Source organism: Malania oleifera, chromosome 1 (assembly GCF_029873635.1).
Source record: "Malania oleifera isolate guangnan ecotype guangnan chromosome 1, ASM2987363v1, whole genome shotgun sequence".
Taxonomy (NCBI): domain Eukaryota; kingdom Viridiplantae; phylum Streptophyta; class Magnoliopsida; order Santalales; family Ximeniaceae; genus Malania; species Malania oleifera.
The window spans coordinates 58277423-58349511 of NC_080417.1; the positions used below are offsets into that span (position 1 = coordinate 58277423).

General features: G+C 36.6%; 1 protein-coding gene across 4 annotated transcripts; it reads right to left on the reverse strand.

Annotated features, from left to right (window-relative positions):
- Positions 1-1599: 1599 nt before the first annotated feature.
- LOC131162243 (rab escort protein 1) lies at positions 1600-42394 on the reverse strand. Of its 4 annotated transcripts, XM_058118533.1 has the most exons (9): positions 41588-42394; positions 40794-40916; positions 7596-7695; positions 4614-4652; positions 4232-4466; positions 4088-4163; positions 3285-3477; positions 2519-2599; positions 1600-2109 (listed from the first exon to the last, which is right to left on the reverse strand). In XM_058118533.1, exons 1-9 carry the CDS (start codon positions 42304-42306, stop codon positions 2014-2016), a joined length of 1662 nt encoding a protein of 553 aa, XP_057974516.1. In that variant the 5' UTR covers positions 42307-42394; the 3' UTR covers positions 1600-2013. The 4 variants fall into 4 exon arrangements, with proteins under 4 accessions (XP_057974516.1, XP_057974536.1, XP_057974527.1 ...); XM_058118553.1 differs by lacking the exon at positions 4614-4652 and having other exon boundaries at positions 41588-42392; XM_058118524.1 differs by lacking the exons at positions 1600-2109; positions 2519-2599 and having other exon boundaries at positions 3038-3477; positions 41588-42383.
- Positions 42395-72089: the final 29695 nt, after the last annotated feature.

Here is a 72089-nt window from a genome sequence, read left to right on the forward strand (position 1 = left end):
TATAAAGTAAAAATTAAAATCTTTTTAAAAAAATATTAAAAATATTTTTCAAGCTTCTGGAAAAAGAAATCTAACAAATTAAAAATAATAGCTATCAGTATTGTTAGCCTTAATGGCTAAAGTATCCTAATCTAGTAGGTTTTAATGATAACAACCCATTCGTGTCCCTTAGGTTAACTAATCTGTCCACTCTAGTTTAAGCACAGGACAACAAGTCAACACTGTAGCAAGCACGAGAATAAGATAAAGTTCAATGAAGCAATGGTCAAAGCTTGCACAAGGAATACCCAAGCGCAACCAACTGAAGTCTTATGAAGTCTTACATATGTAATGTGTTGTGTGTGAGGTAGAACTTCTTGCAACTCTTGTGTTTACGATATTTTTAAGAATAACTAGCAAGAGTTGAGCAAATACATAAGCATACTAGTATAGAACATCAAAATGAGTTTTCATATGCATACCAATGCATACTAATGCATAAGATATCAAAATGAGCTTTCAAATGTGTTTTCTTAAATAAGATATCTTATATTTGATTGAAACCTCATTAGGACAAGTATTAAACATCATTGGCTTTAAGATCCTTCACATACTTTTGTCCAACAATGGGCTAATTCATTAGAAGGCTTACTAGTATGAAATACAGGGCAATTTTCGACGAATAGGGGTGAATCGTCGACGAATTGGTTTGAATCGTTGAAGAATTTTTCCAGTAGCTATTTATGTTTTTCAGCCTAGGTGACTCATCAACGAATAGGGGTAATTTGTCGAAGGAAACTCGTCGACGATTAACATCGGGCAACCTGAAACAAACTAGCTTTAAAGGGCTAGTTTTTTTGTTTGTCTTATCACATTAAATGCTCAACGACTAGACAACAGCTAGCTCGTCTCTTTGCCCATAAATACAACCTACTTGCATTTATTAGATACATTGATCTTTGATCTTTTGGTAGTTGCAAGCTTTCAAGGATTTCATAAACTCTCTTGGTCTTTGTTCTTGTTACATATCATTTTCTCAAGAGAGTAGTGTGAGGATTTACATTGTATTATCAACTCTAAGGAGTATTTTCTATACTCTCTACTTTCATTGTGATTGTAAATTAATTCTTGATGAATTGGAGGCTCTTGGTGAACCATATTGAAGGAGGTTCCATTGAACTCCGTGAACTAGCTCTTGGTGAGCATTAGGGATTTGTTCCCTATTTGTAAAAGTTTCTCCGTCTTGAAAGGAGATTGGATAGTGGATTTGGCCATCCTTGAGTTGGTCTCAAGGCGTGGACGTAGGCTGAGGTCGAGCCATGTTAAAATCTCGGTGTCAAGATCTTGTCTCTCATCTAGTTTATTTACTCATTTAAAATTAATTGTGATTTAAATTACTTGCATCTTACCAAACTTTATTGCTTTGTAGGAAAATACATTATCCACGATACACAACACACCCCACCTCCTCCCCACCCCCCCCCGGGGCTCTTGGGCCTACAATTATCCTTACCGAAGAAAAGTTGGGGGTGATTAAACACCCCTGATTTTTAACCTATGGAAGGTTCCACCCAACTGTTGCCACATCCACATTGTATCCCGTAGGGGAACAGATTCATGTGTTCTTTAATTTAATTCTTTTTTCAAAATAAAAAATAAAAATTAAGGTTTATGAACAGCGTTGGGAAATATAACACAACTCAAGACCAAAAATACAAATGAAACTACCAAAACAATATCTCAACTAGGTACATCCGGCTCTTAAGTACATTAAGCAGCGCAACCAGGTGGGCATGAAGAACTTGGCGATAATATAGCTGCAGTGTACCCCAGCCCAACAGCACACAAACAGAATATGCATTTCCAGTGTACATTTAGATCAACCACCATGTCACAACTCAGACGATCCAGTTTCCAGCGCTGAAATATTGTGGGCAACAGTAATTGGAGATGATGCGTTGCTGTATAAGTGAAGCTGATAAGGCAACGGTAATTGGAGAAGATTCAATGCCGATAGACTCCTGCCAATCAGCACTAGGGCTCTAAGCTAAACCGACCATCATCCTCTGAATTCCCAGGCGAGGTCGCCTCAGGGAAGAACTCCTCATGAGGATACATTTTGTGAAACAGCTGCCAAATTTAGCACAAGCAGCATATGCTAGTCAGCGCTTCATGCGACAATAATTCTTAAAACATCATTCACCAAGGAAACTCCCCAACATAACCGAGAAACTTCATGAATGATCATATTATAAAACAATACTCTAATCCTGCGAGGCACCAATCAATCCACCGTTTTTACCTAGCTTCTCAACACTGAAACATAAGAAACTGATCCAACACAAATATTTAAATGAACAGGCCATAGGATCAAACCATCCAAGAGATTTTGAAACATATGGCCACCTAGGAAAAGAAGCAAGTTAAGTTTTTCCATACGAGCAACTTTGCCAAGAAAAGTAATATTGAATGATGAGATGCATCAATTACAAAAGAAAACATTAAAGTGTTTTTTAAAATTAATGAGAAAATTAAATACCTTTTTAGTTGCATCTATAACATCATCATAGTTCAGGTTTCCATCTGGCATGGGGGTACAGTAGACAGATTCAAATGAACCCTGGCATCAACATTTCTAAATAATTTCAATATCAACATTTTTACTAAAGAGCACAAAACAATATCATTGGAATCTCAGATACTAAGAAGATCTATGGAAAGATAATATTTACAGGACACTCAGGGCTGACATTATTTGCTGCACATCTGCAAGTCTTATAACGACTAAACAGATCATTGACTGGACATTTTGATCAATCACCAAATGGATTACAAATTTTTTAAGAGTGGTGCAATTGGCACTCCAAAAAAATTCACCCAACATTCCAATTTTATTTTTTAATGCACTAAATGATAATTTTACCCTTTGATTTTTCACTTTGCAAGTGAAAGGAGGGGGGGGGGGGGGGAAGGAAATGGGAAAATCATGATTTAATGAGTGAAAAAATGGAAAGACGGTGATGGTGGTATTTTTTGGAGAGCCAATAGCGCCTCCCTTTTTTAAAGTTTCTCAAATTTAACTTCTCTCAAAAATGAATCAGCAAATCATTTATTCATTCACAACAAAGAGTGGGCTTCAAACAGACACACCATAGAAAATAAATTATATAATTAAAAAAAATAAACAAAAACTTAATCAGAGGAGAGAAATTATCATTAAAAGGAACCTCATGCAATAAGTAAAATGATAGGTTCAAAAAAAAAATTCTTATAAAAATACAGTCAAGGTCAGATGAAATGCATACCATAGTCAACTCCTGAATATACAAGGCACTCCAAAGCAGAGTGGGTTTCAATTCTACATTTTTAATTTGAATTGAGGAACTATTTTCAGCATTTCCAGAAACAGTGTGTGTGAAAAGGTTACGAATGGTTGTATGAAGTAACTTCTTCCCTTCATCAGCATCATCACATAAAGCTGAAAGATACAGCACAAACCTGAAGAACAAGAAAGTGAATGGTATCAACAGAAGTGCACACCACCACCACCCCCCCAAAAAAAAAAAAAAAAAAACACTTGCTTTTGAGGGAGGGTTTTTGTGTGTAGGGTGGGTGGTAATTTTTTGGAGGTATGGTTTACTAAATTAGCAGTGATTCCATTTGTTCCCTGCTTGTTTAGGGTTGGAGGGTTATGTATGTATGTTCAGACACCATTTTAATAATAAATAAATATAGGGGCTTGAAAAAAAAAAAGTCATCCTCCACCACAACCAAAGAAATGCACTCTTTTCCCTTCCACTTTTGCTTCCTACGAACTGAAGGTCAGAGGGCCACAAAGAAAGTTGCAGTCGTAAACAGAATTGCTTACAACTAAAGAAATGCACTCTTTTCCCTTCCACTTTTGCTTCATACCAAACTGAAGGTCAAAGGGGTACAGAGAAAGTTGCAGATGTAAACAGAATTGCTTAAAAAATTTTATACAAAAACTCTTGATTTTTAATATTTATCCATCACAATTTAAACTCAATAGTTAAATAATGTAAAAAAAGGACTACAGTTATGAAAAGGAGAATATTTATCTTCTTCAAGAGCTGAAAAAAATACTTACATGCCTGAGGGACAAACAACCAAATTGCTACCTATCTGCAGAGCTCGGATTGATGTCACCTGCTCAGGATACAAGGCTAGAGAGAAAAAATTAGATAATTTTTTTTCTTGTGAAATAGAATAATTGAAAAGTCGCAGATCTTACATTTGGGAGGATATATCAGCAGGAAATTCGATAGATCTGGCATTAGGGAACTCCTGGTAACACATATGGCCCTAGCCACCTTTGCTATAGAATCCTTCAAACTAGGACTTTCTTGCACACAGCCTGGATTTGAAGTTAACGGCCAATGCACTGTAAAAGATGGATCCAGAACAAGATTTTGGCTGAATAAGTCCTGACCAGAAGCCAATTTAACGCCTTTATAATGCCCATCTCCCTACAAAATTTTCAGAAAATATATATATAAAATCAACATGAGATGGAAAATATGAAATTCGCTCATGTAACCAAAAGGATCCTAGACAGTGAGGCAATACTCATGGAAGTATATCATTGCTGTTTTTAAAAATTGTCACAACCATACCTCATCCATAAGCAATGCAATTACTGGCATTCGCAGAACCTGTATGAGAGCAATTCTAAATGTAGTAAGCATCATAGCTTGACAAAGGAACAACAGAATGTTTTCACCATAAATTTGTACTGCATGACAATATAAGCAGTCCTTGTCGCACATGAAGGAAAACCAAAACATTCAACTCTAATATGAGTAGCCATAATGCAACAAATTAATCCACAAAATCACCTACAAGATATTGCTTAAGATTAAGAGTTGGCATTCTTAGCAATACAGCATCAAGCACCACTAGAAATAAAAACAGCAGTGGCCTAAAACCTTTCCAAGACCTTGTTAAAAAATTTCTTTCCAGTGTAATTCTCAGTTGAATCAAGAATAGAACAACTCAATCTAAGCAAGTGTAGCATCTCGTCTCATAGTCAATACTTTCCTTATCGTGTTACAGCTTCACTAGTGAGCTTGCTTCTAGTCATTGTTATTTCACCTCATTTAATTCTCATGTCTCAGCAGGGACCTGCTTCTAGTTCCTAGACACTTTTTCTCTAGAGGTAGTTTGGCAGATCATGCTGGTTAAATCTTGAGCAATAGACCATCAGCACGATGCATCATGCAATTTTTACCGAAGCAAACACAAGCAGCATGACTGTTAAGCAATAAAAATCTAAAGGAAAACAAAAAATGAATAAAGTAACCAGTTCACTTGTCAGTAGATTGTCAATCTTCAAATTCAAGAGTTTGATGGCAATATCATTTTCAAGTTACATTAAGAAAACTATAAAAATTAAAGCTCGTGTAAACATAGAAAGAAACAACTCAGAAAAACTATGTCTTGTAGATTCACTGACTAGCTATACAGAACTAAAAAATAAAAATAAAAATAAAATGGAAATTGAACAATGCATAGGGTACAAATATAAACATAGTTGTCCAACAAAACAGGCATGTTTAAGTGATGAGAGTACAAGAAGAGAAGGAGAAGAGAGGAAAAAGGGAAAAAGTTCTTCACACACAATGGGGAAACTCTGATTGATTCCAAATTGAAAACCTCCCAACATACAACTATCAAAAAAGAAGAAAAAATAAAAATGGCGGTGATCATCCTCTCATTCTCCCCCCGTTGCAAGGAACTTGACTCCAGAGAGTGTGTCTACAAATGTCACTCTAACAACTAAAACACTCACGAACATCATCCTCAATAAGCCATGTAGCATCCAAAATGGGGCTGCCTCTCCACCAAACCAAATATTACCAAAAACCACCTTAAGGAGAATAAACAAAATCGCCATCCGGAATAGCCTCAACTTGTATCCTGTAGCAGAGAAATGGGAGGAGCCTGAGGGCTTGCAAAACATTCATGTGTGCTAGATGACAAGGCAAGAGGTTCAAATGTGCCTTGATGTCAAGTCTTCCACACTGAAAATGGGATTCATGTTCATATGATCAGCCAAATCAAGCAAATACTCATTAGGTCCACGTATCCTAATGATTGAGAATGACACCACGGCACAGCCATGGAGTTTTTAAGAGTTTCTAGGTAGTATTTGAAGGTTTAATGTAAACCATCTCACAATCTCACAACATTAAATTCTCCAACCCTAGAGCACACATCAACAAGAAGTTTATAATCAGCATTGCTCATGGCAAGTATCACTTAACCTCCGCATGCAACTGATGGATGTGATCCTCCAGGCTCAAAAATAAAGGAACTTGGTGGTAAGGAACAAGGTTAATGAGTGCACAGAGTTCATAACCAAATACACGCTACTCAAATATACTCTTACCCGTAAACATCTTCAGAGTTATATGCAAACTCAATTGTAGGTAGCACTAAAGTCCCAATTGCCCAATTTTTCTCTCACTAACATCTCAGTAGATTGCCCAAACTATGATTAGCAACCTAAATCTGACCATCAGAAGCCTGTTGAAGGGAATCGAAGTGGTTCTGATAAAAAACTGGTGTAAAATGCAGAAGAAAAAAAAGAAGAGAGGAAGAAGAAATATGAGAGAAAAAGTTCACCATGTGCTGAAAGGGGGAAATTCTTATTGATTCAAAATTGATGACTACCTCCAACATACAAATACTCAGATGTATAGATTTTTCTAACAAAAAAATAAAAGATATATTATTAGAGAGAACAAGAATTATAAAAAGGAACAAACAACGTGATGCAGCGTGCATGGAGGAAAGACAATGTAGAATCTTTCAGATTAGAAATCTGACAGATTAGCATAACTAGGGGAAGATACAACGACAAAAGAGAGATCATCTTACGTGGAAACAAGGCATTGGAGGCTACGGAAGAAGCCGCTGGGTGAATCATCAAACCACACTTCTAAATCTCAAGGAAATTATGAGCAGATCAGAATTTATATGCCAAATGGAAAGGGAAATTATGTACTCTCTCTCCATCATCTGGGCTGATATGAATATAAGTACAAGTCAACTTTGGGCATTAAATATGCCTAGAAAAATGACTGTTTTGCTGACTACAGCTGTTTCTAACTTCCCTGGACTCAAAAAACCTCATTAATGAACTCTGAAAATAAATCTAGACTTAGGAAATGACACATTTTGACTAGACCCTAGTAATGATACTTTCATTAGAACAACTAATAAATATTATAGCAAATAATAATATCAACTATGCTTCATTAGTTCAGCAGCAATGCATCACAAATAAATACTAAAACTCATAATTACACAATAACCCCTAAACCATAAAGATCTACTAAGCAAACAAAGTTGAACACATGCACCCTAGTTTCCTAAATTTACACCTAAAGTAGGAAGGTATGTCTGTTGAGCAGGCAGCCTAAATGACAGAGATGGTCCTCCATCACTAAGTCAGATGTATATTACATATTGATCATCAAATAATAAAGAAACGATCAGTGTTAAGTAACAGCAGTTTCACCCGCCGCCAGGGGTGCCGGGTGGGTTTGGAGAAGGGTGGAGAAAAGGGTCAATGTCCACCCATTAAAACTTACATAAAGACAACCTTTAACAGCAGCACAGCGACAAAAGGCTTGTGGTAGTTCTCCTTGACCATAAATAGGGTATAACAAAGAACCAAGTGCATTTTGGAACCTGAAATGGAGGAGAACAGCAATGAATAACTACATTTTAAGCAAATTAATAAATTCACTGTGTTGGGGAAAAGAAAAACAAAACAAACAAAAAAAACAATCCCCCAACTATTTGAGCAGTGGGTCTAAAAGGGTCTGTGTAACTGCCTTTAACATAAACACAAGGCATCAAGATATGAAAGTAAGCTACGAACCATTCATACAAGATATCAAGACATGCAAATAAGGGGTTCACAAACAGCTTCAACTCCGCACAGCAAAAGCTCATTCATATTCATTAAATGAGTTTAAAGATAATTTTCAATCTGATTTAATGAATGAGCGAAGCTTAAACAGATATGAGCTTGGTTCATTTATACTCACAAATGAAGCTAGTCAACTCAATTATACTATGAACAAAGCCTGTGAGCAAGTTCACAGACAAGCTTGGTGAAATCTCACTAAAACTTGTGGACTTACTAATTTAACATTTGTTAGTTCTATAATATATATAATATAATATATGTTATCTAAAATATATATTATAGTAATTGTAGAGCATTTATTGACAACTTAACAGGGCATCAAGGGGGCGAACAGATGATCAATATGGTGTGAAAGATGCCATTAATTGGCATCAAAACTCCTACATTCTATAATTTAACATAGGTTAAATGGTAAAGAAGAGGACATGCACAGTATAAGGCAATAAGGCATTGTCTTGCCCAAGAAATAAACATTTAATCATGACTTCAAAACCTGGACAGTGATCAACCTGGTGATGCCACCAGGTCAGTCAGACTGGTTCTGACTGGTGGGTTCAGCCGGTCCAGCTGGTGATATATATATATATATTATATATATATATATATATATATATATTATATGCCAGTTATAATTTCCTACAAGCTAATTTAAATAAATTAATAGCAAAACCTAAGATAACTTGGTACTACTAATTGTTTTAAAAATTTTCTTGAAATTTATTATTATAATTATTATTAGGAGAAGTGGGTTAGTTATTGTTTCTGGCATGAAAAGGGGTGCAAGTAGGCCAAAAATAACTTGGAATAAGAAAGTGAGGAAGAATTTAATAGCCCTTTATTCTAATAGAGAAAAACACCCTCAATCGGGTGAATTGGCAAAAAAGGATTCAGGTAGCTGACCCCACCTAGTGGGACTTAATGCTTATTATTATTGTTGTTGTATAATTATTATTATTAGAAATTAATAAAATATTAAATGGGAGTGACTAGTGAGAAAATATTGACTCAATTAAGTTAATAGTTTGATTAATTTGCATGTGTGCATATTTTACATATACATTTGTAAATATATGTCATGCACACTTTGAATATACTCATTATTGGTTCAACAATCTACTCAAACAAATAGATGATAGTATTGGTAAGCACTTTGTGCTTTCTGTTTCAAGTGCAGATTTTGAGGCTTGTTAGCCTCATTTTCACAATTTTTTGTTGAAAGGCACTGTGAAAATCCAGCCGATCCAGTGGGTCTGGCCAAGTCAAGCTGGTTTGCCCGTTTTTAGCCAGATTGACCCTGCTTCCCTTCAAATCCAGGTTTCCCCTGTATTGGACAGGACCCGGTCAAAACAGTCCAGTCCTGGTTTTAAGTTATGCCTTTAACTAAAGAATTCACTTTTTTTAAGAGTAATTTGTATATGGCAGTCAACAAAGGCTTGAGCCCAGGTTATGAGGCCAACAAGCTTAATGAACAAATTCAATCTACATTTTTTTTAATAATAAAAGAAGGTATATTATATAGAGAGAGAAATTACAACAAAAGAGGACAAGAAATCCATCTCAATAAAATAAAATGAAAAAGTAAAAATAAAATAAGAATGAAAATTTAACAATTAAACAAGGAACACCCTCTTCTATCCTTTTCCTTCATAGTTCACCAAACTCTTCAAATTAGCTAACTCCCTTCAACCCTTTTTAGCTGTGTTTACACCCATAAAGATGCACTTCAGTTCCCCCAGGACAAGAAAACTTTAAATCCAATTTATCCATGAGATCTTGAACCTCAAAATCCTTCCCTGAAATCTCCTCCATTGGAATTGGTAAAATATCACCCTTGCATTGCAGCTCATTAAACAAACCATCATTTTCAAATATAGAAACATATCCATATTGTTCCTTACTTTCATCCAATAGCAAACCCCCACCACAATCAAACTCACTTAGACCATTGCTTTCATTATCTAATAAATCCCCCCATTTCAATACCTTCTTTTCCTTTGCTAAACCCATCACAATAATTGTCCATCTTCTTAGCATTTATGTCTTCCACAACAACTAACTCTCCAATATTCCTCTTTAAAAAATCTTTGGCACTACATCACTTAGTGCTCTCTTTCTTCTTTGAACAATTTTTTCATATCCACACTGATCTGCGCAATCTTCTGATAAGTATAAACCTTGGGACCCTAAGATCCCTTGCCTTAAGATCTAAGGCATCGGATATCATACCCAAATCACCATCACCATTGTAAACCTTTGCTGCAGCATCCTCTTGCTCCAGAACACAATCATTGATCAAAACTCCATAATTGTTTGAAACAAGACTTTGCTTCATCACCTCTTTCTCTTTAACCCTTTCAGTACTGTTGCTTTTTCTGATGAATGTGGCAAACCCTCTTGGCCATCAAGAATCTGCTTTGAAACTTAACATTGCAAGGCATGATTGTATCCGGAATCTTCTTGGAAGACAGCATACCTGTTATGCCCCTTGTCTGCCTACACCGATTAATGGGAAATTTTTGGTTTTCAAATGCAGGAAACTTCTAATCTTCCTCAACCTGACCTCCAACTTCTGGTAACTGCTGCTCCAGCTGAGACCATCCTTCCGTAAAAGATTCATCCATCACTCCCAGACAAACATCCTCGGTCTTTAGAAACTCCATTGGAAGAAACCTCTTGGGTGCAAATTGAGAACTGAACAGTCCACTGAACATTTAGACCAGCCTCTTGGACCTGGTCCACATTATTAAGACAATGGGCCTGTTTAAATGAATGGTCTAACTGAGAATGACCCAACTCATAAGAAACCTCCTTTGTTTCCAAAGGATTGCCCAATTCGTTTTTACCAAGACAATGGGCCTGTTCAATAAGTTGGCACAACTTAGTTAAAAAAGAAACTGCTCCTTTCTCAATTACCTGGCCTAGGTCCAAGAAGAAAACAAAATTTCCCAGCCCAATATTCTTCATCTCATCTTCCCCAAACACAACCCTAGCTGCCTCTGCTAGCTTCCACACTCCTGAAACCCTAGATACCTGGACTCTCTGGACATTCTTCTCTGATCAAACAGCAGTGGTTTCAGACTGATTAAATGCAACTGCTGCTGACTTCAGAAGCTCAGCCTTGTTAATCTGAACCACACTGTCACACCTACAGCATCTATCCTCCTCATCAGCCGCCATAACTCGAGCTCCAGAGAGGGCTTCACGATCGCGACCCTCACCTCCATCTATATTATCTTCCAGCATGACCTGCCTCCACGATCTGAAACATGGCTGACCTTCTGCAACTATTTCACCCAAATCTTTTCTTAGCCCCTTCGCTAGGTTACAGAAAACACTTGAGAAGCTTTGCCATCCCTCACTTTTGAGCCACCAGGAACGAACACAGAAAACTCCTACAATTCCAGCCTAACCCAAACTCTAAGAACTTTCCCACCTTCCTCCACCTAATCGACAACCAGTAGTTTCTAAAACCCTTGCAACAATTCCGAAAACCGCTCTCCATCCAACTATAAACTGACAACCCTTCGACGAACCACGAAACAGCCTCTTCCAATAACCTCACCGAACTGTTGAGAATAACATTCTTCTCGATCGCGAGCAGAGATGACCCCTCGTCCTTGTCCAAACACAGATTGAAGGAAAATCCTTCGATCTGAATCATTCGGCTCGTCATACCCAAAACCAAACTTCATCATAATGAATGCACGAGAGGGGAAGAGGAAGAGTATGGCGAGAGAAAGAGAGAAAGAGAGACGAATAGGGCCATTAGTTCAAGCTACTATATTTGAACTTAACATGAACACGATTAAAGCTTGAGTATTCTAAAAATAAGCCAGACCAAGCTTGAACCACGCAAAAACACAGCTAGGATTATATGCTACTCTTCATGACGTAACAATGCTCCAAGTTAACAGTTGCCATTAGTTGTTTCAGCTTGTCAAGCGACCAATTAAATTCAGGGGAAAAGAAAGCATACAATATTTGATAGACTAAATATGGAGTATAAAAATGACCATTATGAAGCAGAAGAAAGCATCTTGCTGCAGGTGATACTTGATTTACAAGGACTTCTTTGACCTCTTTAAAACAAAAAATGTTTTTTTTCTTTTTTTGTGAGGGGTGGACAGGGTGGGATTTGTTTGATCTTAATAGCCTCCAACTAGAGGTGGACTCCTAATGGTTCAAGAATTTAGAGAACCAGAGCTATTTGGTTAAGCCTCTTAACACCTCTGAATAAACCAGACATATTCATGTTTGATATGGTTAGTGCAAATATCAAGAGGAACTTTGGACACTTTTTTATCCCATAAAAAATAAAAATAACAGAAACAAAAAAACAAAAAATGGCTCAGCAAAAGAATCCTTTGATCATTCTCCTACATGTCTTCCCACCGAGTCTCCTTCACCAAACCAGGTTCTCCAGTGAACCAATGCTCCATTTCTCCCCTTCAGTTGGTAAGTTCTCTTCTTCTTACTCCTCTTTAACCATGTTTTTTTAGCTTTATTTTCTCCTTGTCTATTTCCCCTTTCCCCTTTCTTCTTCAACCATACAATTTTGTGGTTATAAATGTAAACCCTTTTTTATCTCATTAATTTTCCTGCTGTGTTTTTCAATTTGAGAACCACATAAAAAATTGGATGTCAAGTTCAGCTTGGGCTTGTATTGTTTGAATCTTTATAATTTTCTTCTATATTCTTTTAAAAATTGTTGACAACCATTTATTATGTGGTTGTTCATCTTGGGCTCTATGTTATACCATCTCGAAAGATGGCCTTTATGCTAGGTTTGATTTAAGAAATAAACTTCTAGGGGGGCGGTGTTGTCAACAAGTACCACATAATTTAGGGGGCAGGGGGGCTACATGATGCATGACTATCCACAAACTTCAACCCTTTTTTTCAATTCCATATTGATTTTAGCAGCAGAGTGTTCTTCCTTCCTTGGCATGTCAAAAAATTATTTGATTCTGATGGTTCATTTAATATTTATACGGACTCCCCACATAACAGAAATGCAAGAGCACCAACATGTATCTAATATTTTTTTTTTCTAGTACATGCCTATATAGCACTTGAGCTTTATCTGCAATGTTACAGGTCTACAATTTTATCTGAACCACTATGCCTGATAACAGTTCTGTTGGCCTAACAAGGCTGAATCTCGTTTTGATAATGACAAACCAAGGCATCTTCTTGTGCTTTCAAGTGTATTTACAGGTATTATAGTTTAAAAGCACAATGAAATATGATCAATTGAAAGCCATGAAGAACACAAGTAAATCAGAAATGGCTATTGAAGAAAAGCTTGGATGAAGATCAACCTTAAAGACATGTACCTAAATAATGATCCATGTGTATTGTACAATAGGTCTCATGTAAGTACTTCTCATATTAGTATTTTTTATGAAGCTCTTAGGGAACTTATTTGGACCCGAGGCATTTTAAAATATCTTGGAAAATATTTTTACAAGGTCAAAAGTTATTTCAAAAGGCTTAAATCATTTTTGGAATGGAAAACCCCAAAACAGGATTCTCCAAATCCCCTTTTTTTCCGCAGTCGTCTTGATGTGCGATTTTCTCTATTTATATCTTCTCTATCTTCAAAAATCTTCAACACGAAAGTTGCGAGATTTTTTCTTAGCTTTCTATTGTTACCTAGACTGCCCTTGTTGGAGTTCTCTAGAAAAAGTTATGCTCAAAATACTGAAGGGTGTTCAGAAAAATCGTAGCTGAAATTTCCCAAGGAGTTCAGGCAACTTAGAGTTCAGGCAACCGAATGCCTACTGCCACTTTGGAAATTCAATTTTAATTGGTTCGGGCAACCGAAGCGCGCGATAAGTCTTGAGAACAGCCTGAAATCTTTCTTTTTTTCAAATAAAATATTACCAAAACATGCACAAACGGTCATATTTCAAACCTAGCTATAAAAGGCTAACCCTAATCATGTTAGGGCAACCCTAGAGCAAGCAAACACACTGATTTTACATTACAAATACTGTTGGGCACCGTTCCCTTGCTGAATTTATTTTCTGGTTCAATCTTTCAAGTTCTAAGCTTTCAAAAATCCAGAAAACCTAGCAAATCTCTTTGAGCTTCATAGCAATACCTTTCTGAGAGTACATTAGATTTTACTGTGTACAAACCCGCTCATTTTAGAGAGTATTTTATTGTACAAACTCTGCTATTGTTCTACTTGTGAACGGACAGTGCAGGTGTGAATTGTTGACAAGCAAGAGGGTGTTCTTGCTTGAGAGGTGCTCCACCTACTAAAAGGAGAGAGGTGCTCCACCTACTGAAAGGAGAGAGGTACTCCACCTATTGAACAGAGAGAGTTAATAAAATCCTCACAGTGAGTTGCTTGAGGCAAGGATGTAGGCACATTGCCAAACCTTGTAAAAATACTAGTGTCATTCTTTCCCTTATCTCTTTACTTTTCACGCATATTTATTTTGAGATATATCTGCTGTGAATGCTATGTATGTTTTTACTTTGAGATTGCGAATGCCATAAAAGATTTTAATACCCACACCAATCAAACTCCGTTGTAGCTACAGATTTTAAATAAATTTAATCTACTAGAATTGTTTGTATTGATTCATTAATTACTCAAATTCTAGCATCAACCTTTGTGTGGCCAAACATAGTGTTATAAATATTAATCTGCTGAAAATATTGTAAATCTTGTCACTTGGTTTCATATTTAGGAATATCAAAATTGGTTTAGTCATTTGCTGAAAATATTTCCGTTGTAGTTAAAATATTTAGAGCATGCGTTAAATAAGTTTTAAAATTGATCAAGCTTCCGCACTTAAAATTTAAAATACCCAATTCACCCCCCTCTTAGGATTACACCTTAACTTTCAAGTTTATTTTGAACTATTTACTTATTATCAATACTTTTCATACCTAAGTAAAAACAAACATACAAAAAAATGCATTAAACTAACAACTACACCAAAAAAAAAAAAGGAAAAACACAGACTACGAATTTCATTTTTTTATAAAATTTCAATGAGAGAAATATAACTACATCACTATTATTCTAAATTAAATTACATAAATTATAAATGAACAACAATAATTAATTAGTCAATTAATTTATTTCTATTTATATAAATTAATGTGTTACTTTTAATAATAATATTATGCTACAAAGCAAAAAAATTTGTTGTACTCTTTAAATAAACAAGAAATATAAAAAAATAAAAAATAAAAATCAGAAACCAGCTGCACAATTCTCACAGATAATTACGGGGTGAATGTAAATTCCTCATTCACTCAATGGATTCCATTTGATCAGGTTGAGAGAGAGAGAGAGATGCACTTATAGCCACAACAAATGAAGCCTACAGCAGTGAGAGAAGAGCACTTCCTGCCGCTGTGAAGCCTGCGACGAGGCCCTCCCTCCCTCAATTGATTTCTTGAACAGGTTGTGAGAGAGAGAGAGAGAGAGACAAGAGGAAGATAGATACAATCGCTGCCATAAAAACTGATGTGAAGCTTACAACAGTGAGAGAAGAGGGCTTCATGCCACTGTGAGCCCTGCCCTCCCACCCTTCCTCACACAAAACTGCTGCATAGCCTACAACAGGGCCCTTCCTCCCACCCTCCCCCCCGCCCCCCGGGTGTCACAAAACTGCTGCAAAGCCTACAACAGGGAGAGAAGAGGGCTTCCTGCTGCTGTAAAGCCTGCGAGAGGGTCCTCCTTCCCTCCCTCCCTGCCACAAAACTGCTACGAGCTTACAACAGTGAAAGAAAAGGGCTTCCAGCCGCTGTGAAAAAAGCGACAGGGCCCTCCTTCCCTCCCTGCCACAAAACTGCTGCAAAGCCTACAACACAAAGAAAGAGTGTTTCCTGCTGCTGTGAGGACTACGACAATGAGAGAAGAGGGCTTCCTGAATCCTGCCACTGTGAAGACTGTGACAGAGCACCCCGCCCCCCCCGCGGCCCCCACCCACCCTCTTCAAATGGAATCCATCCAACATAGCAGCACGAAGCTGGAGCCCTCTTCTCTCACCACCATAGGCTTCAAGGTAGTTTTGTGGAAGCTATTTCATTTATGTTCTACAGTTCTACCATTCAAGGTTTGAGTACAGCAGGGTTGGCAAATTTTCTTATAATTTTTTCTGAAATTTCTGAATATTTTTGTATGATTTTTATATGAAAACGGTTAAGTAATTTGGGGCCACTGCTTTTGGTGACTTGCATCCTGATTCCCATCAGTCCAGGATTCCATCAACCATTGAACCAGAATGTTTGATCTAGATTGTAGTTCCCCTGGGGGAAGCGGGCAGTGACCCAGGTAACCATGGTCTCTCTCTTAATGCAAGCACTTTACATGATTAAAAATCAATAGATAAAGTAGTGGTTGGGATTCACTCAAAAACTGCCAACACAATAACAATTCATGATGCCTGCTCGGGTCTGCCAAGGAAAACCAAGTTAGGAACTTTTTCTATCAGCTCATAAATCTTTGGGTTTGATCTTCATTTATTTCTACTATCTCCAAAATTTATTTTTCTTTATTTTTTCATTAATCTTAGACTCCCTTTTAATAATTTAGAGGCCACATGATTCCACACCATAACCAGGTCTTTTTTTTTCTTTTTCTTTTTTTTGAGGAGGTGGAGGGGTGGGGGAGCGGGTCAAACTAATCAGTTGTATGCCCCCCATCATTCTTATAAAAATGCATCCATTGTTTGCTCGGTTCTTCCTCATGGAAGCTGAAAGTTATCCCTTTGGTTGAGCTAATCACTGATTTAGAAGGCATTCCTAAGGCGTGCCTCATGTTTGGAGGCTAAAATGCCTCAAAAGCGTAATGTAAAAGGTGAAACTCCTCAGCGTACACCTCAGCTAAAAAAACATGCATTTCATGCCAACAAGGCAAATGCATTTTGGACCACATAGTTTGTGCAAGTTTTCAATAGTACATTTTGCCTGAGTTAACTTCAAACATTTTTGTAAAAATCTCAAAATTTTTTACTTTCTCCCTTTCTCTCTCTTCCCTTATCTCCTTTTTCTCCTTGACTTTCTAGTCTTTTTCTCCTTATTTTCCCCCCTCTAGTGCTCTAGAATGGTCCAGGGTGATCCAAGACAAGCCTGGAGTTGTGGCACAAAAATTTAGAATTTTCATTGAGCAAGGTACGCTGGCATGGGCGCGTGCCTCTACACACCCTGTCACCCCCAACATTTCCATCTCATTTTTTATTGCCAAAAATTTGCCATTCTTTCCAGCAATGGCTGTTTCATAGTTATCTAGGTCGCACCCCACCCCTATGACCCATGATCTGGGTCAATAGTGTCCTAGAACAAATGGGGGTTGGGATTCAAATCACCAGAAGTGGCCCCAAATTAGTCAACCATTATCCTATAAAAATCATACGAACATATTCAGAAATTTCAAAACAGATTATAAGAAAAATTGCAAATAGAGCTAATGCTTGAACCATGAGTGGTAAAACCCTAGAATAGAGAGATGAAATCTCTGCCACAAAACTGCTACAAGGCCTACAATGGTGAAGAGGGCTTCCTGCCACTGTGAAGCATACGACAATGAGAGGACTCCAACTTCCTACTACTGGCCTGCAGCAATGGTGGATGGATTCCATTTGAACAGAGAGAGAGAGAGAGAGAGAGAGAGAGAGAGAGATTGTTTCCGTCCCAAGAATAAGTTGTTTTGACTTTTGAGTGAATGATTTTCAAAAATTGTTTGAAGTAGCTTGTGATGCTTCCGGTGTTGGCACAGGAGGAATGCTGAGTCAAGAGGGTCATCTGGTCGCCTTCTTCAAGAGGATGACCCTCTTGACTCAGCACTCCTATGATGCCAACATCGCAAGCATCACAAGCTACTTCAAGCAGTTTTTGAAAATCAGGGAGGTGTAGCACAGGGGCTTTTGTCATTCGGTCCTTAATGTCTAAGAAGGCTTTGGTTGCAGCTTTGGGCCACACAAACTCTCCTTTCTTAAGACAATTTGTAATGGGTGCCATGATAGTACTGAAATTCTCAATGAATCTTCTATAGAATGTGGCTAACCTATGGAAACTTCGTGCTTCATGAATATTTCAAGGAGTAGGCCAATTTTGGATAATCTTGACCTTCTTAGGGTCAACAGAAACTCCGCTCTCAGATACAACATATCCTAGAAAGATTATCTGAGAAGTCATGAAGGTGCACTTTTTCAAATTTGCATACAACTTATATTCTCTTAGAACTTGAAACACGCTTCTTAAGTGATTGAGGTGCTCTTTCCTTGTTCGACTGTAAAACAAGATGTCGTCAAAGTAGACAACAAGGAAATGCCCAATGAAGGGTCTCAAAATCTGAGTCATCACTCTCATGAAGGTGTTTGGTGCATTGGTAAGACTAAATGACATCACTAACCATTCGTACAAGTCATCTTTAGTCTTAAATGCAGTCATCCATTCATCTCTAGGTCTGATTCTAATATGGTGGTATCCATTCTTAAGATCAATTTTAGAAAAGATCTTGGAACCAACCATTTGATCAAACATGTCATCCAACTTGGGTATGGGAAATCTATATTTGACTGTGATTTTATTGGTGGCTCGACTATCAATGCACATTCTCCAAGTTCCATCTTTTTTTGGAGTAAGAAAGACGGGACATGCACATGGACTCATGCTTTCTTGAATAAATCCCTTACTTCTCAACTCTTCAACTTGCCTCTTAAATTCCTCATGTTCTTTAGGATTCATCCTAAGTGAGGCAAAATGGGTAAAGATGATCTTGGAACAAGATATATAGCATGCTGAATATCTCTCATCGGGGGTAATTCGTTTGGAGGTTTAGAGATTACATCATCAAATTCAACAAGTATAGGTGTTGCTTCATGTGGTGCCTCATTTTCAAGAGTAGAGGAGTCATTTTCCTTAGTTACCACATGGACTCATGCTTTCATGAATAAATCCCTTACTTCTCAACTCTTCAACTTGCCTCTTAAATTCCTCATGTTCTTTAGGATTCATCCTAAGTGAGGCAAATTGGGTAAAGATGATCCTGGAACAAGATATAGCATGCTGAATATCTCTCATCGGGGGTAATTCGTTTGGAGGTTTAGAGATTACATCATCAAATTCAACAAGTATAGGTGTCGCTTCATGTGGTGCCTCATTTTCAAGAGTAGAGGAGCCATTTTCCTTAGTTACCACGATATGGACAACCTGTGTCTCCTTACTCTCTTGCTCAAATTGCTTCTTGCTTAGAACATGCAAAAAAGTTCCAACTTTCTCTCTTCTTCTTCTAGCTTTTCTTTTCTCTGTCTTGTTTGTCCTTCTCGGGCTCTAGAGGACTCAAGACAACCTTCTTTCCATTGCACCTAAAAGTATAGGTGTTGGCTCTACCATTGTGTGATACATCAAGATCATACATGTGGGCAACATCCATGGGAAGGACGTCGCACCAGATTTCGTCTTCATAGTCCGCAATCTTAAAAGGGACTAGACCCCTATGACTTACGAGCATAGTTGTTGCATTTACCCAAGCAACTTTATATGGATTGGGATGGGCTTCAACTTTCAATCCCAACTTTTCTGAAGCTAATTTGAGATCACATTCATGCAGCTTTCACCATCCATGATCATCTTGCAACTCTTATTTTAACACTAGACATAAGTATGAAAAGTAGAAGTTCGGCGCCAATCCTCTTGTTCTCGAGGGTTCACCATGATACATCGCATAACATTTACAGTAGCATTTTCTTCCTCTTCCATGGATAACTCATCCTCACTAACTACTTCTTCAAGGATATAAGGATGTTCCTCTCCCGAATCTTCTTCTTCATCCTCTCTTTCAATTGCTAAGTTCCTAGTGGAGCATTGCTTAGCAAAGTGGCCTTTTTTATGACACTTGTAGCACACATCATTTCCAGAAATTTGTTTAGAGGACCCATTCATGGGAGCCTTTCCTTTGTCCAAAGGCTGCTGGATGGTGGGATTGCTACCTCTTGAAGTGACTTGACCCGTGTTGGTAGGTCTAGTCCTCTCATAAGATGTGGCTTTTCTCTAGTAAGTGTCATTGGAGGTGTTTAAAAACTTTCTTCCCATTTGAGCTTTACTCATCTGCTCATAATCAGTTGTTAAGTTAAAGGCATTCTCAAGGGAGTCAATGTGATGAGGAAACAACTATTTCCTAAGTTCAAGTTTCAAGCCAATCCTAAACCTAGAAATATGACAGCTAATGCTCTCTTCTACTGGTCTCCTTGGTTGGGATCCTCTTCATCATAATTCTCGTTATTCCAGTGTGGAACATAAGGGTCATGACGTTGGAATCTTCTGGAAGCATTTGGTCTTGGTGGGGGATGAACGGGGGGTCTTTCTAGAGGTGGTGTCCTTTCTCTTGGAAGGTTAATTGGTTCCCTAGAATGGTGGGAAGCAAGCTCCTTGTCAACCTCAAGGGGTTGTCCTAGATTTTCTAGAGGTGGGTCAAGAACTACATTGGCTTCCAGCATCCCAATTATGGCAAGGACATTGGTTAAGTCTTGAGTTAAGACTTGAACTTGGGCTTGAAGGTCATCTAAAAGGGTATCCCGGCCCATATCAGTCCTATGACCTTGATAGCGGTTCCCAGCTCTGGTTGCCATCAAAACATAAAACACAAGGGCAAAAGACTCACAGCTAAGTAAGGGAATTTTAGGAGGACCAATTCGGCCAGGGGCAGTGGATTTTGAGGGTTCGCCTAACTAACCTAATCTATGATACCAAGATGATGTAGAACGGGAAAGGGTGACCTCGTCCTACGGTTCAACCCTCACAAGCACATACACTCAATACACTTTAAATTAAGAATTTAATTATCCGAACAAAAACACAATAAACTAGAGGACATTTCACATGTTTTGGGATTTTTAAAGGGTGTATGATGCTGTTATGAAATAAGTCCTAATTGGTTTTTTCGCAAAGGAAACAAGTTGAAATTGCAGTAAAGATGTAATTTCAATATTTCAAGAAATAAGTTCTGTGTTTAGCACAACAGTATTCCACAATTGTTTTAGACTAGCAAGCAATAATATTTAAAGTCTAAGGCTTCAAATATGCTATTCAAGTTTTGAAATTCAAAATTTCAGGCAAAAAGTTTATCAAATATGAAAGTGCAGAATTTGAAACTAAGGTTTTAGTAAATGCACAGGCTGTAAGATATAACAGGGGTTCTAACAAAAACTGAAGTTATCACGAGAATCTATGGATGCTTGACATTGTTCAACAAGCAGTGGGATCACACCTGGAGTCCTTGGTACAAGTTTGTGCGATGCCAATTAAACGCAGCAATACAAAGGATCGATAGTGGCCGTGTGGTGATATGAAAGTGCTAGCCATGTGGATGTAACTTTGGTGGTGGTCGTGTGGGTGATGGTGCGGAAATCATGAAAGTGGGATGGGGATGGAGTCACTGGATAGGTAGTGGTCTCTCACCACCTGATCTCCGAAGAGAACGACGTAGCCTCACACTACACAATCACAATGATTGGACAAAGCTAACAAGCTTCAACAAAGGAATTTCCTTTCAATATTTCAATATTCAAACTTCAACTTTCATGTCTTTGTTCTTACAATGAGAAGGCTATTTATAGGTATAGACTGGGAGACAAAGCATTAAACACTTCCAACAATTCTCAACAACTCTCAACAACTTACTAAGGCATGCACATGCAAGCAAACAAGTTGTCTTGCAAGATTACAAATTAAATATGAAACAAAAGTCAAAGGGAGGCCCAATTCTGTGTGAGCCCCAATGGAGTCATGTGGGGCCCATATGGGTCTTCTTGCTTTAATACTTCACTTGGATCTTCTCGTACCGAAAGTCTTCAAGTATGATTTTCCATTAATCTCATGTGTTCCTTCAAAACAGTTATGAACTAAAATGCACATCTGGAGGCCATCTATGTGTCACCATGTCGGCAAAGGAAGAACGACATAGCCTCACACTACACAATCACAAGGATTGGACAAAGCTAACAAGCTTCAACAAAGGAATTTCCTTTCAATATTTCAATATTCAAACTTCAACTTTCATGTCTTTGTTCTTACAATGAGAAGGCTATTTATAGGTATAGACTGGGAGACAAAGCATTAAACACTTCCAACAATTCTCAACAACTCTCAACAACTTACTAAGGCATGCACATGCAAGCAAACAAGTTGTCTTGCAAGATTACAAATTAAATATGAAACAAAAGTCAAAGGGAGGCCCAATTCTGTGTGAGCCCCAATGGAGTCATGTGGGGCCCATATGGGTCTTCTTGCTTTAATACTTCACTTGGATCTTCTCGTACCGAAAGTCTTCAAGTATGATTTTCCATTAATCTCATGTGTTCCTTCAAAACAGTTATGAACTAAAATGCACATCTGGAGGCCATCTATGTGTCACCATGTCGGCAAAGGAAGAACGACATAGTCTCACACTACACAATCACAAGGATTGGACAAAGCTAACAAGCTTCAACAAAGGAATTTTCTTTCAATATTTCAATATTCAAACTTCAACTTTCATGTCTTTGTTCTTACAATGAGAAGGCTATTTATAGGCATAGCCTGGGAGACAAAGCATTGAACACTTCCAACAACTCTCAACAACTTACTAAGACATGCACATGCAAACACATTCATACCAAAAAAACTTTGTCAAGGGGAGAGGTAAACCACTTTCTGAGGGTAGCTGGATTTTGAAAGAAGACCTCCTTCGTCTTAACCCGGAATTGTACTCCCAGTACTTCACTTTTAATTCTTCAGACAAGAATTCTTCTGGGTCCGACAAAGATGATGGGGATCAGCAGGCCTTACCCCTTTCATTCGCCGACATGGTGACACGTGGACGACCTCCAGTTGTCCACTTTATTCATAACAATTTTGAAGGAACCCATGGGATTAATAGAAAATCATACTTGAAGACTTTCAGTACGAGAAGATCCAAGTGAAGTAGTAAAGCAAGAAGACCCATATGGGCCCCACATGGCTCCATTGGGCCCCACACGGAATTGGGTCTCCCTTTGACTTTTGTTTTATATTTAATTGGTAATCTTACAAGACAACTTGTTTGCTTGCATATGCATATCTTAGTAAGTAGTTGAGAGTTGTTGAGAATTGTTAATAGTTGTTGAGAGTTGTTAAGAGTCGTTGAGACTTGTTGGAAGTATTTAATGCTTTGTCTCCCAAACTATGCCTATAAATAGCTTTCTCATTGTAAGAACAAAGACATGAAAGTTGGAGTTTGAATATTGAAATATTGAAAGGAAATTCCTCTGTTGAAGCTTGTTAGCTTTGTCCAATCCTTATGATTGTGTAGTGTAAGGCTACGTCGTTCTTCCCACAGATCAGGTGGTGAGAGACCACTACCTATCCAGTGACTTCATCCCTATCCCACTTTCACGATTTCCCCTCCATCACCCACACAGTCACCACCAAAGTTACATCCACACGGCCAGCACTTTCATATCACCACACGGCCGCCATCAATCCTTTGTATTGCTACGTTCAATTGGTATCTCACAAGCTTGTACCAAGGACTCCAGGTGTGATCCCACTGCTTGTTGAACAACATCAAGCATCCAAAGATTCTCGTGGTAACTTCATTTTTTATTTGAACCCCTGTTATATCTTACAGCCCCTACTATTACCTAAACCTTGGTTTCAAATTCTGCACTTTCATATTTGATAAACCATTTGCCTAAAATTCTGAATTCCAAAACTTGTATAGCATATTTGTAGCCTTAGACTTTCAATATTACTGCTTGCTAGTCTAAAACAATTGTGGAATACTGTTGTGCTAAACACAACTCATTTCTTGAAATATTAAAATTGCATCTTTACTGCAATTTCATCTTGTTTCCTTTCTGAAATAACCAATTGGGACTTATTTCAGAACAGCATCATACACCCTTTAAAAATCACAAAACATGTGAAATGTCCTCTGGTTTATTGTGTTTATGTTTGGATAATTAAATTCTTAATTTAAAGTATATTGAGTGTATGTGCTTGTGAGGGTTGAACCGAAGGACTAGGTCACCCTTTCCCGTCCTACATCAATACCATTTAGGGAACATGTGAAAGGGGTGCTAATACCACCCACATAACAGTACTCCTACTTCAGCTCAATTAGGCAGACCAATCAATTAGGTAGACCAAACCCTAGTAATTTTGTGACCTGGATTTGACTTAAGGGTTCATAAATTGGTAGATAATTAATCTATTGTCATCCATCGAGGCATTGGATCCCCATATCTGCACATGTTCACAAGTTGGCAACTCCACAAGGGATGGTAGAGATTTGAACCATTAATTAATTGTAGATTACCTCAAGTTCAACAAGATGACCTTCAATTGCTCCATTTTTTTTTTTTTTTTTTTTTTTTTTTTACAAAAATCCCAAATTTATTGATAACCCTCACTTGTGGCGGAGGAATACCGTGATTACAAATATGACACATGGAATTTACGAATAAACTTTCAAAACCATCCCAAGCAACAAAACCAATACAAGCCTATCAAAACTCATACCATTATCCAACTAAAACAATCTAAACAAGCCAATATGTAATCAAAACAAACAAACACAAAACATAAATAAATTACCTACAAAATGATATAAATTACCTACAAACAAAAACTAAAGGAAAACAAAGGAGAACCAAATTATGACAATTAACGAAGAAGGCTTGGAATACTCATCTTATCCATACAACTGAGACCTCTCATTTTACTCGGCAGCACATCACGTACAAAATATCTCCTCGTGTTGCCTCCCTTGCCTTGATGAGCCAAGTAATCTGTCACTTAACCTTCTCTAAATTGGTGCTTTATAGAGAACTGAAGACCTTGTAGCTCCTCCTCTAATAATTCCCAAAAGTCTCATAAGTACCAGGAGGAGCATATTCCAGAAGTGAGCCATCCCACCACCAATTTTGAGTTGCTTGCAATACAAATATTCTGATATCCCAACTCTTTACAGAGCCGAACACCACTCGTAAGAGCCTGCAACTCTACTCCACTATTAGTACCCGACTCAAATTTTTCAGAGAAAGCGGTCTTATTATTACCCGATGAGTCGCGGATGATACAACCACCACCACAAGAACCCGGAATTCCTCTACAAGAGCCATCCATATTTATCTTCAACCAACCTACTGGAGGCTTTCCCAGACTACTTTTCGAGGAGTTCTAACCTTCAGAGTTATCATTTTCACTTGGAACTCTTCCAATAAATTATTATCTATAGAAGGCAAAGAACCCTTCAAGCCTTCTGCAATTTTTGCGAGCCAAAACCTCACAGATAACCAAATTGCATTCCCTGACTCATACTTGTCTTCCATGCGGGCTTTACACTAAAACTCTTCCTAAGAAGGGCTAAAAGCTTAAAACATGCAAGTACACTAATATGCACAAGGTTGTGAGTGCTTCAAAAAAATTCAAGGTAGTTACACCCGCTTCCCGTTATGTAACATCCGCTACTCCCCCTTCCCTTTACACCTGTTACCATTACATTACGCTACCCGCTACCGTGATTTAAAACCATGGCAGCCAAAGTTCTAGGCTGCCTCTATGTGGGCCCACGAAACATCCAAAAACAACTACAAAAATAACAACAACAACAACAACAAAGGCTTCAGTCTTATGTAGAGTCGGCTACATGAATCCTTTTGCACCAATTTACACAATTGTGGGCAATTTCCTCCTACAATTTAAAAGCTGTTAAATCCTTACTTAATATCTCATTCCAAATTATTTTAGGTCTACCCTACCCCTTTTATTGCCCCTTCAATATATCCTTTTAGCAGCATGTAATAGGCGAGGATTGGAGACTATGCTAACATGCGTGGGTGGCAATAGAAATAGTTCAGAAATGCACATAGTTCATCATTGTTCCCTTAGGCTTAGGTAGAAGCTATGTGGATTTCTTCATCCTTAAGGCATCATGGGCCTTTCTCTATAGCTTTTTAGTGTTCTTGTTTAGTACTTTCTACCTACAATTTACCCTTGATCCATATAATTGCATTCAAGTAGTTCCCCATTTCTTCAATTTAGGGTTAGTGTTCTTATAGGTGAACTTATTGCATTCATGCCATTTTCTCAAGATTTAGGTTGCATTCACATGATATTTTTGCCGTATGTGTGTCCAACACCATGCATTAGCTGTCCATCCTTCATCTATAGTGTTGTATCAAGCTTGACAAATTTTCATTACTTCACATTGAGTCAACATCCCTTTATAAGGCATCATGGTGAGATTTAGGATTAAGCAACATTCATAGCTACTTTCATGCATCATAAGGGCAAACTCTGGAGGCTTCTCCGCTATAGTCGCATGGGCTCCATAGGTTTCCTTTATTTGTTCACTTTCATTCATCATCTAACGACTAAAATTGGAAAGCATGTCGCAGACCATTCTTCTCTATTCCATTTGGTTATGGGTCCTCACTCATTTAGAGCTACGGCTTTCCCCCTTAGTTCATTGCATTTATGCATGACTTAGGGGCATTTGATAAAATTTAGCATTTAACTGAATGCTAAATGCAATTTTGAATTTGTGAACCGAGTTCTGAATATAGTTGGAACTAGTATTTGAATCTGAATGCTAAATTATTTTAATCGTTCGATAACTAACCCTTGAATGTATGTACTTTTTCAGTTTTAACCCTTCGAACTATTAAAACAGCTCTTTCTTAGAAATAAACAAAATTTTTAGAAAACAAAAACATTTTTTTATTATAGAAAAAATGGTAAATAAATAAATTAGTTCAAAGTTCGTTTAATACAAATGTTATAGAAAAATGATGGGATGCTTTAATAGATATTTTTGTTACTTTATGAAAAGGAAATCATATAGGACTTCCATCCTCTCTTTTTTTTTTTTTTTTTTTATATTTTATTTTTGTTTTAAATTTTTGAAGGAGCATGTGGGGTGACTTCCTTGGGGGAATCTAATAATCTGACCTTAAACATTGGGACTCAAACTCGCCATACCTTTGTTCTACAGAATCAAAGAAGAAAGGAGGGCACAAGTTGCTGAACAGGCAAAGGATATTCAAAAAAACAAAACAGAACATAAAAGACAACTGCAGAGGATCTAGAGAAGAAGAAGAAGAAGCAGTGTCAGCAGCTTATCGCAGGAGAGAGGAAAGGAAATTGACAGTCGTGGGTGGGATTCTGCATGGAGATGCGGCTGTTCGTGGATAGGAGATGAGGATTTTGCGAGAAATTTGGTGTTATAGGGGGTAAATGTGTCCAAATGTGAGATAAAAGATTGTGCTGACCAAATCAGCATGTGGGGAGCTGCTAGTTCAGTAAGAGCTTATTCAGAGTCGATTTAGAGATTAAACCAACACTAATGGTTCACTGAATATTGAACTGATTAGGGCTCAACCTCTATTTAGAGGTTATTAAGTGCAAACAAATGCCCCCTTTGAAGGTTTATTTGCACATTAGTTCATACCAAGTCATTTATGCTGTTCCATGAATAAAAATCATTTCACTTATTCATGTCATTAGAAATTAAGTTTTACATTCCCATTGATTCATTTTTCATAAAAATTTTGCATCATGTTTCTAAAATGTATCAAATTCTTTAGCCTTTTGTCCTACAGGAGACTATTCTTTTTGACTCATAAAAATTTAGCCAAACCATTATAATGTTTCTTTTTCCTTAAATAACTGATAACTCTCATCTTCAAGCAAGATTGTGCCCCGTATAGCCCAATTTATACGCAAACAATATCTTAATCACTGAACATTCAAATAATTAGGTTACATTAATTGCAAATAGAGTGGATGCCATCTAACATCAACCTAATCGTTGAAATAATTAGAAGGCACCCAATGTAGTCACTAGTCGAGCCACTGTCCATCTCCATGACAATGTAGTACAGCATTTTTAAATGTGTAGGCTTTACCCTCTGATGGTATCTTCAACTAGATAAAATCAAACCAAGGGATGGCATGATATGGCTGAAACCTTACTAACACTACTGATTCAACACCAATGTCCGTACTTGAGATGAGTTTGTCAGATGGAGAAAATGGGAAAACAATAAGATGGTTTGGTAATTAGAAACCAACTCTAGGAATTGGAATTAGAATGATTGATTCCAATTCCTAGCGTTTGGTTTGTAGTAATCTCATTATGATTCCCATTCCATGCAAGAATGAGATTTTCCCCCTTTAACCTGATTCCTACCTCTTAGTCAAAAATCAAATTCCAATTCCTGCAAACACAATATATATTACCCTACCCACTATAATACGTATACAAACATACATATTTTTGTGTGCGTGCATGCACGCGTACATATTATGATGTAATATATTATATAATATATATTATTACATAAATTAAAAATCAATATTAACATTATTATATCATTAAATATAAATATATAATAATATCTTTTAATATTAAATATCACAACCATACTTATTAATATTTATTTGATATAATATTTTATATAATATAACAATAATATATTACATAAATTAACAAATAACATTAATATTATGACATCGTTAAATAAATATATAATACATTTTAATATAAATATCATAACCATTATTATTAATATTTTATATGATATAATTTATTCTTTATAATCTTAAAATAAATTATAGTATTAATAATTAATATCATTAAGTATAAATATCTAATAATAAATTTAATAATGATATAATCTACAAATTTATATATTGCAATCAATGTAAAGAGAAGGAGAGAGAGAGAGAGAAACGTTTTGATTTTACCAAAACAAGTTCATTTTTTCACTTACTAGAAGTGAAAAAGGGTAAATTTCATTGAGGATCACTAAACTAAATTTCAATAGGGCCATTAAACTTTAAAAAAGTTTCATTGCAAGAACTAAAGTTTTCAATTGGAACTCAAATCCCCTCCCTCCATCCCTCCCACCCTTAGAGCTGAGAGAGAGAGAGAGAGAGAGCTTCAAAGGTGCTCAAGTGATGGACACAATTTAGAGAGTGAGCCATAAACTTAAAAGTTCAAATTGGTACTCAAAGCATTTAAGAGAGAGAGAGAGAGAGAGAGAGAGAGAGAGAGCTTAAAGGGTAACACAGTTCAAAGAGAGAGAGAGCCATTAAAACTTTAAAACCTATAAACTTTTAGAAAGTTCAAATTGGTAATCCCTCCCTCCCTCCCTCCCTACTTTAAGAAGTTCAAATTGTTACTCGAAGAGAGAGAGAGAGAGAGAGAGAGAGCTTCAATGGTGCTCGAACAATGGACACAATTCAAAAAGAAAGAGCCATTAAACTTTTTTTTAATCAGTAAAGAGAATTATAAAGCAAGGTGTTAGTGCCTCAGAGTTCTACAACCCTAACAAATCATTTTGATGTAAGTTTATTGAACTAGGAGGTATGACCGATAAACCTGGATGCAACTTTGCGGTTGTCATGGGAATGGTTTCAATATGTCTTTGTGCTGTTGTGGCTGGTTTGAATAGTTCTGATTGCGGTGTTCTCGAATCTAAGATATATAGTCATTAGATCCTTGCTAGTTACTCATATGTAACCAAGAATATTTCGGAGAATGATTCTTGGGGAAACACCAGGTGTGCGTCGTACCCCCCCCCCCCCTCCGGTATCCCTATTACACTAAGTGAGCAACCTTGAGAAGTGCTCAGGGGCGGGCTCTTGATATCCTTGAGTGGTGTCTTGGGCTTTCGTGAGGGTTTGGGAGCTCCATGGACGATCCATTTGGGAATATGGGATCAAGCGGGTCTCTCTCTCTGGCTGCAGGTTTGGGTGTGCATCCTTCTTAACTGTCGGCTACACAGTTGGTGGTATCATCTAAAACCCTGGTTGTATTGAGGAGAGCAGAGTTACACTCAATACTAGTGGAATGTGAGTTATTTACCTTACCATTTGAGTTGAAATTCCTTAGTGCAGACCTTAGTTGGTTCAAGTGCAATCATGCCATGAGACTTGACCACAGGGTTAGACACTTGAGTGTTTCCTTGGATAAGGACAAGTACGGCTAGGATGGACTTGATGTAGTCTTGGCACCACACGGGCGTGACTACTTAACACTTTAGGAGAATTTTGGTAAAGGGCACGCTCGTGACAGTTAGTATCAGAGCAAATCTCTCAATATTTTGAATTAAAATGAGAAGGAAACTATTGGCATCAACTCAATTGTGGGTATTTAGTTTGTGACATTGAGTGGGGGTAGGAGCAAGTTATCTTTGAGTAGGTCCTTATCTCACGCTCCCCTCCTATCATGTAACTCGTTGGGAATGGAAGGAAGTTGGCCTTCACTAAATATCTTGTGAACATCAGGTTACTTGATGGTGCCATGTACCCTTGATAAGGGATGAGGGGGATGGATGGAATCAAAGATGAAAATACGTTGTACCTTTTGAGGCGAGTATTGTAACCACACTTTGGGATTCGTCTTATTGGGGTTGGCATTGGAGCTATTATTGTAGCCACATTTCGGGATTCATCCTATTATAATTGTCATTGGAGCCAATATGGTTGCTGCACTTTAGGAGTCATGGTTGGATTGGAGCTTAGATGGTCTATCTTTTGAGACTTTGTGGTGTCCTCGTTCCACAAGCAAAGGTATTACTCTTAGATCTAGTGGAAGTGGACAGTTGAGGGAGTTTGTCTAAGGATGTCTTTAAGGAACTTGAGAAGTTCGTACCCATATAGAAAGGTGACATTCTTTGATCTATGGGGAATAATGAGTTGTGAGTACCATGGACAGATGTCCTCGAGCCACGAGTGCGACAATGTTGGCCACAGCGGTGATGCTTACCTAGTGGGGTATGGAATCGAAGGGAACCACAACTGTTGGTCTTTAGACTTCAGTGGAACCCAATTGCTCGAATGATATGTTCCGATGGGAATGAATGTAGTTGAGATCGCTATTGTGGAATTGACGGAAGCGTGTTTGCTCAGTTTTTATTTATTACCTTATCGATGACTCATGCTAGAGGGCATTGTGATGAATTTCCAGAGGGCATTGTGACAAGATTGTCGAAGGGCATTTGAGCTATGTTACCAGTGGGCACATGTGCCATTGTGGCCAAGGGGCCTTGTAATGAGAATTGCCAGAGGGCATTTGATCCATAATTCTAGCGGGCAAATGTGTCGTTGTGGCCAGAGGGCCTTTCTCGTTTGTTGTTGTTGTGCAGGTTTCTGCAGCAACTGAGCTAGAGGGCTTCCCTTCAGAAGAAAGTGTAAGATCAAGCCAAGAGCGCTTTCTTTCAATTGGAAAATTGAGTACATACCAAAGTGCAAAGATATCAAAATGGTACCATGATGGACTGTAGACGAGATTGGTTTTAAACAGAAATATCATAATGGTAACCACGTTGGACTATGGTTGAGATGGATTTGGGTTGAGATATCAGAATGTTAACCATGACAGACTGTGGTTGAGATTGGTGTTGTCTGAGCACAAGAGATTGGAAATCGATGAACTTCTATTTGGGTAACCACAATGGATTGTGGTTGAGATTAGTTTTGTCAAAGTACAAGAGATTGTGAATTGAGCGTTGATTTGGGTTTTGAGATTTGAATGTCAAAGAACATGGAAGATTGGTTTTGATATTGAAGATTGTCACATGGGTTGTGACTTGAGCTTTGAGACTTGCAAACCCAAGGAAGTTCTTATGTTGACCCTGCGGTTGGATTTGTGTTGGTGGGTTAACTTCAGAATTGTGGTATTCCGAACATGTTGGTTATTTCAAGAGGAATTGGGTTGCAAATCCTAGATGCTGAGTTCAGTCATGTTTCGAGAGCTTCCTTGGGGTGGACTCATCCTTGGAGTTGTGTTCGTGAGACTCCTTGGATAGGGACTCACCTTTGGAACGACCGGACAAATTTGAGCTTGGATTGGACTCATCCTTGGAGTTGTGTTCGTGAGACTCCTCGGATGGGGACTCGCTTTTGGAATGGGTTGTCAAATTTGAGTTGGACTGGCTTGCTAGACATGGTAACCTTATGGTTTCAGGATCAGTTGTTTCCTGAAGAGACTCCAGGGTGTGGATCCATCTTTGGAGTTAGATCTTGTAAGACTCTTGGGAGGTGGAGACTCACTTTGGAGATGGTTTGTTGGTTTTTAGCTTTGAAGTCTACTTGGTTAAGTACCAAGTTTTTTTATGGTCAGAATAATTTCCGAGATGGGATCTATTCTTGGATGGTAAGGTGGGTTTGGAACCTTGAGATGATATTGATCGTTAGAAGATGGTATCGTACAGAGGATCAGATTGGGACCTTGATCAGATGTGACTTTGGGCTAGTTGCTCCGCAAGCTGAATTGGGATGAGTTTTAGTTGGTTTGAGATTGAGCTTGGTTTTGGCAAGTGGTTTGCCTCCATGACTTTGGGTGGCGAATCCTCTTCGAAATTTTGGTAAGAGTTTTGGTCTTGAGAGGCAAGGTTGTAAATTCTTGGAATGTGTTAATCTATAGAACAGTTTGGTAGGCTGGGCGGCGGTTAGTTTACAGGTGAGTTGTGACCTTGGACGAGAGAAGTCCTGGGTTGGTTCTTAGATCTGAGTGCGGTTCAAAGGAAGTTGCATTCTAGTTTGAATTTGGATTATGGGTTGAAGACCTTTGTGTTCAGAGTTAAGTGACATAAGCGACTTCGAATCATTTTTGGATCAAGTCTATCATGGGATCAAAGACAAGATTGGCTACTGTGGAGAACTTTGGTTTGCGGCTAGCTGAAAGCCTCCTATGTTGGAGTTCAATGAGGATTGCTGAAACTTGGTTTGCATGTGATTATCAACAAGGACGTTGATAGACTAAGTGGGGGAAAATGTAAGGGTCTTAGAGTTCTGCAACCCTAACACATGGTTTTGATGTATGGTTATTGAGTTGGGAGGTATGGTCTGTAAACCTTGATGCCACTGTGCGCCTGTGCGATTGTCATGGGAATGGTTTCGATGTCTCTATGACATTGTGGTTGGTTCGGATAATTCTAATTATCAATTCTCAAATCTAATATACATAATCATTAGATTCCTGGTGGTTACTCATATGTAACCGAGAATACTTAGGGGAATGATTCTTGGAGGAACCCCAAGTGTGTCCTACCTCCCACGATATCCCTATAGGCACTAAGTGAGCAACCCTAAGAAGTGCTTAGGGGCGAGCTCTTGATATCCTCGATGGGTGTCTTGGGCTTATGTGAGGGATTGGGAGCTACACGAACGATCCACTTGGGAATGGGATCGCGCAGCCTCTCTGGCTGGAGGTTTAGGCATATGTCGTTCTTAGCTATTGGCTACACAATTGGGTAAAGGGATGAGAGTTACCCTTAGTACTAGTTTCCCTTACCATTTGAGTCCGAGTTCCTTAGTTATGACCTTAGTTGGTTTAAGTACAGTCATGTCGTGAGACTTGACCACAAGGTTATACACTTGAGTGTTTCATTAGATAAGGATGAGCACAGCTGAGCTGGACTTGGTCTAGTTTTGACACCACATGAGCATGACTCCTTAACACTTTAGGAGGATTTTGGCAAGGGTGATTGCTTTTGGCCATTGTGAACTCCATGTCCATGACACAAGGCATCAAGGGGATGCCAACCCATGCTACAAAACATCAACCACTATATGGAGTGTCATAGACATCAAGGATTACAATATGATCATTTACAATTTGTCCACTAAGCCAACTGGAAACAGCAGTAATCCAATGGTCTTTGCAAGTTTGAAATGGAATAGTTATATCTCTGAAGGCTCTCTTATTCTTTCTTTCCAAGCAAACCAAAAGATGGCCATAGGGATGAGGTTCAAAGTCTTTCGCTTCTCCTTGGTGGCTCTGATGCCTTTCCAAGCCCAATCTCCCCACCAATTGAATTTGCCATAACACATTACTGACCAATCGGGGATAGAACAAAATTCCACAAGTTCCTTATCCAGGGACAAAGAAGAAGAATCTAGTTGACGGATACTACATCAATCATACAAAGAAAACACCTATTTGGGATTGTAACCCCATTTTTCTGCAGATTTTCAAGGGTTAAAATATTTCCATAAGCAGACTCCCAAACATGAAAGGCAACCTTTGAAGGGGCTATTGTCCACCAAAATCTTGTAGAAAGCTTCTTGCAAAAAGATTTAACAATGAAAACACTATTTTTGACCAAAGCCCATTTTGGTTCATCAGGAATGTTTTGGTAACGAAATTTTAGAGAATTTTGTAAAAATAAGATAGTGCATTAAGTTCCCAATTTGCCACATTCCTAGTAAAAGGAATATTCCATAAAAATCCCTAATCAGTGATTTGGAGATAATGACTATTAAGGGCATTTTTATCACAAGCCAATTTGTAGATAGAAGGAAAGACAACTCTAAGATTACTATTCTCAAGCCACACATCATTCCAGAAGTAAACATTGGCTACATTTCCCACATGATATGTCACAAATTAGAAAAAATCATCCCATCCTTTCCTGATGAATTTCCAAACTCCCACTCCATAGGGTCCCCTTCTAATGTGTGTTGTCCAACCATTATGCTCAAGCCCACCAAAAGTGGTCTTTCTCCTTTACGAACCTCCATAACACTTCCCAAGGAGGGTTTTATTGAAAGAAAGAAGGGATTTCAACCCCCAAACCTCTCGAACAAATGGGTTGTTTAACCACTCCCCATCTAACAAGGTGATATTTAAACTCCTACCCAAAGCTTCCTCAAAGAAATCTTCTCTGAATTTTCTCCAATCTCCTAGTGATTGAAGCCAACAAGGGAAGGAAGGACCTGAAATAAACTAGAAGATTCGTCAAAGTGCTCCTGATGAGGGTGTGTTTACCTCCTTTTGATAAGAAATTTCTTTTACATCTTGCTAATCTCCTTTCAAACTTCTCAATAATAGGCTCCTAGACTCCTTTGTCTTTGAATTTGGCTTCGAGAGGGAGGCAGAGGTAATTAGTGGCAAAGAATTCCATGTTGCAATCCAAAAGACTAGCAAGGAAGGTCCCCCCCACCCCAAATGTTCTCTCCAATTCAAATGAGCTCGCTTTTGCCAAGGTTCACTTTCAGGATTTGAGACAACCTCAAACCCTAGCAAAATGCAATGGAGGTTGAGGATATTAAAGGGGTCAACTTCATAAAAAATTATATTGTGATCTACAAAAACGAGATGAGAAACTTCTGTAAGCTTTCCATTTCTGCCCACCTTGAGACCTCTAAAGATCCCTTCTTCAGTAGCTTTCATCAACATGAGGCTAAGCACCTCCATAACCAAAATAAACAGAAAATAGAACAAGGGATCTTCTTGAATCGAGCAGCTCAAGGAGCGAAATAAATCAAAAGGGCAGCCATTAATGAGCACTGACAAGCTTAGGGTTTTGATGCATTAAGCAATCCAACTACACCAAAGACCCCCCAAGCCCATTTTTCTGAGGGGATAAAGAAGGAAGTTCCAATTGACATGATAAATGCTTCTCCATATCCAATTTGCACACTATTCCCCTTTTCCCTCTGTTAGATAGACATCCACCATCTCACTAGCAATAAGGGCAACACCCATAATCTGTCTTCCAGCCACAAAAGCATGCTGATATTGACCAATGACTTCAGGTGTTGCTTTTTTGAACCTCTTTGCTAAAGACTTTAGCAATGATTTTATAAATGCTTCCCACCAAGCTAATAGGGCGGGAATCCTTGATGTTAACAGCCCCAGCTTTCTTCAAAACAAAAGTGACAAAGATGGTATTGATGCAACTGACAAATATTTCTTATTTATGAAACTCCTCAAACACGTTTACTAGGTTGTGCTTGAGAAGGCTCCAATTAGCCTAAAAGAATGCCAAGGAGAATCCATCCAATCTAGGCACTTTATCCCCATTGCAATTTTTAATAGTTTGGATGACTTCTACTTCATCAAAGGGTCTCTCAACCCATCCCACAATGATTGAACTAAGAGATCTGAAATTGATCCCAATCGACTCTAGGTCTCTAAGACTCAGGTTTAGTGTAAAGGTCTTTATAAAAATTACAAATACCTTTTCCTAAAATCCTCTTCCTTGGTTCTAGTGATTTCCCTAATTTCAATGCTAGATAAGGTATTACGTCTCGATGGGTGTTCGCTGTCCGATGAAAGAACTTTTATTACAATCCCCCTCCTAGAGCCATAACGCTCTAGATACCTCCAAGATATTTCTTCAAGATTAACAACCTCCCTCAATTCCTTCTTAAGCATAGCTCTTTTGGCTCTCTATTCATCATTAAGACACTAGATTATCTCCGACTCATCGAGTTCTTTGATGCCATTAAGGATAACAGTCTTCTTCGCTTGGACATTCCGAAAGGTGGTTTTGTTCCAAATCCGTCACTTTTCTTTTATTCCTTTCAGCTTTGAGACAAGCACAAAACTACCCTTCCCATAACCTACCAAGTTTTCAGTAACTCCTTACCACCATCATGCTTTAACTACATATTCTCGAAGCGAAAGGGGGTTAGGCCCACTATCAAGCGTGACAAGGAAGTGATCAGAGATGGGCCTAGGAAGCAAACTCTGAATCACATGAGGTAAGTGAAGTTTCAACTCAACCAAAATTCGGAACCAATCAATCCTTGAAAAGGAAGGTGGCTCTCTGGAGTTGGACCAAGAGAAATCACCAACAATGAGCGGAAGATGCTGATAAAGTTAAGGAATTCTCTCATACCACTGTTCTCAAGGTTGCCCCCACTTCTTTCGTGCGAATAAACAATCATATTGAAATCACCTCCAATGATCCAAGGAGCATCCCATCTACTCCTAATGTCGAAGAGCCCATTCCAAAAAGAGAGACCTGGAGGGTCCTTCACCTAGGTCGTAAACCCCTATGAAAATCCACTGAAAGTTATCATTCATGCTTTTGAACAAGCAAGAGATTAAGAAGGGGTTGATGGAGTGGTCCAACAATTCCACAACACTAGGCTTCCACGGGACAAGAATACCCCCTAAGTTGCCTACTACCCCAAGGGATATTCAATCACAAGCATCTTGGCCCCAAAGGTCATTGATCAAAAGCTACTCTATTGTCTCCACCTTAGTTTCTTGCAAGCACACCACATTGCCCCTCCAATCCATAAGAAAGGATTTAATTACACTCCTTTTGGATTGTCATTAGGACCCCTCACATTTCAGGGAAATGATTTTCCTTAACATGATTTAACACAAGCACTCCGACTACTACATCTACATGCTTATGCCATTTCTGAGCATCATTCTATTTTTCCAAAGTTCACTATGCATACCAAGCGCTTTAATTCCCTACTGGTATCTAACTTTCTGATACTGCCCAATGGTTTCTTGTGATTGCTTCCTATCTCCTCTCTTCTCTTTCTCTCAATATCCTCAAACAATTGTAAGGCTCTTTCCTCAAAACCTTCAAAGGACACGCCTATAGTTTTGCTTGCTGATTTGAATTTCTGAAGAACCCAAACACATACCTGATTTTTGAAGTGGGTGATGTCCGAGTCCAAGTCATTCAAAGTATCAAAATTAGGTCTATCAATCAAATGCTCAAAATTGAGATTGACACACAATGTGTCAAAGCCAATGCTAGGAGCCGGTAAAGGGCTAGTATTTCAGCAATAGTTTGAGATATAAGGGGTTCCTACTCCAGAACAACCTCCTCTTGAGTTGCAGCTACTTGTGAGGGAAAATCCTGAAGGGGGACAGCCTTCTCAAAGTGGACTAACTTTTTGGCAGCTTCAGAAGGACCATCATGAAGCTTAAAGGGAGAAAAAGAGTTGGGTATGGACTTTGAGTAAGAGAGATTGCAAGGCCGGAAAAAGTCCTCATATTTGTAGCTTCAAGGCCCAAGTTAAGGCCCACTCCGGCATCCCAAAACGAGACAAACTATTAAACTCCCCCCCCCCCTCCATCCCTCTCTAAAACCTGATCTCCATTTCACAAATTCTCTCTCTTAGATTTGAATAAAACAACCAGGCCAAGTCCTCCCTTCCTCCCTCGCTACAACCTGATCTCCATGTACGAATTCTCTCTTTTAGATTTGAATCAAACAATCATGCCCAGTGGCGATTGGTGTTATGGCTGCAGTGGAGGTTGAGGCTTTTGACCAAGGTAAGGAGCAAGGGATTTGATCAAAGGTTTGATGGCAGTGATGGTCGATTTTGCTACAATGTGAGGTCAAATTCACTGCAGTGAGGGTTAAGCTTTGTGTTTTTTGAAGTTTAAGGCTCATAGATTTGATAGTAAATTTCACGATGAGGATCTCTCAGTGGGGTTTAGATGATGGGGATTAGGATTGATTGCTTAGAAGATGATAGTGGCATTTGGAGACATTGGGAGTCGATTTTTCCGGAATGGCGATGGAGCTATTCTGCATTATGGCTTCGTATTTGAGTATTTGGGACAATTCAAGGATGAACCAATGGTGAGTTGGTTCATTCAAGGGACAGCGCATTACCAGGGCACATGGAAAAAAATTTAAAAATTGAAAAAAAAAAACAAAAACAAAACAAAACAAAAAAAAAAAAACAAAGGGGAGAAATGGGACATGAGTATGATTAGTGGGCCCACTATTTCCATGCATGCAAAAAAACCCTTTCGCATTCGCATCATTAACTCTCATGTTGCAATTGGACGGAACATTGTACATGGACACCAATTTAAAATAGTTCAATTAATTCAATGAAAATTTTTAAGGTTTATTCATGCCAATGAAGTTAGTTAAATTTTAGCAACTACAGAAGAAATTTACCCCAATGAAAGAAAGCGATGAATGCCAACCATCTGAGATGATATTTACCATTTTCAAAAAGGATTTCTGCGTTTGAGAACTGCATATTATGGAATTAAAGCTGGACTCCACTTCCTCTAATATTGATAAACAGCTTGATTAAATTCAACTTTGTTGGCCTGAGGATTCATTGTTATTATCACAAAGTTTGTACATTAATTTGTACTGAAGAAGAAAAGATTAATTGATCACTGTTATTTTACAAGTCATATAATTTAATTGACTAATGATAGCAGTGATGTAGCTATGTTGTTGCTTCTCTCATTAAACAAAAAAATATTCAAAAAATACAGTTGTTATTGTTAGTTTAACATTACTTTCCTCAAAATATATAATAATTTTTAACTAAATAAGAAAATAATTAACAAGACCCGATTAAATGGTCCGTTAGTACCATGATTCAAAATAACCAACTAAACCTACCCTCTGGTACCCCATTCCCATACCCATACCATGACTCAAACAGACTGCATCACAGGTAACTATGAATTCAGCTTCATGTGAATGAAGTTATTTTTAAGATCCCTTTAGGAAGGTTTCCAACTTCCAATGAATGAACTTTGGTTTGAAACTTCCCCCAGCAGGTCCTTTTCATGTCAATTCAGGGTCATTATAAAGTCAATTCAGGTTGTCAAATAGCTCTGGAACTTCTGTGGAACCAAGGAGAAGGATAACGCTTCCTCCACAGTTTCTACTTTGACTTGTCAGGGGAAGCTTCTATGAAAAGTGTGTGTATCACTGAGGATTAGGCTGTTCATTGGGCAATGCTTTGCTGGAGCTATTCTGCAAGATAGGGTATTGGTGTGTAGGGATGTTACAGGCATACAGAGGATCTCCTGTGCCCCTTCTGCTCTTATGACGAAGAGATGTTGGTACACTGTTTATAACCTGTTCTCTGGCAAGGCCAGTTTGGTTTGGCTCCTCCGTCAAATTTGGACGGAACTTATCCTTCTCCTGATTTTTCTGGCCAGACTGGAGATGTGAACGGCCTTTGAGCGTGGATGCCTTTGTAAAAGGGATTGTTATTTGGGCTTTATGGAAAGAACAGAACTTGGTGGTCTTGTTCACAAAAAACTGTTGATCTGATGTCCATCCTCACTACAAGGTTGGCTTTGTTATCTGATATTGAGACTGTTCTCAATTCTGAATTATGATTTTTAGGTTCCAGACCCTGATTGAACATAATCAAATGGCATCTCCACCTCCCTCATCTGTGTGGACAGTTTTTACTGACATGGCTTTTGAGCAACGTAGCTCTGTTGTAAAGGGAAGAGCTTGTGTCTTTAAACCATGAGGTCATTCTTGTCGTTATGCAGCAGACTGGTTCTTTTGAGGATTCAGGTCTTTAGCAGACCTGGCTGCCACCCTAAAGCGATCTATTTGCTTTGGCATGTCCAAGGTTAAAGCTTGTTCAGACTCCATTTATCTTTGAATGCTGCAATCTTGGTTTCTCCTTGGTCAGTGGCGGTGCTTCTTCATAGAGCTGATTTTTCTAGCCTGTGGCCTACTTTGTCTAAGTGTCAATTAGTAAGATAAAAAAGAGATTCTAATTATGTTGCCTACACTGTGGCTAGACAGGCCTTGAAGCCTGAAGGTTGGAACAGGGGGTCAGGTGAATGCTGCCAATATACCTCCTGCCCTAGCTGCTGTGGTTCAGCCTCTGTAATTTCAGTTTGTTTGAATGAGATCTCCATTACCAAAAATACACACCTCCAGTTCTCTACTATTAACTAAGGGAGGCCTAGTCGGTTTTCAATCATTTTTTTTCAATCAACTTTCCATAAAACTTTTCAAGATATTATCTTTTAATCTCAGCATTTACAAACCATGAATTGGTAGGTAAGTAATTTGACAAAATAAATTTAATCTGTTCATAACTCCTCCGTTATCTTAAGAAAATAAACTTTCCTCATTATCTCCTAAGAAACAGCAACTCTGGGGATGCCCACAGCTAGTATATGTGCCCACAGCTAGTGTGTGTACATATACACCAGGAGTATGATAGCTCACATTATGTACGTGTTTGTGCATGCAAGCATGTGCACAGAAGCAAAATCAGTATTAGTAGAACATGTATTATGTAGTACATGCATTAGTGGTACGTCATCCTAAATATGCAACAGAAAAGTGACAGAGTTAACCTGCCAGCTGATGAACTGTAAAGCGCTAATCGAGCTATTCCATCTTTTGTATTGAGCATGTCTTTGCAAACCTCAACACTATCTTGATCATAATTCGCCATGGCTATTGCATACAAAATGATTCTGCAACCCAAAAAAATAAAAAATAAAAAGGGTGATGCAAGTTCCTCATGTATTGAGGTCCACCGAACATTAAACACAAAACACAAACATTTGAGGAGAAAAAATATCATGGAGAAAAATAATTCAGTAAATTTAAATTGAAAGATCTTAAATGAATTTGTAAGCATGTAACAATAGGAATTCAGCACAGGGTTAGTCAAATGAGGGATAACAGATATGCTTATTCAGCACAATGGAAAGCCAGCAAATCAGATATAGAGTAAAAATAAAGACAATGCAATAAGGAAGAAAAGTAACAAGATAAAATGATTTCATTTGCTTGCTTAATAAAGGTGAGAACACAAATAACTTGGAATTCAGATTATAGATCCTAAGTTACATGCAAATGGAGAAAACAAAAGGCTCAACTTAATGGCTAAATGGCTGACAAAACAATCCGACATAGTTTAGACAAAATTTTCCATCATTTGAAAACTAAAATGTATACAAAATATTCAAATCTGAAAATAGCTGTTCAATCCCCCCCCCCCCCCCCCCCCGGGGGGCCTCCATGAATATAAAACTGGTTTAGTTACGAGAAAAACAACCCTAATTTCAGTCACAGAGTGCAGAAATCACTAAAAGAAAAGAATCTCTCACTAACAGATAAAGAAAGGCGATGTGATCTGTACGATTTTATCTTCGGAGACAACCGCATCTTCTTCAGAAACTCAACGAACGGACTCTCCAGATCCACCTCCGAAATCCTGGAACTTTCACTATTATATTCAGACGCCAGATGTGCTTCAACCAGCTTAAAGAACCTCATCAACTGGTTCTTCTCCGCAAGCGTGAGTCGCCGGTCCTTGAATATCGCCGCCCGAGAATCAGGCACGCTCGAGAACCGACTCTCCTCAGGGTCCCACACAAAACTCGCATCGACGCTCTTGAACTCCACGTACTGGCTAGCACCAGACTTGAGCATGAGATCGACGGACGTGTCGGCGCAGAACAAAGCCCTAGGCCCAACCAGATCAAGGTTGAACTTTCTAGAGAGTTCTAGAGGCTCGGAGGAATGAGAGGAGATGTCAAGGCAGGAATACAGGGGGCGGGAGGTGAGTTGGACGGCAACGTAATCGCCGCAGTCGGATGAGAGTGGTTGCAGGAGAGGAGAAGAGGAGGGAATGGCGGCGGTGGCGACCGTGGTTTGGGAGTGGAGAAAGGAGGAGAGATCGTGCAGGGGAAGGGAGGCAAAGTGGGAGCCGTAGAAGGCGTTGGGGTCGAGGTGAAGGACGGTTTTTCCAGCAGCGGAGGTGGCGGCAGCGAGGATGGATGCCGGAAGGCCGGTGCCTATGATGATGATATCGAATGCCGTGGGGTCGATGGGAGGGTAGGAGGAGAGGTCGGCCATGGTAGAGACGGAGGTAGAGAGGCTTTCCGGCGAAATCTCGACGTTTCCTCACCTAAACACACCCTTTTGTATGTCCCATACGTGGCTCAATTTCATTGCCGGCGTCCAAGTAGTTATTCATTGGACAAATTTTTCGAGTTTTTTTAACTTTTTATTCAGCAAAATTTTGGAGTTTTTTCCCATTTTATTATTAATGATAAATAAAGTATTAAATAATACTCTTATTGGGAAAATATTTCCCAAAATGATGCTCACGTAATAAGAAACTGACATGTGGCACGGTGGTAGAGCAAATCTCGCAGCACCAAGTTGCGAGATTTAATTGGTCAGCGAGTGAAAAGCAGACACGTGGCAAATCTCGCAGCATGATGCTGCGAGATTTAAGTGTCTTTATTTTCTTTCTTTTTTTTCCAATAAAATCCTTCTAAAATGGTAACATTAACATATTATATATATATATATATATATATATATATATAAAGAAGAAAAAAAAAATGTCAAAAAATTATGAAACACTAAAATTAGATTCAAAAATAAAAATAAAATAAAATAAAATCAGTATTTTAAATAATATTTTTAAAATTAAGACAAGTTAAAATTTTAATTGAATAAATACTCATCTTTATCCTTGAATAAAAAAATAATCCTTAATATAACCCAAAAGATAAAAAATAAGGATTTAAAATAATACATATATAGATAATCTTATTGTATTAAATTTAATTCCAACTTAATTAATAAAAGGAGTTATTGATAAAAGAGATATTTTCAAGATTAAACATTTAAAATTTGACATATATCATATATTAAAATTACTAATTTATATTTAATTATTAATTAATTAGTAATTCGGGTAATTCAATTAACCAAATTAAAGACTCCCATACCTGAATCGAAAATCGAATACACAAAATTATCTAAATCTAGAACCGAACCAAACCAATTGAACTCGATCGGTTAATTCAGTTAAACCCGAATTATGCTCACCCCTAACCATGATGCAATTTTACAATAAATAAATAAATAAATCCCCCTTTTATCATCACTTATTATTATTATATATTATTTGAAAAAAAAAAGTCATTTAAAAATTATATTTTCTATTTGTCAATGCATGTACAATAAGATTGTTCATATATCACTAATTAAAAAGCAAGTTTTGAAATTAAATAATTTATATTCTATTAAAAATTTTATTTTTTATATTTTGGGTTATATTAAGGATTATTTTTTTATTCAAGGATAAAAATGAACATTTATTCGATTAAAATTTTAACTTGTCTTAATTTTAAAAATATTATTTAAAATACTGATTTTATTTTATTTTATTTTATTTTTGAATATGAATTTAGTTTTAGTGTTTCATAATTTTTTGACATTTTTTTTCTTCTTTATATATATATATATATATATATATATATAAAATATGTTAATGTTACCTTTTTAAAAGGATTTTATTGGAGAAAAAGGAAAGAAAATAAAGACACTTAAATCTCGCAGCATGATACTGCGAGATTTGCCACGTGTCTGCTTTTCACTCGCTGGCCATTTAAATCTCGCAGCTTGGTGCAGGGAGATTTGCTCTACCACCGTGCCACATGTCAACTTCTTATTCGCTAGATTTTTAAATCTCGCAGCACCAAGCTGCGAGATTACGTGAGCATCATTTTGGGAAATATTTTCCCAGTAAGAGTATTATTTAATATTTTATTTAATTTTAATAATAAAGCGGGAAAAAACTCCAAAATTTTGATAGCCTTAGCAATAATTACTTAAAATTTAATTTTGGCCTTTATCATGGGTTTACATATTTTGAATTCCTAGAAATGTCCTATGGTCAATCTCTCCCATCTTTGGTCCGCATCCCCCACCCCCTCTTTCATTGGTGTACCGCCACCCCTAGGAACTCTACTTGTTTAGTTCTCATGACTCCCTTTTGATTGTTCCCGCCTCTAAATTCTCCATAGTTGAGTTAAAATCCTTCAAATGTTTAAATGTAGAATAAAAAATTAACAATCATTCGCTCATCTACAAAAAGTAACGATTATAACTTTAACATCAACATTTCATCTTTAATCCCACAATCAATTGTAAAAGTTGAAAGTTTGAAAACAGATTCATATTTTCTACCCTATTCTTCATGGATTGATCCTCACGGAAGTGCAACACATATAAATTTTCCCTAATCTAAGAATGCAAGCACAAGTGTGGCTATTCTCCCGTGCTCAACCGAGTGTGTCTCCATCATATATCAAACGATTTTAGATAATTAAGGTTGGCTAAAATCATCTGCATTTGAGGTAATTTCTCCTTATTACCCAAAAACACAATCTTGTGGTAGTAACAGACACTACTTAATTTAGTCTTCAACATTTATCTATGTTTAAATTCAGTAGTCTTTTTATTCTAGAAGTTATTTTGCAATCATGAGCAATAGAATTCCTAGTTTATAGTTTATTTATGATGTTGGTTTGTGGTTTATTTCCAATTTTTAATTCTCTTCATGATTTTAATGTTATGTTCATGTATTGTGATCCTAAACTTGAATTTTACGTTCATTTTTGCCATAAATTGATATTAGTATGTAGATTAAATATATTGAGCTCACTCGATGTATTTTAGGGGCTTAATTTTAAGTTTCTCATTATTACTTTGGATTTTTTTAATTGTGCTTTGATTTTACCTAGAGGCCTTTTCTAGGTATTTAAAAATTTGTATGTAGTTCAATTGAGAAATGTGATTTTGCTTGATTTCTTTATCCTTGCTACTTGCAAACTCTTTTTAATTAGAGTGTTGCATTTTAAGTTTTAATAATACCTCAAGGGGTCAAAGAGAGAGCAAAAAAAATAAAAATGGTAGGGTAGGGAGCAAAAGGAAAAGCAAAAGAAGTTATCCTTGAAATCTTTCACAGTGATAGAGGGGGAGTCTTTGGGGACTGGGGAATGCATGGATTCTAGAGTTGGACTTGTTTAGATAGATGGCTAGATTTGATCCCATGGGGTTTTGTTGTTGGAAAACCAAAAACAAATGGAGGGAGGCAAGATGTATTAGGATTATTAGTTTAATGGTTTCCCAATGATTGAGTTGTCCCATACTAAGTGAAACTTGCTGAAAGCTTCCTTTTGCAAAGTAGGAAAGAGGGGAGACAATCCATAAAGAATGATAACAACAATTGTTTGGGTTTCTCTCTTTCCCTTTACATTAACATTGAGGATCCTTAAAATCCTTATGACCATCAAACCCAACCTGCTCTTGTTGTTGTTATTTCTATTGCACTATCCACAAGCTTTTTCCTAACTCTATCTGCATGATTGGGTACATAGTTAATGTGCAGTGAACATGATAAAAGTTTTTTTGTGAATATTGTATTTTTATGCAAATTGTTTTGATCAAGAATGATTAAAAAAATAATAATGAATTTTTAGAATTTTCATGTAAGTATATGTCCTACATGAATGATATATATCTCATATGATAAGGGTAATGAAAGGTCATATTTGTGGATTAACTAAAGAGATTGGCCTTGAAAATAATATGAGATTTAATGGCTGAAAGTTGAAAAGTTTTCTTATATAGTTATTGTTATGAGGAGCAGCTAAAGAATAACCTGAATGGTAATGGAATAAAAGAAATATAGGAATTATTCTCTTTCTACCTTTACTCTCTTTGTAACAACCTGGGATTTTTGCACAGGGTTTCGTCGACGAATACAGGGGATTCGTCGACAAGTGCATAAGGGACCTCGTCGACGAAACCACGTCTCGTCAACGAGAAAATACCGAAAGGGGTTTTAGGACATCTGAAATTTGTCAACGAGGAAGTAAGGTTTGTCGACGAAATTACTGAAAGACTCGTCGACGAGATGACGTGTTTCGTCAACGAAGACAACAGTATAAATAGTGTTTAACCTAGAATTTTTTATGAAAATAACGCAAGAAACCCTCTCCTTTCTCTCTCTCTACGCCCCTCTCTCCTTCTCTCTTCGTTTCCGGGCCCGTTTCTCACCGGATCGAAGATCTGAGGCTACCACGACGCTCCTAACGAAGTTCTTTGCAAGTCTGCTGAAACTGATCGTTGGAAAAGTTGATTTGGATTTCGTCTCAATCTCAAGGTAAGGCATTTTATTTAGTATTTGTCTTTCCCTCAGTTATAAGAAAATATTGTAAGTAAGAAAATACTGATATTTTGTTCTGGGGAATTTTGTTTGCAGGATGTTGAACTAGGAACCCTACGAGTATAGAGCCAGAATATTATAGGGACTTTTCAAAATTAAGGTAAGGGAAATATACTATACTAGGAGTTTTAAGAATGTTAACAGAGATTTCATAGACACATATATATACTGGTTTATTATACAGTTTTTTTTTTTTACAGAATATAAGTTTAAATGCTTGTGTGGCCTGAGTAGATTTTCATGTGATGAAGAACTTATATGGCTTTTACAGTATATCATACTATACTGGATACATAGATATAGACAACATATACAGTTTATATAGTTTTCCTAGTATATGGAGTTATGCAGAATATACAGATATAATTATATATTCATAGAGATTATACAGAGAGATATACATACATATACAGCTTTTATTCAAATAGTTTCATAAAACATATATATATATATATATATATACATACATACATACATACACATATACACATATACATGTATACAGTTTACTCATATCAGTATATATTACAGTTTTATTCATAACAGTATATACAGTGTTTATAGCATGTCATGTTTCCTATTACCATAACATACAAAGTATACAGACAGAGTATATAGACAGAGTATACAGACAAATATACAGAGATAGCATCAAGATGCTACAGATACAGTATACAGAGATTACAGTATTTACAGTACAGAAAGATAACGTTATAGTAATTTTGGAAACATGATGAAAATAGTAAAAGAGTATATATATATATAGTATCAGATCCCTGAGGAAAGAATACAGAGAGATACAGATAAAGAATATAGAGCATGGTACCATTGCTAGATATAGATAGAGTGCAACCACATATCTTAAATAGTATGTGGGTACCATCTGCCGTGCTCGGAGAGTATGCAGCTCCCCAGTTCACTAGGTGGAGGGGGCTAGTTTGACGAGGTAGTAGTCAGTCCTGAGCCTAGGAGTGGATTTAGTTTGGCCGAACTGAGGTACTGTAGAGTATATTAACTTATCTAGAGGGCCGACCAGATTAAGTCTCTTCTACGGGCCACACAACCCTGTCATGAGGGGTCAAATCATGACATACAGAGTTCCAGGGATAAAGCACAATTATGTATATGTATATAGCTTTATAGTATATGATGAGTATAGTATGATATTAGCAGTATGAAAAATAGAAAACACAGATGATACGCTATATTTTAAATTGTGAAAAGAAAGATATGCTTTACAGATTTATTATTGTATTACAGTTCAGTTGTTATTTAAAAAGTATTCTTAACTTAGTTGCCACACACTAGTAATAGCATATTTCCACTTACTGAGCGTCGACTCACCCCATTACTTTAACATTTTTTTTCAGGTAAGCCAGTTAGGCAAGCAGATTAAGCTCGCGGATAGGAAGTTTACTTGAGTACCCCGGTTGTAGGGTGAGTTATGACAGAGTGTTGTATTTTTGGGGTAAATGATGTTGGAGGGGTTATTTTGTATGGCTATGGTCTATATATACTAGATTTTGGTATTGTATAGTATATATGTAAATGATTGTATGAATTGTGTTTCCACTGCTTAAGTATGGATGTAGATACACATATATAAAAAAAAAAAATGGTAAGAATTTTGTGGATGTTACACTCTTATCATCAACCCTACTCCCATAAAAATCTGGTTAAGAAAAGAAAGAGATCGAGGTGAAGTGAGAGAAACAATTTCTACGAGTGCTCATCTCGATTGATATGCATCATGAACGATCCCGGTATATATATATATATATATATATATATATGTGTGTGTGTGTGTGTGTGTGTGTGTGTGTGAAGATCATGATAATTAAACATCCAAATTACAGTAGAATATTATATTAAATTCTTGCATTTTGGTATCAGAGCATAAGGTTGAAATTATCATGGTTTTCCTTTCAATATAAAGATTATTTCCATTAACACCTTTCGATCTCATTATTGTTTCACATGTAAAGTTTGTGTTCATGATATTTGTTCGTTTGATTCCGAAAAATTCATATGATATTTGCTGGATTTGTTGGGATTGTATTGGTTTGGAGTATCATGTTTATGAAATTGTGACCTCGCTGTCTAAACAAAACTGTCCACGGTTTTTCTGAAACAATCTACGGAATAAAATACCAAGAGCAGACTTCTGAGTTTCAGAAAAATCGTTGACGGATTTTCTAAAACCGTCAATGGTTTCCTCAAGACAATAATTCTGAATTAAGTCATTAGGTGTAATGCATGCAAACCACTTCATTGTTTGATTAAGCATGAGACACTCACATGTTTTATAATAGTAAATTGATAATGGTGGCAATGTTATGGACCCATTTGTATTGAGTGAACAATTGTATTTATGCATGCATGGGCTGCCAGATTTTATATAAAAGTAAGCAAGTAAAATTCTCATTGTGGGAAATTAATTATCTGCTTTGAACTTGGATAAATTTTTGCTGAGTAAGTTATCAATCAATGTTTATATTATGGTTAGCATGTTGTCACCAAAGTGATCTTGCTAAGAAAAGTTATAAACATTGAATTGAAATATGATTTTTCAAAAATTATTACAGAATGATTATTTGATTATTATGGTTGACCCAAAGGTGCACCAACTTTCAAGTAATCATTAAATTGATCAAGATAATTGATAGTATGGTAGTCAGATTGGAATGGGTGCCCAAAGGTGTCAGACCAATCGAACTTTAAAGGGTTATCAATTATGTCTAGGTGGATGAAAATCACCATTAAATGTGAATGTTAGTATATTGCATAAGTTAATCCAAAGATTGAACGCAATTTACTAATAGAAATGTGTTCCTCAAAGCATTAATGGTGTGATCATTTTTTTGCAGTGTTAGTTCCTGTTTCACTTCATTCGTTAGCTTTTTCTATTCTGATCATTAATGGAACTAATTTCTCTAACTAGCACGAACAGATTCAGTTTCACCTTGGTGTTCTGGATCTTGACTTAGCACTACAAATTAATAAACCAGCTGCTATTACCGAAACAAGTAGTTCGGAGCAGCAAGCTTTGTCTAGGTGATGGGAAAGATCGAACAGATTAAGCATTATGTTCATGCGAATGTGTATTGCAAACAATATTAAGTCAACGCTTCCTCAAATTGAAAATGCAAGGAAATATTTTAAGGCCGTGGAAGATCGGTTTCGTTCAGTAGACAAATCCCTTGTAGGGAGATTAATGGTTGATCTTACCACCATGAAGTTTGATGGTAGCCGAGGAATGGATGAACATGTACTTGATATGACTAATTTAGCTGCTCGACTCAAAACTATGGGTATGAATGTTGATGAAAATGTCCTTGTTTAGTTTATTTTGAATTATTTGCCTACTCAGTATGGGTCATTTCATATTCACTATAACACTATTAAGGAAAAGTGGAATGTGAATGAATTGACGAGTATGTTAATTCAAGAAGAGGCAAGGCTTAGACAATAAGGACAACATTCAATTAATGTTATGAGTCATGGAGTTGGAAGTAAAGGAAAGAAATCAAAGAATAGTTTCAAGAAATATCCATTGAAGGTTGCAAGACCTTCTTGTGGCAATGAGGCTCGCAAAAAGGAACATAATGGACCAAAATGTTATATTTGTTGTGGCTGTGGACATTTAAAGAAAAATTGCCCAAAATGTAAAGCTTGATTCAAAAAGAAAGGTAAGCTATTAGCTTATATATGTTTCGAATCGAATATGACACAAATTCCTTCTAATACATGGTGGATTGACTTTGGTTTTACTATTCATGTTTCAAATTTGATACGGGATACCTTACAATCCAGAACATAAAGGAAGATTAGCATTTTATAGTCTTGGGAAATGGAAATCAAGTACCATTTGTTGGTGTTGGAACTTTTCGTTTGTTTTTAAAGTCAGGCCATTGTTTGGACCTGTTTGATACTTTTTATGTTCCAACAATTTCAGGAAATTTAATTTCCATGTCAAGAATTGATTATGATGGTTATGCTTTGCATTTTGAACATAAAGATTTTCGTTTATTAAAGAATGGTTTATGTGTTGGTTCTAGTGTTTTATCTTAGGGGTTATATAAATTTAATCTTAATGAAAATTTTGTTGAAACACTCCTCACCCTGCATCATAATGTTGGAACTAAACGTAGCAGAATTAATAAAAAATCCTCTTTCTTGTGGCATAAAAGACTGGGCAATATATCCAAAGAAAGAATGGAGAGATTAGTAAAATATGTGATTCTTTCAAACCTTGATTTTACCAATTTCGATGTATGTGTCGATTGCATTAAAGGAAGGCAAACCAAACATACAAGGAAAGAAGCCACAAGAAGTGGAAAACTTCTGGAGAATGTCTATACTGATATTTGTGGACCTTTTGACTCACCGTATTTTGGTGGTGAAAAGTACTTTATTACTTTTATTGATGATTTTTCACATTATGGTTATATCTATTTGTTGCATGAAAAGTCTCAAGCAATAAATGCTTTAAAAATGTATATTGCTAAAGTTGAGCGACAATTAGATAGAAAGGTGAAAATCATTCGATCTGATAGAGGTGGTGAGTATTATGGAAGGTATGATGGACTAAGACAATGTCTAGGACCGTTTGCTAAATTCCTAAAAAAGTATGGTATTTGCGCACAATACACAATGTTTGGTATGCCTCAGCAGAATGGTGTGGCTGAAAGGTGTAATCAAACTCTTATAGAAATGGTTAGGAGTATGTTAAGTAATTCCTCAGTACCCATTTCGTTGTGGTTGGAGGCCCTTAAGACAGTCATTTATGTGCTTAATCGGGTTCCTAGTAAGGCAATTCAAAAAACTCTTTTTGAATTGTGGATGGGAAGGAAATTGAGTTTAAGACACTTTCATATTTGGGGTTGTCTAGCAGAGGCTATGATCTATAATCCACATAAAAGGAAGTTGGATTCTAAAACTATAAGCGGGTACTTTATTAGTTACCCAGAGAAGTCCAAAGGGTATAGGTTTTACTGTCCTAACCATAATATGAGAATTGTTGAAACCAGAAATGACGGATTCCTTGAGAATGGTGAAATTAGTGGAAGTGATATATCACATAATGTGGTCATTAAAGAAGTTCGGGTTCCTACCCCGATATCTAGAACTTCAACAGAAATTGTTGTTTATTCAGTTATTGAATAGTATGATAACATTGAACAACAATCTAGTGATCAGGCATTCCGTAATGAGAATGTCACCAATGAACCAGTTGCAGAACAATCATAAGAAATAAAATTAAGGAGATCTCAAAGAGAAAGGAGATCATCTATTTCAGATGATTATTTGGTATATCTGCAAGAAGTTGATTATGATTTAGGGACAAGTAAAGATTCAGTTTCCTTTTCACAAGCCATTGAAAGTAATTATTCTGAAAAGTTGATCAATGCTATAAATGATGAGTTGAAATCAATGGATCAAAATAAAGTTTGGGACATAGTTAATTTTCCTGAAGGTTTTAAAATAGTCGGGTGTAAGTGGATCTTTAAGACCAAACACAACTGTAATGGCAATATTGAACGATATAAAGCTAGACTTGTTGCAAAAGGTTTCACTCAAAAGGAAGGGTTGATTACAAAGAGATGTTCTCTCCTGTGTCGAAAAAACACTCTCTTAGGATCATAATGGCGTGGCTCATTTTGATTTGGAGTTACACCAAATGGATGTAAAAACTGCTTTTCTGAATGGGAATTTAGATAAAGAGGTTTACATGGATCTACCTTAAGGTTTCTTGATTAAAGAAAAGGAATATATGGTATGCAAATTAAAGAAGTCAATTTATGGACTTAAACAAGCTTCCAAACAATGGTATTTTAAGTTTAATAATACCATCACGACCTTTGGATTTAGGGAAAATACCGTTGATAGGTGTATCTATCTAAAGGTCAGTGGGAGAAAGTTTATTTTCTTGATTCTGTATGTTGATGATATATTGCTTGTTAGTAATGATCTTGGTATACTGAATGACACCAAGAGATTTCTTTCTACAAACTTTGAAATGAAAGATATGGGTGAGGCAACTTACGCGATAGGAATTGAAATTTTTCGTGATAGATCACGAGGATTGTTAGGGTTGTCTTAGAAAGGATATATCAATAAAATTCTAGAAAGATTTAATATGGCTGAATGTGCTACAACTCCTGCTCTTATTTGTAAAGGGGACAAGTTCAGTGAAAAGGATTGTCCACAAAATGCATTAGAAAATAAAAAAATGGAGAATATTCCTTATGCATCTATTGTTGGAAGCTTTATGTATGTTCGAACCTGTACGATACCGAATATTAGTTTTGCAGTTGGGATGCTCAGGAGATACCAAAGTAATCCTGAAATGGAGCATTGGAAAGTTGCAAAGAAGGTTTTGAGATACTTGAAAGGAACAAGACATTGTATGCTCACGTATCAAAAGTCAACTTAGTTGGAGGTGATTGGTTACTCCGACTTAGATTTTTCTGGTTGTGTTGATAGTCGAAAGTCAACTTTTGGTTATTTGTTCCTATTAGCTAAAGGAGCAGTATCATGGAAAAATGTCAAGCAGACTATCATAACAACATCTATTATGGAAGCTGAATTTGTGGTATGCTTTGAGGCCATAATTCATGCTTTGTGGTTGTGGAATTTTATCTCAGGACTTGGAATTGTCAACAGTATTACCAAGCCGTTGAGAATTTATTGTGATAATTCTGCAACAGTTTTTTCTCTAAGAACAATAAATATTCTAATGGAGCTAAGCACATAGAGCTCAAATATTTGGTTGTTAAGGAGGAAGTTCAGAAACAAACAATGCTTATAGAACATATTAGGATGGAGTTCATGATAGCAGATCCTTTAACTAAAGGGTTGGCACCAAAGACATTTAAGGAACATGTTGATCACATGAGTTTTTGTTGTAATCCTTGATGTATGATAGTGGATCTTTATGTTTTGTTCTATAACATGTATAATGATATCAATAATGGTGTTTCTAAACATTTTTTCCTGTTTACGATCAATTACGTAATTATGGAGATAGATTATTGTTGACCGGAATATTCTTTCACAAAGACATTACATGGACATTATGGTCACTTCCTATTATAGATTATACTTAAGTGATTTGCTAACATTGTAGTACATGGAAGGGAAGATGTCGCTTTATTGATATTTACTGCCATGACTCGTGTTAGTAAGTTATTTAATTATGATATTATTGCAATCTCACTAAAACTATGAATAAGCTAATGTTATGCGCGTATTATGGTTATCTTGTTAATCCGAATTAATGTCATTTATATGGGCCAAGTGGGAGAATGTAAGTAAATGTCCCACATGAATGATATATATCCCATATGATAAGGGTAATGAAAGGTCATATTTGTGGATTAACTAAAGAGATTGGGCTTGAAAATAATATGAGATTTAATGGCTGGAAGTTGAAAGGTTTTCCTATATAGCTATTGTTATGGGGAGAAGCTAAAGAATAATCTGAATGGTAATGGAATAAAAGAAATATAGGAATTGTCATCTCTGTACCTTTACTCTCTTATCATTAGCCCCACTCCCATAAAAATCTGCTGAACTATAGAAAGAGATCGGGGTGAAGCGAGAAAAACAATTTCTACGAGTGCTCTTATTGATTGATATACATCATGAACGATCCCAATATGTATATTTATGGTTTTTCACATCAAAGGTAATATATTAAGGGAAATATATATGTGTGTGTGTGTGTGTGAAGATCATGATAATTAAACATCCAAATTACAGTAAAATATTAGATTAAATTCTTACAGTTCAGTCATCTAAAATTATATATTTTTAAAAAAATTTAATTACTTTTTAGAAAACAATTATTTTTCCTATATACTTAAGTTAATATCATATATCGTAAGCTTAAAAAGTCTTTCTGACCAATTTATTATTAGTATATTGGTTGTGTGGACTACTTTTCTAATTAGGAAAACTTCTTGATTTCTTTTTCTATCCATTTTTTGCATCAAAGGCAAATTACATCTTATTGAATGAAATAGGCAAGTAATTGAGTTATTATTTGTTATAACCTCTCTATATGATTATCCTTTTTTATTTTTCAAAAATAGTTTTTCAATAATGAAATATTATGTTTCAAAGTCTAATAATGATTACTATTTTGATTCTAATGGCAATAAACATAATTTGGCATTTTGATGCCTTTATATGCACGTTTATTGAATTACGAGTTCTATTTGCTACTTACCATTTTTTGCTTGATGTATGCTATGGTTAGTACATGACCGAGTCTGGAAAAAGATGTTATAAGTATGGGTACTTCAGACTATGAAATAATGTTCGACAGACAACAAAGTGATGCACCAGTTGTGGGTTTTGTGGATGCAGACTATGCAGGGGACTTAGATGACAGGAGGTCTATAATAGGGTATGTTGTGGGAGGACCTATTTGTTAGAATTCGATGGTACAGTCTCAGGTTGCACTATTTACAACTGAGTCGGAGTATATGGCAGTAGCCGAAGCTGCCATGGACAAGTTCAAGCATTGCTTGGGCTTGGTTTCTATCTTCGATTGTTAGAAGGGAGGCAGTCCCAACCTATTGTTCCAAGAGGAACAACGTGTTATGTTTTCAGTTTTCTCCTAAGGGGTGTATATTCACCAAGGTGTAAAGTGTTGTAATACGTGGCTCATATGTTGAGTGTAACACATGTACAAAGAGAAAACATGGTGCAAAATAGATGCTAGTTTGCAGGAGCAAAGCGTTGATGGTTTTCATGAAACTATTTACGGTATTGTCAGGATAAGAAGAAACAATCAATTGTTATATCCTTACTATTTGGTTTTAGTTTTAAACTGTCGATGGTATCTCTAAAACCGTCGATGATACTCGGTTACTCAGTGTTGGTTTTCAAATTTTGAATTGGGAAGTTGTATAGGTTGGGTTTCGGGGGGAAAACCTCTGAGAGGGTTATATATATACGTGTTGTATGATGTGACTCTATGTTTTGGGACAGAAGATAGTGAAAATTCACTGTCATTTGCTCCTGTGGATGCAGGCATTGTCGAACCACATAATTCTTCATGTCATTGTTTTATTGCTTTCATATAATCTACATGATTGTGTTTTTCTATATATTTTACTGTTAAGTGCTGCATTGTGAGATCATTTGTTTCCGCTACACATTCATTCGCACAACAAGATGAGTGCCATTATCTATGGCCATGAAGATTAGGTTCAATTTTTTACATAAAAAATATAGTGGCGTTTATAGGAAGTTTTCTTTGTTTGCGACGATCCTAATAATGTATTAGGGAAAAAAAAACTAAGGAGCACCCTGATTAGCCTTCTAAAATCAAGGAACAACTCGACTCAAGGTCCAAAGACACAAGAAAAACTTAAAAAAAAAAAAAAAGACATATTAGACATAATTTCTAACATTTTTTGGAAAATGAAGTGTTTCTAATCTTTTTAAATTTATTGCATTACCAAGTACAAAACACCTTAAAACCTTATTGTGGTTAAACAAAATTAAGGGTGTAGTCATTTAGGTTGATTTGGTTTTAACCAGTATAGAGTGCCAAACCAAAAAAAAAAAAAAAAAATTTTGTTCTTAAATACAAAAAATCATTACTAAACTAAAAACAACGGTTTTCTCAATTGGTTTAACAATATGATTTTAAAACTCATTTTTGAACTTATTTTGTGTATCACCTTTAAGTTATTCTAAATAATCACTATAGAAATAATCTTACCAATAAAAGCCTTCAGCAAGCCATTAAAGAGGCAAGCACATATTTGAACAATTTTATAATGCCTTTGGATGATATTCCTATTAACATGTCCCATATTGAAATATTGAAAAAGAATGGGACTAACCTCTTATATAAAGGCCACACACAAGGTCATACACTAGGTCAAGTACAAGGCCATGCACTAGGGCGTGCACTAAGCCATGCACTCACTTATACCCTCCAATCTTTGAAAGCCATTGGACAAATTATCTTTCTCATATTTTTGTCAAAATCATTTAATCCTGTTAGTTGCAAAATGGAATAACAACTAACATAGTAATTGTATAAAATATTTTGTAAGTACCAATGAATATATTAGTAAGTTATGATAAATGTAATTTAAACTTACTAAACAAATAGTTCAATTTTTCAATTCGCTTTTACAAATGCATTGATCAATCAATTGTGTATGAATCAATTATAAATGGTTATAGAAATTAAATATTGAAAAAACAAAATCTAAATAAAAAAAAGTAGTAAATTCATGTTGTTGAAGCAACATCATGCATTTTAATACTATTAGTATTCTATAAGGATGCAATTTTCACTTTATAAATTCATGTACAAGGAAATAACTAAGGGAAGTTAGCCCTAAAAGGGCCTCACTATAAGGTCTTGAAATACAAGAGGCCTAATAAGTCTACCAACAAAATGGTCAAGAACAAAATGTCAAATAGGCTCACTTGGGAAAATGACTAAGTACAAATAAAAGATAACTATGCTCATAAATGATAGATAAGTTCTACTCATAAAATAATATATAAGCTTTGCTTATAAAATGACAAATGAGTGTTACTCAAAATGACATGAGCTGTGCTCATGAATTGACGTATGAGTGCTACTCATAGTTGACAAATAAGTTATGTTCATACATGATAAATAAATTATGCTTATATATAAAATTTACATAGGTGATTTACTTTTCTCAAAAAGATGAGATTTGTTCATTAAGCTTGGATGGTTGCTTAGTTTAGGTAGAATAGTAATTTCTATACAACTACAATAAAAGAAACTTTAGCTTAGAATTGCATGGCAAAGCCTACTCAACTCAGAATTGCTTGGTAATAGCCTAGAAATTTTGATTTTTTAACTTCCCATGTAGCTTGATAATTACTTAATTCAATATGGGATGAAGTTAATGATTTTAAAATACTCATAATCTTGAAAATAATTTCAAGATTGAAGAGTGGTGGACAATAACAGAGAAAAAAATAACACTTGACTTAAGAGGGGAAGGGGCATCTTGACATAAAGAGTGTAACTTAAGACTTAATTGAGGTAAGGAGTAAAAAGGTGCAACTCCTAAGTAATTGGGAAGAGGGGGGGGGGGGGGTAATAAAGGATTATAACCTTTCATACAACTCCTTGCAACTTAAAAAACTAACATTGAATTCAAAAGGGTACTCTATCAATAGAAGGTGGAATTTTGGGGGAGAGGTAAGACATCTAACAATTCATCCTTTTAATAATTTCGAACCTGGTAACTTTCATTTTTTTTCCTTGATTGCTAGTGGTTGTCATTATCTGTAGACTCAGAGGTCAATTTTTATTTTTGACATCAACATAAAATAATAAATGGATGTACAAAATTTTTCTAATACAAAGAATGAAATTGGCATTTGAATAAAAAAAGAAATTAACTTTATTGTGTGTTTACCAAGAAACTATATTGATAAAAAGATATGTTTATTATCATTAAAATTTATTTAGGATCAAATTAATTTTATCAAAAACTGAATCTATACCTACAAATATTTAATAATTAATTTAATGTACGTAATAGTATAAATATTTAATCATTTTCTAACCCATATAAAAGGTATTGTACTTAAAATAGTATAGGGAATTAGATTACTTACATTTTCTCTCCTAACTTGGATGTAAATTAGGTTTAGTTTAAAAGTCATTCTACTTCTAAGAAATTAAGATTTAAAAAATTAAAAGTGAAAAGGAGTTAAAGATCATTATTTTACTTTGAAAAAAAATTATTTCACTTAAGATAAAATTAAGGGTTCTAGTGCAAACATACTTTGATACATAATATCAATGTAAATTATGTATGCAAATAAAATTCTATGTTTTAAAAATAAGAAAATCATTTTTAAGAAAAAAATTAATCATAATTGAAAAAGAATTGATTTTCTTATAAATTACCTAAAACTTTAGACTAAAATATATAATTCCTTGTACTAAACACCTCTTGCACAATACCCCCTTAAACTAAAGCAGCGAACTATCCTAGAACCCTCTCAAATTATTTATAAGATACACAAATCCTCCTTCCATCAAAAACCCTTATTAGTCATGACAAACTACTATTTTTAATTTCAAAAATATCCTTAAACTAATGAAATATTTTATTAAAAAATTTCATATTTGTAATGTTAATGTTTCGTATGTAAGATGCAATTGAATCCTTCCTTTTCAATTTTGGGGATAAAAGCTATACAAGAAAGACTAGATTTTCCCATCTTGTATGGGGTAAGAAGGGGGTCTCCTGAATTTTCCAATCCTATATGGGGTAAGAAGAAGGTCTCTCTCTCTCTCTCTCTCTCTCTCTCTCTCTCTCTCTCTCTCTCTCTCTCTCACACACACACACACACACACACACACACACACACACACACCGTGATGAACCCCCAAAAAAATATATATATATGAGTAGAACGTAATAATAATAATAATAATAATAATAATAATAATAATAATAATAAAGATGGACATTAAGTTAGTATCAATACGAATGTGTTTCTCTGTTAGGATCCTTGATTTTATGTTTGATGCCTAAGAAAAATCTTGTCTAAGCGAGTATTCAGGTACCACTACGACTCAGTCAATCCTTGGAGGTTGGCTTAGTTAAAGTGGAATTTCATAAGATTAACAAAGTAGATACAGTTAGTGTTAAGTACATATATAAAATAATATTTTTAATTGACATACATTGTAGAAATATATGCTAAAATGTAGAGACCCAAAAAATTTAATTTATAAGTAAACAAGAAAAGGAAAAAGAAAAGAAGAAAAGGGAAGAAAATTTGAAGGGGCAAACAGTAGGGACTCATCGACAAGTGCCTCGCGCTCGTCAACGAGGAGATCCCAAGAGTCAGGGAAAATCTTAGATTTTCAAGGTTCGTCGATGAACCCATTGTTCTCGTCGACAAAGGACCTTCATTGACTTGTCAACGAATCTTATGTCCTCGTCAACGAGTACATGTGGTTAGTAGTCTATATATAGGCTAAAATCATTTTTTAAGCGGAAATTCACTCTCTCCCTCACTCTTTCCCTCTAGGGTTCATCCCTAACTCTCTCTCTCTCTCTCTCTCTCTCTCTCTCTCTCTCTCTCTCTCTCTCTATTCGTTTTCGGCCCAGTCTCAACCCGATTCGACGATCAGAAATCACCACGAGGATCTAGGGATGATTCTCTACAAGTTAATCGGAGTGGATTCTTAGTTTGGGGTTTCCAGGCACCACTCCAATACTGAGGTAAGAGTGTTAAATGTTGGTTTAATTGGTTATTTGGAGTATATAAGCCTTGGAAATGTGGATGGGATTATTTTTCTGGGATTGAGTTGATTGAACTAAGGAAAATGTGAATTTCAAGGTCTTGAGTTTCGAACGCCATGAGAGAGGGTATAGAGATTTTTAGCAAGCCTATCAGCAAGCAAGTAAGGGGAATAAATTATAACAGGTATTTATTTTGGAAAATTTATTGTTGAGTGTGAATATGAAAATGAAATATGATATTTGCTTGTGGTTATTATGTTATGAATATTAGATAAAAATTGTGTGGCATGAGAAATATGATATAACAGATTTATACTGGGATATGTGATTTGCACTGAGAAAAATGAGACTATGATATATATATTGAAATGTTTTATTCAGAAATGAAGTTATGGGAAACTCAGTTATGTTTTATATACATATTTGTGATGATATGAGATTTTTATATGAAAACGATGAAAAGTGGAATACAAAATTGTTTTATAGAGAAACGATGAAATGTGATATACAGATGTTTATTTTACTAGGCAATGATGGAATCTGACACATAGAAATGTTTTCAATGATAAACGAGTAAATATGATATATCGATATGTTTTTTTTGAGAAATGATAATGTATGTGATATACACAAAGATGTTTTATACAGAAATGTTGAATTGAGATACATGCACATACGAGATGAAATGAATACAGATATGATGAGAATGATATAGAAATGATGAGAATAATATTGATGTGATGAGATATTCAGACGTAATGCAATGTGAATACAGAAAAGTGAAAATGAGAACCATGATGGACCAAAGTTGTTCAGAGAGCACGGTACCGTTGCTAGCAGGGTGATAGTGCAACCACACGTCTGGTTCAGCGTGTGGTGAGATAGTTGATTGGACATGTAAAGGGCTATGTTACCCCCTGGGGTCTGGACTAGGATTGGGTAGACTAATCGTATTACATACACGTTCCTCGTTTTGACCTAACCGGATAGGCCAACCGCAATTAGGTTTAGCCTTCGGGCCGCACAACCCGGTCATGTGGGGTGCATATATGGCAATGAGATTGGAATATCCTTAGGATGGTTACTCATTACAGACATGATAATGAACAACCATGAGTTACAAACACGTAGTGTATTTTATATAGGAGGAAACTCATGAGCTAGATTATGAAAATGAGAAATGAACAGCTATGGGTTATAGACACGTTGTGCTATATGCTGGTAGATACCCATAAGTTTGAATGTGAAAATAAATATAAGAAATGAAAAAGTATGAATTTAAAGATGAGATATGAAAGTATAAAAATATGAATATGAGAAATGATAGCTTATGAATATAAATATGAGAAATGATATCAAAGCTTATGAAATTATGTTTTATATCTATATGATTATGAGTACATATTTGTATATTTTCTTAGATGATATGATCATTTAAATGAGTGTATTATGATATACCTAAACTCATACTCCCACACACTGTGAATAATTTATTTCGTCTTACTGAGAGTGTCTCACCCATAATTTAAACATTTTAAGGAATCAGGATCAACGTGTAGAGAGTACTCCGAGATAGAGGGGAGTTGGTACCTTAGTAGTCAGGGTAAGTGTTTGTGTTGGGGATGTGTTTTGTGTAATCCCCTAGATTATTTTGATGAATTTTGGAGATGTGTATAGACATGTGTATATATGGATGGATAGTACTATGGTATTTGTATTTGGAATGGTGTATGTAATTACTTTTGCTGTTAGGTATATTTGTAAGTGATGGACTGATTACCCGGTACCCCTCTTCGGGTCAAGTTATCTTGATATATGGTATCGAAGTTTTTGTTATTTGACAAAGGTTTGATTATTATTGTTTCTTGTATGAAAAAAAAAAGGTTGGAAAAAAAAAATCGAGTTGTCACAGTTAAATCATAGATTTTATCAGCCATATAAGTGAGGAGGTTGTTACTAGAAGGATGCTAGGGGTACTTGGCTTGTGTAAAAGAAGTGTTGGAAGGGGAGTTAAGATTAGAGGTGATTACGCGTCAAAGTTGCGTAATTAGACATTTAAAACTATGCATTAAATATTATAATTTTAATTAGGAGCCTAATTATGTTCAGTATTTCAACATTGAGCTCATTTGAGATAATTATCCTATTTTGCCAAAAATTTATGGATATTCGTGTTTTAATTATCACAAGATAATTTTCTAAAATATGGAGGGGCCATGGACTTCTCATGGAGCTAATGCAAATTGGAAGCCGCATGCACATGCAACTTGAAGGGTCATGAGAATTAAATGCAAGATGGGCCATGCACATGGAAGCACTGTGGGCTGAAGCCATGCATGCAATTAAATGGCCATATGCTGGAGACGAGGTAGTTGTGGGCACGCATGTAGCTTGAAGGGCTTCATGTGTTTAGGCTTAGGAGACCGGGCCGTAAGTTGAAGCTAGGCTAGCCATACCCTGGGAGCCCATATGCTAGCATGTGAAGAGGCAGACGTGGAGGATAGACGCTAGAGTTGGGCTTCAATTGTGTGAGTGTTGCTGGTGCGTGCTTGAGTTTTGGAAGGTTGCGTGCGTGTTAGCTGGGCCTTGCCATGGTCTATGTGTGCGTTGGGAATAGAATTGAAAAAAGGGGGGGGGGGGGGAAGGCCGGGCTTGATTTGATTAGGCAATGCAAGAGAGTCGCGTGAGAGGCGCTGGAGGAGAGGTAGTAGTGGGAGACCCAAGTAGCAGCAACAACTTTGCTGCCTATGGGAACCCAAGCACCTCTCCACACGACATGCACATCTCTCTCTCTCTCTCTCTCTCTCTCTCTCTCTCTCTTATTACTTTGCTTTATTTTAATTTTAAATTTTCTTTTGAAGTATTGTTAAAGTTTAATTTTTTTAGCAGCAGCAAGTTTAATTTGTTTTTTTCTGCTTTAATTAATTATTGTTGCTTTAAGTTTGTTTGGGACTGTTTAATTTAGCTTCTCTTCATCTTATGTAAATTCCTTATTTTAGGATTCAAACAACTTCTTTGGACATTCTATAAATAAAGTTCGCATTTTTATTTAGTATTTTTTTTGAGAGTTTAATTTTGCTTGATCTCAACATTAAATCTAGTATTTTAATTTAGTTGAATTTTATTATTTTGCGTAGTTGGTTTTTATTCAGTTGAATGATTGCAGGGTTTATTTCTTTCGTTATCCTGGTATCAAGTTTGGCATTTATTTAGTTATTCCATGTGTGTTTAATTTTTAGTTAGAGTTTAATTTCGTCACAAAAATCTTAAAAAATCAAGAAATCGAATCTGAACCATGTTCAATAAACTTTTCTTTTCTTAATTTCTTCCGGGATTGCACAAAATTTGGAGCTAAATTGTATTCCCTAGGGAGACGATCTGTCCCTTGAGCTAATTATTACACGACTGAACTCCTATACTTGGGATAACCTTCGTGCTGCTTATTTTTAGAAGTGAGTCAAGTTTTTTACATCGTTACCGGGGAGTGCCAAATTTAGTTTCAAACTAGTGTTTTCTTTTCAATTTGATTTTTCTCATAGTTTAAAAACACACACAAAAAAAATATTCATTCTTTTTTGCTACTGCATTGGTGAATGTCTGCTGCTTGAAGCCTTGGGTCAGAGACATTTCAAATAGGCTATTCCACATTTCACTTAGTACTAGTAGTAACACACACAACATAAAGTCTGATAGTTCTTCTGATTCTTTTATAAGTGACGATTTTGAACTTGATCTATACAATCTTTTTGTGGAAGAAATTTTTGAAGAAACTATGCCTACACCTGCACCATGCACTTTGAAATACTTTTTGTGGCCTACAAGCACCACTACACCATCCTGTATTGCTTTGCCAAATGATGCACAAAATTTCACAATTAAGCATAGTATGTTGTTAGTGATACCTTAGTTCCACAGGATGGATTCTAAGAGTCCTTATCAGCATCTGACAGATTTTGAGTTGGCATGTACTACCTTCATTACTAGAGCAAGAACTGATGAATATGTTAAGCTTCGTTTATTTCCTTTTTCCTTGAAGGATAAAGCGAAGATCTAGTTTAATTCTCTAAGACCTAACTTTATTTCTAGTTGGAATGACATGCAGCGCGAGTTCTTACATAAATTTTTTCCTTTTTAGAGAACCCAGTTCCTACAGGAGCAAATCGGTTAGTTTATGCAGAGAGGTGATGAGACCTTCTAGGCTTGTTGGGAAAGGTTCAAAGAGCTGATAAATATCTGTCCACATCATAGGTTTGATTCTTGGAGGCTGGTAAATTATTTCTTCACTGCCCTCACTCTTGATTGTAAGCAGTGTGTTCAGACTATGTGTAATGAGGAGTTCTTCAGCAAGGAATCAGATCAGGCACTATCATTCTTTGATTACTTATCTAAAAATGCATAACAATGGAATACATGATCTGATCGGGCACCAATGGCAGTGCAACCTCTCAGGGCAATTAGTGGTGGAGGTAAATACGAGGTTAAAGAGGAAACTGATGTCCAAGCTCGTATTATTGCGTTAGCTAGGAGGGTAGAGGTTATGGAGTTAGAGAATGTGATAGCAGAGAAATCAGTTGAGGTGTGTTCTTTATGCGTTGACTCTAACCATAAAACCTAGGATTGTTAGATTATGCCGGTAATACGAAAGAGTAGGTCCAATCATATTCAATCAACAAATTGGGTTAATAGAGCTCTAAATCAGCCTTTCTCGAACACTTACAATCTGAGGTAGAGGAATCACCCAAATTTTTCATGGAGGAATGATCAATCTGGTCATTCTTGTTCACAATTTCAGCAGCCTCCTCAATCTTATGCACCACTGCCTCAACACCCATATCAACCACATCCGATTTCTTTGCATTACTCACCTCTACGATTTCCATCTAATGTCGCACCCATTCCACTGAAGAAGTCTCTTGAGGATAATCTTTAGCAGTTCATGCAGATTCAGGCCACAACTAACAATGAACTATGAGGCGCTATTAATAAGATAAGTACACAGTTGAGTACCTTAGAAAAAAGGAAATTTCTTATATAGCCTCAGCCTAATCCTCAAGTATACCGGCAGCAATAGCAGCCAATGCATAATGTTTTAAGGGATTTTATTTAGATAGAAAAGGCTGTGATTACTTTGAGAAGTGGGAAAGAAGTTTACCGAATTGAGATATCCAATGAGAGACAAACAGTTGTCCCGACACCTGAAGTTGCAATTGAGGCAGATGAGGCCAAATAAAAATCAGACGAAGCAAGCCCAGAATTGAAGAAGTCAGTCGATGTGGATGCTGGGACTAGTAAGGAGTACCGACCTATGGTACCCTATCCTCATAGGTTGATAGCTGGCTAGAAGAACAAGTATCACAATGAGATTCAAGAAATCTTTAAGCAGGTGAAGATTAATATTCCGCTTCTGGATGCCATACAACAGGTTCCTTCGTATGCATTATTTTTGAAGGACTTGTGCACAATGAAAAGAAAACTGAATGTAAAGAAGAAGGCTTTCTTGATAGAGCAGGTCAATGCATTAATATTGAGTGAAACTCCTCAGAAACTTAGACATCCTAGTTATCCCACCATCTCCATTATGATCGGTGAATCTCGCATTGGGAGAGCTCTACTTGATTTGGGGAGTAGTGTGAACTTGCTACCATTCTCGATATATGAGCAGTTGGAGTTAGGTGAGTTGAAGAAGAACCCAATTGTGCTATAGCTGGTGGACAGACCAGTGAAGGTACCATGGGGTGTTATTGAGGATGTATTAGTTCAAGTCGACAAATTTTACTACCCACTGAACTTTGTGGTTTTGGATATGTAGTAGCCTATCTCCACTATTTCCCAGGCACCTATCATTGGAGATGAACGTTTTCAATGCTTGCAAGATGCCGAGTGGTTGTGATCACTCCAAGGTACGTGTAGTTGATGTGATAGATGATTTTGATATTTCAGAGTTGTTATTAGTGTTTGATTCTGACAGTGCATTTGAGAATAACTATCTCGAGCAGCCTAATGTTTTTGATGAGACAATTCCTTCATCTAGAGAGTTGACAGAATCAGAGGGGCAGTTCATAGAGATAGATGGTTCCCCTCAATTGTTAGATGCAGGTTTCATGAGTAGTTGGCATAAGCCAACTTTTGAAGCTCTTGACTTACCAGAATTCATGAAGTAATCAGAATAGGAAGTCCCTACACTTGAGTTGAAGCCACTACCTAAGGACTTGAAGCATGTTTTTCTAGGCCCAGCTGAGGGCACATTCTCGGTGGCAATTTCTTCTCATCTTACTTTGAAGTAGGAAACTAAATTATTGCAGGTATTGAGGTAGCATCAAGCTGCAATAGGCTGGACTATTGCAGACATCACAACATCTTTCTGGAAGGAGATGCAAGACCAGTTCGTGATACGCAGCGGAGATTAAATCCAATCATGAATGAAATGATAAAGAAAGAAGTGCTGAAATTATTAGCTACTGACATTATCTATCCTATCTCCGACAGTAAGTGGGTAAGCCCGACATAGGTAGTACCTAAAAAATTTGGTTTGACTATCATTAAAAATGCTAATGGGGAGTTGATTTCATCTAGGAAAGTAACGGGTTGGAGAATGTGCATTGATTATCATAAGTTGAATTCGGTTAGTCGAAAAGATCACTTCTCGTTACCTTTTCTAGATCAGATACTCAAAAAAGTAGCTGGTAATGCTTTCTATTATTTTCAGGATGGTTCTTTTTGGGTATTATCAAATTGTCGTAGCACTAGAGGATCAAGAGAAGACCACCTTCACTTGCCCCTTTGGTACTTAGGCCTTTCGCAGAATGTTATTCAGATTATGCAATGCACCCGCTACTTTGTAGCGCTGCATGATGAGTATTTTCTCTAACATGTTAGATGATATGTGTGAAATTTTCATGGATGACTTCTCTGTGTTTGGTAAGTATTTTGATATCTATTTGAAAAATTTGACTGCAATTTCGAAAAGATGTGAAGAAAAGAACTTGTTGTTGAACTGAGAAAAATGTCAGTTTATGGTAAGTAGTGGTTTGGTACTTGGCCATTTAGTTTTTGAGCATGGTATAGAGGTCGATAAAGCCAAGGTAGAGTTGATTTATCAGTTATGTATCCCCAAGACAATGAGGGATATCCGTTCTTTCCTTGGCTATGTTGGCTTCTATAGGCATTTCATTCAGAATTTTAGTAGTATTGCTAAACCACTGTATTCTTTATTACAAAATGAGATTGAATTTCTATGGACTGATGCATGCCCACAAGATTTTGAGACATTGAAGAAACATTTGACTATGACACCCATTATGCAACACCCTCGGTGGGATTTGTCGTTTGAGATTATTACTCATACGAGTGATTTCGCTTTTGGCGCCGTTCTTGGTCAAAGAGTCGATAACAAGCCTTCTGTAATCTATTATGCAAATTGTATTTTGAATGATGTTCAGAAAAATTATACCACCACCGAGAAGGAATTGTTGACTATTGTGTTTGTCTTTGAAAAATTTCGCTCTTATGTCATTGGATCCCCTGTCATTGTTTTTACTAATCACTCTACTTTGAAATATTTGTTGGCAAAAAAAGATGCTAAGCCCAAATTGATCAGATGGATTCTACTTCTTCAGGAGTTTGACATCACCATTCGAGATAAAAATGGAGTAGAAAATGTTGTAGTTGACCATCTTCTCGTTTGCAGCTACTTGATGTGTCCGTATCCCTTTCCCCCCTTAAATGATGATTTTCCTAATGAGCATCCTTTTGCAGTGTCGCGCGCTCCTTGGTTTTTTGATATTGTGAACTATCTTGTCACCAACCGAATGTCAGACCATTAGGTAACTCAGGATAAGCGAAAGTTCCTTGCAGAGGTACGATACTACTATATTGACAATCCAAATCTATTTAAATACTGTTATGATCAATTGGTTCACAAATGTGTGTCTGATGATGAATTCACTTCTGTGATGCAGTTTTGTCATAGTGGAGTGTGTGGAGGCTACTTTGCTGTAAAGAAAACTGTTTCAAAAATTTTGCAAAGTGGACTCTACTAGCCTACTATATTCAAAGATGTTGAGAATTTTTGTAAAACTTGTGAGGCCTGCCAGAAACTAGGGAAAATCACAATAAAGAATGAAATGCCTGTCTCCCATTTAGACTCTTGAAATCTTTGACTATTGGGGAATTGACTTTATGGGACCTTTCCCAAACTCTTTTGAAAATTCCTATGTTCTAGTTTCCGCGGATCATGTTTCATAATGGGTGGAAGCTATACCTTGTAGGACCAATGACCACAGGGTTTTCATCTAATTTCTCAAGGAGTTATTTGCACATTTTGGCATATCCAAAGCGATCATTAGTGATGGCGAGTTGCACTTTTGTAACAAACCATTTGAAAAAATCATGCAAAAATATGGAGTTACCCATAAGGTCTCTGCTCCATACCACCCTAAACTAATGGTCAAGCTAAGTTGGCCAATAGGGAGATCAAAATTATACTTGAGAAGATGGTTCGTCCTAATCGAAAAAACTGGTCAGAAAAACTGGTTGATGCACTCTAAGCCTACTGAACTGCATTCAAGACGAATTTAGGGATATCCTCTTCTAGGTTAGTTATGGTAAGGTTTGTCATTTACCTGTTGAGATTCAACATCGTGCTTTATGGGCTATAAAATAGATTAATTTTTCATTTGATGATGCCAAGGTGTAAGGAAATTGTAGGTATGTGAGCTTGAAGAATCCAGGAGGGAAGCTTATAACAATGCCCGCTTAGCAAAGGAGTGGATGAAGTTGCTGCATAACAGGAAAATCAGAGAAAAATAACTTTTCCCTATGCAGCAAGTTCTACTCTATGACTCCAGATTGCATCTATTTTCTGGGAAATTGAAGTCACAATGGGGTGGCCCGTACATTGTTAAAAAAGTTCACTCTCACGACGCGGTAGAAATTGTCGATCCAAAGAAAGGCAATAGCTTCATAGTCAATGGACAGCGTCTCAAGCCTTTCATGACTCCATTCGATCCACATGAAGAGGTCTTGCTTCTGCAAGACCCCAGGGGAGTACTCTGACCTTTCTCTTTTACTGTCTTTCTTTTTCTTTTTCAATTCATTTTATTTGTTCTTATTTGCATCTTTCTTTTATTTTTCTACTACGTTTGTTGGTTGGGACTCTTTATTGTTTTGTTTTTTTCTGTTGGTTTGTTTCCCTTGTGCATATCTCTTCCATTTCCCTTATGCTTTCACATTGAGGACAATGTTTCATTTTAGTTGGCGGGAGAGAATTTGCATGTGCAATTGTGTGCTTCCATGTGATAGAATTTCAATGTGAAAATTTCATGTGATGTTTGCATGTTGGTTAGGTCCACCTTTTGGGAAATACTAGTATTAGGTTTAGAGCATGCTAAATTCCTTATTTGTGAATGTTACATGCCAATTTTTTTTTTCTTTCTCTTTTTGAGGATATGGAACATGTAGGATGTAGTGCAAATCAAAGTTTAAATTAAAATAGAATTTTATCCATTTCACTTAGTTTCAACCAAGGGAAGGATGTTGAAAGTTTTGCTACACACACTACACAGGTTAGAAGACCTAGAAAGACTACCTTAGATCATTTCTAGTTGATATGCACTTTAGTTGTTTGAGACTCTAATGAACCATATCTTAATGGCTTAGAAAAAGAAAAGAAAGAAAAAGAAAAAAGTTTGAAGCAAATAAAAACAAGAAACAAGCCAGGGATCAATTGAAAAAAAAAAAAAAAACAGAGAAAAGAAGAGAAAAGAATAAGAAACAAAATACAGAGAGGAAAAAATTGTGTATTGGAAAAGGCTACCTATTACCGGGGTCCTAACTAAACAAAAGGTGGGTACCTTTTAAAGTGTAGTAGCGTGAAAGCCACCTTTGTACATTCATGCGCTGGAAACGGCTACCTACTATTGGGGTCCTAACTAATCAAGAAAGTGGGTGTCTTTTAAAGTGCAATAGTATGAAAGCCACCAGTACAATGATTTTGAATTAGAGTAAGACCATGCGATTGTATCAGATTAATTGGTGTGTTTGAAACCGTTAATGTTTCCTGGTGGTCAATCTTGGAATTCTGATCATCTCTTGTACACATGAGCTTGTTACACTCCATTATCTTGGTTGTTTTACTAAATGATATATAAATTTTTCAATTGATACGTAACTTGGATTAGTTTGTGTCTTGTGTTCCTAAACTTATTAAGCATGTCTCTCATGGCATGTGATTTTCATGAGTACTGAAATTTTAGTTGCTACTCCCTTGATTTGAATGCACTTACGTTTTTTGCTAGCAACTAGCAAAACGTTAGTTGGGGGGGTGTGATTACTCATCAAAGTTGCGTAATTAGGCGTTTAAAACTATGCATTGAATATTATAATTTTAATTAAAAGCCTAATTATGTTCAGTATTTCAACATTGAGCTCATTTGAGATAATTATCCTATTATGTCAAAAATTTATCGATATTCGTGTTCTAATTATCGGAGGATAATTTTTGAAAAATCTAGAGAGGCCATGCACTTCTCGTTTCATTATGTTCTACACAACTAGATCTTTGGCTAGGTTCTCCTTGATGCGCTTCCGCATCGTTGTGGTAACAGTACTCAAAGTCAAATGTGCTACCATTTGTAAGGCCGCCAGCTCGGCCTTCCTACTCAGTGCATTCATGACTCGGTTCAATCGCCACGCCTTGTGCTCAAAGGAAAAATCAAATTCTGCTAAGAATTCCTGCCATCAGCCCTACTTGGGTGTCAACTTTGGCTGTGTGAAGAAATGGCTAACACCTGAGTTATCTGTTTTCACCAAAAACCTTGACCCAAGTAAGTAATGCCTCCACACACGGAGACAATGTATCACTGCTAGCATCTCCTTCTCTTGAGTTGTGTACTTCTGCTCTGCTTCACTAAGCTTATGGCTTTTGTACGCAACAAGATGTCCTTCCTGTAACAAGACTCCTCCATAGGCAAAGTTTGATGCATCTGTCTGTACCTCAAAGGGTTTGATGACATCCGGAAGAGCCAGTACCGAATCTTTCATCATGGCATCCTTCAAGTCATCAAAGGCTCCTTGGCCCTTCTCTGTCCAGTTCCACCCATGACCCTTCTTTAGTAATTCTATCATAGGAGTCGTTCTCCGTGAATACCCCTCTATGAACTTTCTGTAGTAGTTGGCAAGGCCAAGAAAGGAATGCCCTTACTTTCTCCATATCCATCCTGATATGACATTGTTCAATCACATAACCAAGTAATTTGATGCTCCGCTGAGCGAAAGAGTACTTCTCTTTCTTCATATACAAATTGTTTCTCTTCAGCCTGTCAAATACCTTCCGTAGATGCTCTTTATGTTCCTCCAGAGTGGAACTGTAGACAACAATATCATCCAGGTCATTACGCGCTTAAATTGTGTAATTAGGTGCTTTAATTCATGCATTGGCAGTCCTATTTTGTATTTAAATGCCTAATTACTCTCAGTATTTTAACATTGTGTTCTATTTATAATATTTGAGTTTTATTAAGTAATTTATGAAATTTTGGTATTTTTTATTGTAGGGTAACTATCGGAAGCCAAAAACCGATGATACTTTTTAATCTATGCGTAACTCTCTCATCCAACCTCTGATTCAGATAATTCTAGATGCCATAGAAAGGTAAGAAAATGTTTTACAATTTTCATGTTTTATATTTTGCGAAATAATGGATGCATCAAGATCGAAATCAGATGTGAAGTTAGCATACGCCATTTTATGGATTATTTCGACAATCCTTCGTAATCTTGGTGTAACTTTATGATCCGAGCTTTGATCGAAACGATTCAAATTTTTGGGAAAATCTGAAAAAGAGCTCTACATCTTTTGTGTTTTAAGCTTTGAGAGTTACTAGCTGTACGAGGGTCAAAAGTGGGCTTGAAAGAGGAGGACAGTTTGTGTACCTTTGAAAAAAAGAAAAAATAAAATAAAAAAAAATAAAAAAATAAAAAAATGAGATGTGACCCGGCCATGCAGCCAGGTCATCTCACAAGGGTGAGGCACTGGGTACAAAGAAAGGAAAGACAAAACAAAGGAAAGAAAAGCAAAAAAAGGAAAGACAAAAGGAAAGGAATGAAAAAGTCAAAGAGGAGGGTTTCCATGGGATAGAGCGGTGCGCAAGAAGAGAAGAGGGGGGCAGTGTGCGCTGGGCTGGAGAGGAAGGCCGCACCATAGGAGAAGAAAAGAATTTATTTGTTATTTTTTTGGTGAGACACACAAGGGAGGCCAAACCACAGAAAGTTTCTTGGAAAAATTATTTTTTTGGGAGCTTTCTTGTGGTTTTCTTTTGGGGGTGCTG

What these genes read in the sequence shown, in the direction of transcription:
- LOC131162243 (XM_058118524.1), bottom strand. Translation starts at nt 42,306, where the DNA reads ATGGCCGACCTCTCCTCCTACCCTCCCATCGACCCCACGGCATTCGAT. An exon ending in TTGTCTCCGAAGATAAAATC is followed by an intron (nt 40,917 to 41,587) that starts GTACAGATCACA and finishes TTTGGGTTGCAG; the next exon opens with AATCATTTTGTATGCAATAG. An exon ending in GCTGATATATCCTCCCAAAT is followed by an intron (nt 4,164 to 4,231) that starts GTAAGATCTGCG and finishes TTTTCTCTCTAG; the next exon opens with CCTTGTATCCTGAGCAGGTG.